The sequence below is a fragment of the Bidens hawaiensis genome, unplaced genomic scaffold (assembly GCF_021521415.1).
Source record: "Bidens hawaiensis isolate Kalapana, Puna unplaced genomic scaffold, B.hawaiensis_p1.1 tig00000296_1, whole genome shotgun sequence".
Lineage (NCBI taxonomy): Eukaryota > Viridiplantae > Streptophyta > Magnoliopsida > Asterales > Asteraceae > Bidens > Bidens hawaiensis.
The window spans coordinates 4,477,122-4,549,210 of record NW_027491024.1 but is presented as its reverse complement, the minus strand read 5'-3'; the positions used below and the strand labels follow the sequence as shown (position 1 = coordinate 4,549,210).

Sequence of the window (72,089 nt, the reverse complement as noted above, 5' to 3'; positions counted from 1 at the left end):
ATAACCTACATAAATCAACCAAGGGGAGGTTGTGTGATGAAATACAACCACCCGAAGTTGTTAGAATTGGTGTTTGAGAAATCGAAGTCAATCCTAATCTTTCTACTTTTCGAAACTACTTGCCAACTTAAATTGACATCATTGAGATGGCATGACATTAGGAAAGGGTGGACTTTAAAATGCGCATGCTATCTCCTTAGTGCCAAAGATGCTCACTTAAGGTTTACGTAGCTATCTATCATATATTGCTATGGCAAGTTTATCATATGTCTAAATATTAATTATCAATGTTAAAATGGAGTGGATTCTTGATCTTAGATGGTAACTTGGCATAATTGAACAACTCGTTTAGAATTTCTTGTCTTAGTCACCTATATATTATATATAAGTATTTACAATTTATAAAAAGTTAAAAATTAACCCCAAAATGATTAAAACCTCTGATTAAAGCAAAACAACGATCTATTGTTAGAAACCTTTGTGTCCACGGATCGATACTTGGTTCTTACCTATACTATTCTACATATACGATAGGTACACTTGCCTATTTTATGTGTGTTTAGTCTTTGTAGAAATCACTTTTATAAATTTAAAACACGATCTTGTGCAAAAGCAACTCATTCCATCCTTTTATATTTTATACCACACGCACGCACGCATCAGTGTGTGTCGAATTTACTGATTTAAATAAGGCATGCCCCAAAGATCCTTTCCCATTAACACATATCTACTCCATAGTGGATGCAACGACAGGACATGAGATGCTTACCTTTATGGATGCTTCCTCTGAAATTCAACAAATTCAGATGGAACCATCTGATCAAGAGGATACAACATTTATGACTCCTACCGGCATATACTGTTATATATATATACTGTTTGGACTAAGAAATGTAGGGGCAACATATCAAAGATTGGTGAATATGATGTTCAAGGATCAGTTAGGCAAAACCATGGAAGTCTACATAGACGACATGGTTGCCAAGTCTAAGAGGGCTGAAGACCACCTTAAAGACTTGGAGAAAGCGTTCAATATCCTTGACCAATATAACATGAAACTGAACCCGTCAAAATGTCATTTTGGTGTTAAGGCCGGAAAGTTTCTAGGATATATGGTGACCAAAAGAGGGATAGAAGCAAACCCCAAGCAGATAGAAGCCATCATCAACTTAAAGTCTCCTACAAATGCTAAAGATGTCCAAAGGCTGACAGGAAGAATAGCTGCTCTCAACAGATTTATTTCCAGATCCTCCGAAAAGTGCAAAGATTTCTACGACATTCTTAGGAAAAATAAAAAGTTTGAGTGGACGGAGAAGCATGAGGCTGCACTCAAAGCCTTAAAGGATTACTTATCCTGCACCAGCTCGGATGATGTCTGTGGATGGAGAATCCTTATATCTATACCTAGTTGTTTCAGGAAATGCCGTAAGTGACGTCCTTGTGAAGGATCACGAAGGTAAACAGCATCCCGTTTATTATGTAAATAAAAGTCTTCTAGATGCAGAAGCCAGGTATTCTCATTTAGGAAAGTTAATTCTTGCACTTATTATGGCTTCTACTAAGTTAAGACATTACTTTGAGACTCATACTATTATTTTGAGTACTAACTATCCTGTTAAGAATGTCCTTAAAAAGCCAGAGTTATCAGGAAGGATAGCGAAATGGGCTGTGAAGTTGAGTGCGTATGATATTCAATATGAGCTCAGAACAGCCATCAAAACCCAGGCACTCGCAGACTTTGGTGCTGTTTGTTTTTTCAGAGGTAAAATGTCTGCAGTCTGCGGACCACATCTGCAGGCATCTGCAACAGAAGAGGTGGACCAAACCTCTGCAGTCTGCAAAAAGAAGACTGTTTGTTTTTTAACGTCTGCAGGCTGCTAACAATTACACTAATAACAATTGAACTATTATGCAAACTAATCAATTTCTACAAACATTCAAATCAGTTTCTACAAACAACTTAATTTCGTCATTTAGATCTCATATATATATATATATATATATATATATATATATATATATATATATATATATATATATATATAAACATGTTATAAAATTTACCATTTCATATCCCAATCACTTCTGAACATGAGAAAATTATCACGGTTTCTTTGAGATCTCCCGTCTGGAAAATAGAACCAACTTGAAAGATCTTAAATCGAGTTTATCTTTTACATGTACTTCATCTATAAACTAAAAAACATATTTGAGGGGAGTTCTTATCAACGTTCACCAGATCTTGTCATTGGGTTGCAAAAACCCTTAATAATATATTTAATGCCCCACTACTTTAAGGAAGATGTAGGGTTGCCAAAAGTTGCAGATTCATCACATATGCCACAAATCCGTCACATCCAGCCACCATTCTCGGCCGCTCGAACACCCGTTTCTTGCTCCACAACCATAGACAACCATCGATCCACACCATAAATGCACCGATTTCAATTAGTGAGCTTCTGATTGTATGACTAAATGAAAAAACAAAAGAAGAATTCCATTTTAATATCTTACATGATCGTTGGACAGAGAGAGAGAGAGGCCGGCGATTGTTGGAGAGAGAGAGAGAGAGAGAGAGAGGCCGGCGCGGTGGAGGAGTGGAGGCCGGCGGTGGAGGAGTAGAGGAGGAGAAGGTTGGGGTTGGAGAGGAGAAGGAGAAGGTTTTGTGTTTCTGATGAATGAAAAAAAGAAAGAAGAGGAGAAGAAGAGGTTCAGAAGTGACATGTGCAAGACTTCTAGGAGAAGAGGACGCGCAGACATTTTTTAATGAAATGTATTCTAAAAAACAAACACACTGCAGATTACAACGTCTGCGCGTGGTCTGCGCGGCGCAGACAAAAGAGGTGTGGAAGTGCTTTTAATGAAAAACAAACACCAACCTTTGTGGCGGATTTCAGTAGCGACATGCAAAAAGAAGCCGACTTGGAGGTTCAACAACTAGAATAAAACAACGATCCTTGGATCCTCTTTACGGATGGAGCTTCCAATGTAAGAGAAACAAGATTAGGTATTCTACTGAAATCGCCATAGGGGGACATATTACCCCAATTCATAGCCTGTGAGTTTCAAGCGACGAATAATGAGGCAGAGTATGAAGCTCTGATCGCAGGTTTGCAGTTAGCTAAACGCATGAGGATCATGTATCTTCAAGTATATATAGATTCATTGTTGATAGCTAACCACTTTAATGGCTCATATGCTGTTAAAGGAGAAAAACTAATTAAATATCTAGATATTGTGAAGGAATTAGCAAGGTACCAAGGGAAGAGAATGCTGGGGCAGTTGCTTTGGAAAATTTAGCTTCATCTTTGAAGATTCCAGAAGATACAAAGATCCCAATCGTTCATATGCTCTCGCCAGCGATAGGAGAACAAGAATTTGGAGAGATAACGAATGACAAAGAGATTGTACTTTGGGATCCATTATCCTCGAGTAATCAAGGATCTTGGATCCTCCCAATCAAGAAGTACATTCAAACCGGAGAGATTCCAATCACGGAGAATCCTAAGTCCTTCAAACTTAAGGTATCACAATACATTATATTACACGATATTTTGTATAGAAAATCTCTTGCAGGACCATACTTGAGGTGTATCAAAGATCCTGAAATTCAAGAGGTACTTAAAGACTTTCATGAGGGTGACTGTGATAACCACACTGGAGGTAGAGCCCTATTCTCTAGAATTCTGAGAATAGGTTACTACTGGCCAACTATGAAAAGAGACGCCATGGAATATTCGAAGAAGTGTGACTCATGTCAAAGGCGTATCTCTTGATCCCGCCCAAAGTATCCTGTGAACCTGAATGGTAAAATATTTACAGAATGAGCCAAATTCCCAGTACGGAATATTAAGGCTCAAAAGCAATTAATAATTAACTGAAATAATATAACAATATATGAGAACATATAACTGATCTAAATCATATAACTGAAATCACCGAACTGAAACATATCATACGGATGTACCCATAAAGCATAACTGAGTCTGATAATATGTGACGACATACAGGGGGCCACTCCTATATGGCAATCACTCGAAATGGCGTAAGTTAGCATACCCACAACCATTTCCTGAAATTGAAAATGAAAATCTGAACTAGGATATATCCATACGCCTCTTAATAGCTATGTACCACACTTGTAATTAAGAGACGCCGTGAACTGATCTCTCCGTCACGAAAGGAGCACATAACATCGATGCCACAATGTTATGCCCATGGGACACTCCACAGGAAGCGAGTGCTCAGGGTAACAGAGTGCAAATAATCTGAGTTATATAATAACAATACTTATCTTAACAAATCACGGAACATGCGATAATGAGTACAATATAATAATAGATATATCGCATGCTAACAAGTCAAATAACAAATCATAATCTGAACATGAAACGAACGGATGGCCAAATGAATCGAGGTGTCAAAGACGTTAGGAGTTCCAAAGGAATATAATATCAACGGGGTTTATAACAATTGAATATGATAACAATAGAGAGGGGGTTATGATCCGTGCCTTGATTGTTGATTAGTTGTCTTACACAAATAAATAATATAGGTGACGCTCTTTTAATCAACCTACATCGTATACATGTAGCTCATATGGTCATGTATGGTTTATAACATGTTAAAGTCGAATTTTATTTTATGCATATATATGAAAAAAAAGAGTTGTTTGATTAAGAAATAAGTGCCATTTCACGAGGTCGATATCTCTTATATATTTTAACGAATATTATTTTAATATTAAAAAAAAGATTATGGATGAATATAAAACAAGGTAACAAAATAGTTTGTCATGGGTGGGTTTCGAACGGTTAATTTGTTAACCCTCATTTAATTTTTATATAATTAGATTGCTAAACGGAAGATGGTCCCATTTTTTTTCTCAAATGCTTCATATTAAACAACATATTACATTGTCAAACCATTTGAAAAAGGACTACAAAAGTTAACAGTCGGTCTTGTAGAAAAATCACATTTACGAAAACTCATTCGTCCAAATCTACACATACATGTGTCTTAAAAGTATATACTTGGTTTAAACAAGAGTATTTTCCAACTTAATCTGATCCGAGACCTTGCATAGAAGACTCCTAACTACGAAGCTTTACTTTTGATGCTTTTACCTAAAGTGAATGAACTTGAGGATATGATATCCATGCAACAACTCATTTGCGTGCCCACCAGCCATTGCTTCATCCAACTTATTTCTGAGGGCCTGATTGTCATATTTCCATTCCAATCCAGAACCAAGATACAAGCCTTACCTAATCCAAAATAACACCACAAATTAATATCAAAATATGTATGAATTATAGCTGCACAATAACGCCTAAAATTAAGGAATATGCTACAAAACTCATCGGAACCGAAGGCACTATGTACGATACGTTAGTTTTGACGTATCACACGCCACTGCATTTTTAGCATAATATTGAACGTACAATAGACTCCCATGGCATACACATCTTTCAGGTGGCGTACAATACACTAGGATAGGCGTTTGTAACACCTCTTACAATTTCAAGCTTCGTTTTTATTTTATTTTCTTTTTACCCGTTTGCATTTACACAGTTCCTACAAATTTCATCAACCTACGAACACACTTAAGAATAATATGTCATTAGCTTATAAATCATATAAACAGAGCTTTCATCAAAGCGAGTTAGATAATATCATAAATGTTACGTCCAACAACTAAATATACAATCTTTCATGAAATGTAACATTCGGCATCTAATCCATCTTAAACGTGAGTTAATCACTTAAGCTCACAAAGCTTTTATAAAGTAAGCTTACATGAGTTTACTAGATCATATGTTCACATAAGTAAAATACCTAATAAAATTAACGGTTTATCTCATATAAATACCATTTGAAAACACTTACAGTTGGAACGGGTTAATGATCTATACCCGCTCTATTGAAGTCACAATAATTCAAAATACAATCCCCGTATCCACTAAATAAGGTTATAATAATGAAATCATTCTTTAGAGGCCTGTACCCGCTTTATAAATTTAAACTGATGAAAACATACTAATAAATCAAGTACCTTCATAAAGTGAGTAAAAGTATAACTTACATTAGTCCGTAGATGCTTCATACCTTTGTTCTCCATTTTGCCCCGTTGCCTTATAAGCTTCAACACACCTAGCTTAATTACAAGCCAAGATACCGCAATTAGGATGCATAATGTATAATCATTTCATCTCAATATTTGTATTCCGTTGTGATAATCAACACCCTCATTGTTCATCAACCAAAATCAAAACAATATGTTGTTTACTAATCCATCCGTTTGAACCGTTAGTGTATATACTCGCATATCTCACTTGCAAGTATTATAAACACTTTGAACAAACTATAATAGATGTGCATAACAATTTAAAACCAAAACTTCATGCTTAGTTTAAGTGTAACAGCTATTTATGTTAACAGCTTTAAATAAAATATTACTTTTATGCAGCTGCTGTAATAGGCTTATTTGACCTGCTTAACGACCATATTTTTCTATGTACTAAAATTCTTGAGAAACTAGACTCGGCAAGGTTTCCAACCCAAAAAGAATCATCTTAATCGGGTCAACGGTTTATTTTATACGATAATTAGAAAAACAGGACAGAATCATAAGTTAACAGAAAATTCAGCTTTACACCATTTTGTTATGTTGTTTGCACTGCTGTTTTCGAGTACCTGCTGACCATATTTTCTCTTGTTATAAAAATATGCAAAAACTAGACTCAAGAAGCTTTTCAACAATATAAAATGCACCCCAAACGAACACTCCGTTGATTTAATATGAATATTCAAAGTTTAACAAAAATCTGAGTAAAAGCTGCGATTTTTCAGCAAAGTGTTTCTTCTCTGGATGACTCAAGCAAACTCATTTCTTGATTTTAAACTCAGCTCACACATGTCTAGAAGTTTAAAACATCAAATACAATGATCATAGACTAAGATATATCAAGAACACTTCCAAATTCACGAAGTCATCATAAGAGCCCTAAACCATTAAACTTCTAAAAGCCCCAAACTGAATTAAGAACCCTAATTTGTATGATTCATCAATTATTAACCCAAGCCATCATCAAATTGATGGTTTCCAATCACATATAAGCATAAACTATGAAGTCTTAGAACTAAATAACATCATACAATAACCAATGTCATGGATTTAAACTAAACCCACATGCAAGCTAATTAGTCCAACAATGGAGAAAAATATAAAGAGGGATAATAGTTACCATGGATTCTTCAACATTACAATTCAATAAAGATGACTAGTTTCTTGAATACGATGGATTTCCAGCCACAATTCCTTATAATATCAATCTTCTCCTCCTCCACACCCCATACATTTTCGTTTATGAGACTAGAAATACGTGGCTATCACCATGTGTGTCCAGGTTTTAATTAGTTTTCAGATGCAGTAGCTATTTAGTTAAATCTTTACGGTTTGTGTAACTGGAACGTAACAGAGAGCTAGATGAAGGCATGAGAGATAACTATGATCAGGGGCGGATCTATATGGAAGCCAGGGGTTACCCCTCAACTTTCTTAATGATATGTTAAATTGTTGTTTATCCCTCCAATTTAGGGATAAGTTACCCCTGAACCAACATTAGGCTACCCCTCAAAAGCCTTGCCTTGAAGTTAAAAGAGGAAAAATATTGTTTAAAAATTTTCCGGTCATAATTGGTGCTCGGTGAACTGATATTGAACACATTGAAGAAGACAATGTAATATGAAAATGGGTTAAAGTGGGCTTTAAAAACATAAAGGGTTGACCCACCTATAACCTTTCTATGAAAAGAAAACCTATATTTTCATTATTTTATTTTATTATATTATAATAAAAACATCATATCTCGAATTCATGTACAATTCCTAAAAGTCCTTTTTGCTATTCTTCCAAGATTACCATTTTCTTTTATTTGTTTTGGTTTTAGTTTTTTATTGTTAAGTACATTTCATTATTGAAATATGTAAATTTAATTATGTAATAATGTTTTGGTTTTTTATTGCTAGCATATATAATTAAGTAATTTAACTTTTAGATATTTAAAAATATAATGCAAAGCTCTAATTAATTCTGTAATGTTATGAAATTAGGGTTTATTTGAGCTATTCTTTCTATTTTTTAATAGCTTGAATTCGTTTTTTATATAAAGATGAGATTTTATGTCACACAAATGCTCTCTCAAAATATCTTAAAAAAAGTCAAGAATTATTAGAAACGGCTAAGTTGTTAAACATAACAAAACGAACATTGAATGAATTAAGACAAAAAAGGTTTTGATATGATGTTGGAAGATGTTTTTCTAAATTAAATTTGTCAAGACGGATTTACGCAATTAAATGAGTGATGATTATAGTATTATACGAACAATGGTCTAGTTAGTGTAGTTGAAAGAAAAACATTTGATAAAGTAATAGATGGCGATGTAATGACTTGACTTCCAACTTTACAAAGCCGAAAAGGAAAAATCTATTAGGTATTCGTTTAACTTTATTTATGTTCGTGCATTAAGTGTGTACGGTAAAAAAAATTTAGGTTACTCCTGAAATTCCTTCTAGATCCGCCACTGACTATGATAGTTAGGACGATGAACTTGTGGTGGATGAATGCCGTTTTTTTTATAACCAACATTTGGGAGGACAAATATCTTCTACAGTAGCAGTCTCATGATGGAAGCAACAAGGGTGGAGTTGTGTTTCAGCCCAAGTCAAACTCTGTAGTCAGCGTGAGCCCGGTTAAAACAGCATAGTCTGGCCAGAGTGGGGCATCGGGGCTCTACAAAATTAAATAGTGCGATAGTCTAATAATAAAAGACCACAGTTCTAAAAAAATGGGTGATTGTGGGGAATGAATCGACTTTGTTTCACATCTTAAAGCACAAGATAAGATTGTCAAGATAGAAATCAAACTACACTTAGGACCCACGTGTTTAGCAAAAAAGTAGTAAACAATTTGACTAGAGTTCATTCGTTATCGTTAGTATATAATATTAAGCTGCAAATTAAAACATCAAAGCTAATATTAAGCTGCAAATTAAAACAACAAAGCCCCCGGCCAGGATGGATCTCGCGGCCTTTCGCGAACGCAATACCACTATGCTACGGAGGCTTGTTGTGACACGAATTTAGATTACTCCTTTCTACTAATTCTGAAACGAATCAAAACATATTTGTTTCAAACTATAACTTATTTTAATAATATTAATTTAACCTTATCACTAAATCAATAACTGACTTTATTGGTTGTAAGCATTTTACCCGCTCAACCCATGCTACATTTTTCTTAGGTGTGGTTTGTATTTTCAAAAGTAAAATGGTGACGATCTAATTATTTGGGTGGTCTAAAACAATTTAAAAATATGAGGCTCTTCTAGAAGAATGTAGGTTTGTGTTTGCCAAAATTTATTCGTTTTGCTTTACATTCGATTATATAAATAAATTAGATTTTAAACCAAAATAGTTTTATTTCTTCTTGTACATAATTCATGACAAAATTTATAAATTTAGTCTTCTAAACTAGTAACAAGTTTTGGCTATAATTAGAAACTGATGTATATGTTCAAGTTATTAAATTAATCTTTATTAAAAAATGCTTGAAGTACTAAAAAAATAATAACTTTTATTTTTTAAATTGTATAATTTATTAGGCTACTTGAAAAAATAAATTGAACCTGAAAACAAGAGAAAAAATTGAATTTTTTTTATCAACTTCAAGTCGTTGAGCTGTAGTATTTTTAGGATCTAAAATATGAAATTAATTATGAGTATGGGAGGTGAGAATCGAACCCTGGTCTAGGCAATAAAAAACTTTTCACTTTACAAGCACACCATTACAGATTTTTTTAGTTGAGGGTAAAAAAATACTATATATATATATATATTAAACACTTTATTTTTTCTTTTGAAAAATCGGGGCCTTAAAAAATTGGTGGGCCTAAAGCCTTAGTTTCACCTAGTAAAGCATACGGGTCGGCCCTAATGTAAAATGTTTACGGTATGTAGACATCTGTTGAAGAAGAAGTGGACCAAATCTATGTAGTCTGTAAAAAGAAGACTGTTTTTTTTAACGTCTGTAGATTGCTAAAATAAACTGGTGGTGGACTGTGGTAGTGGATAGTGGGTGTTGGTAGGTGGTGGTGTTTAACTCTCTGCAGACCTTAGAAGATCTTAGAAGTAGATGCGCCAAGTCTGCACCAAGAAGAGTTCGCGTATCGTTTTTTAATGAAACGTCTTCGAAAATACAAACAGTCTACATATGGAAATATTTGTGCGTGGTTTGTGCGGCCCAGGCAAATGAGACTGCTCACCTTTTTAAAAAAAACAACACTTTAGTTATTTTTACCACTTCAACAAAATTATTTAGTAACTAGTATTTAGAACGTGACGGGTGGCATAAAGTTGTAAAAAAGGAAAATTAAAACCTTCTGTCACGGAAACAAAAACTTATCACTAACTTGCTTTGAGATGCGCCAATGATATTCAATAAACTTTCCGGCCTGTGTCCAAGTAATGCTCCAGATAATGTTCGTATTCAACTTTTGTTGAAACAATTTACGTGGACACTTGATGACTTATAGTAGCAAGTTTTCAACTTTATTCAAAAATCTAGTTTTCTATAAGAAAATGTATTTTTACACTCAATTCTTTCATAAATACCCTTGTTATGAAAATCACCAAAGTGATGTGTGTCTTCTTTTTGCAAAGCCATACTTCAGTTTCACAATCTGTTCAAAATTAGCATTCCGTAGCTGCCTACTGTAAAGAGATCCAGACCTCAGTGATATGAAGGGCAGCTTAGACAACATAATTAGCTTGCGTTGCGGATCTTGAAACTGATCAAAATGAGCAGCAGAAAGCTCTCTGCGAATGGTTTTTGGACCTGTAACACTTATCCAACATCAATATTGGTTGCATGAAATCCCAAATACCTTGCAACATACTGTTTTAGAGGCCCATATAACTTTTGTTTTGGTTCTTTTGTTTCACAACTCGTTGACCTTTGCAGCCAAATATTCCAGTTCCTTTAGCTTACAGTAGTCGGGATCTATGCACACCTGCTTCACTTTTGATTGCTACAATCAATTAGACGTAACATAAACAAATAGATATTACCAAAATGGGTTATGAGGAAAAAGTATTTATCATAATGGGTGATTTTTAAAAATATTTACCAAAATAGGTTTCTTTATAAAGTTACTTTTATCACTCTTAATCTTATTGGATAATAATAATTTTTCTTATTTGTTCTTCATTTTTTAAACAACTCAGTAGGTTTTATTTTTCAATCAACGTTTTATGTGCGTGTTTGCAATTTTATTTGTTATATTTAATTTTTAAACAATTTATTATTTGATTCTTATCTATAATTATGAGTTGTTTTTTTTAATTTGTTTTCTTTCAATCTACTCTTTGTGCAACTTTATTTATCCGTGTTTTTTCTATTATTTTTTTTTATTTTTAATCAACCTGTTATTCTTTTTATTTGATTGTTATGTATAAGTATGAATAGTTGATAATTTTTTTGGTATTTTAATTATATATACCTGTGGTCATTTTTTTTTGTTATATTAACATTTTTAATATCAACTTGTATTTCTTATTTTTTGTATGAAAGTAATTAAAAAGTTTTCTTCTTTTTTTTTTTTACAAAAATTTGAATGACCGGGACCTAAGTAAAATTTACAAAGATAGATACTTCACTATGTTAACAACAATTTAAAAAAATAATTAATGTACCTCACATAAAACGTGTTTAAATTCTCTCACATATGAGCCGGCTTTTTCTCTCAAAAGTAATATCAATTGCTGGACATAACCATATAGATTTATTAAGCCATGAACTAATGTGTTAATGGGCTGCGGCAAAATGGAACCACCATACATGTTGAATAAATTTCTACACCAAGCATGGGCACCTAAAGCAATTAACATATGATTTGTGAGCAGAAAAATAAAAAAACTTTATAACCGGAACAAATATATCAACAACTAATACCAAAGTATACCAAACTCCAAGAAATCTCATTCCGAGATGTATACCATATTTCTTCCCATATTGGCATGCATGCTAATGCCCTGCTAGAAATGAAATGAACATTCAGTTCCACCATGCATAACTCTTTAACTGAAACTTTAAAGGGATGATCGTTTTATCTATAATCTTCCAGATTGAGTATACTTATCACACTTCAATATTCTATAATTTTATGTAAGAACAAATATATTTTATATATTTATTTATATGGTCATCATTATCATTTATATAATAATAGATAAAAATAATTAATTACATCTTATTATATATTAGCTTGGTAATTGTTAATGGACCATATTACTCTTAATAGCTAATAAAGGGTTTCCCCTTGGGTGTATATATAGAGAAATAAACTAACAGCATAACCTAATCTCACACACATAAGTAAATCATGTGTCTCCTCTCTCTTCTAAACCGGGTTCCTCTCAAGAACCCTAACCATCCTTAACTATACATCCTAAAAGGGAACTCGATCAAGATGACAAGCATGTCGACTACATCATACCCTGCTGCGGTTACTACTCTTCATGATGTAACAGGTTCATAGCTTTAATACTTATCATGTTTTATATTACTTACATGAAGAACTGATCAACATGTGGCATCAGAGTGATGTTGATTAATCAGTTCTTCATGTTTTTCGTAAATCTGGAATTGAATCAGAAGACATAGACTAAAACTTCATAAACCCTAATTTTTTAGATTTCTTTTTTTTTCATGTTCTATTACGAAAACAATACATGAAACTGTTTAAAATCGCTAAAATTCATATTTAGTAAACTCTAATATTTTCGAAATCTGTTAATTTCATGTTTAAAGATTTCGATTCCAAGTTTTTTTTTATGTTTAATAGTTAAAATTTTCGATGTTGTTCTTCGTGTTCATCATTATTATCGAAAATTATACATATGTTGGTTCAAAATCTAGATTAAAATTTGTTAATGATTATTTGGGAAAATATTTTCTCAAATCTTGGATAACTTAGAAGTTTTTATATTTTCTTAAAAGATTTGAATCCCCTTAAAATAGGAAACAAATATAATTGTTAATTATTAAAAATATTTTAACCAAATCTTATCATTATTAATTTAGTTAATAAAGATCATGGGTTAAGGGTTTAAACCAGTTTACGGGTTCACAGGCTATTTAAAAATCATGTATTATGGGCTTAAAATAGCTTATGTGTTCTAAGAGTTTATGAGTTTCTAAAATGGTTTGGGTTCATAACCCATAAACCCGAAAACTCACTAATACCTGAATCAACATTTTCCATAAAACTCCATAAAATCATGTAAACACCCAAATACTGAAAAACCCACTAAAATCCGGAAACTGGCAATTCTCGGGAACCCAAAATTTCCGAGAACTAATTCTGCAAAATAAGGTCCTACCGGAAACATAAAAAATCCTTACTCTAAACATTTTCCGCTATTAACTAATTAAATGTTTTGTAAACCTTAAATATTATAAAATTTTACAAAACATAAAGGCTTAACTTGAATGAACTTTTGATGTAACACTTCTGCCCAAAGGTAATGAGTTACATTTACCCTACATTCAAGTATAACTGCAAAGCTTTTGTTAGTTTTGCCTAACATGATACAAATGTCTCACTTCTGCCCAATGGTGATTTATTACATTTTTATTTAGCAAAACTAGCCCGTGCATAATTAAAATAATTGTCTCACTTCTGCCCAAAGGTGATGTGTTACAATTGTTTTGCACATATACTTAAATAAATTTTAATTCTGCCCAAGGTGATTTATTTTTTGTTTAGGTAGAACTTATTAATTATAGTCTATTAGTTTGATATTAATAATAGACGTATCACATCTTCAATAAAATATAGTGATCCTCATATTAATGATCCTTCATTAATCTAATGATCATAAACTTTAATCTATATTATTTTAATATCCCATAATATTATTACTCACTATATTTTCTTCCATAAATAACGATCTCATCCAAATTATCCACTCTAATCTTAAAATACAATTGAATTTTGTCTCATAAAGAGTTTTAATAACATTTAGCTCTTCTCAATTTTAATTATTCATTAAGACATGATATGGCTATCCTACTGCTCTTTCTAATAACAATCATTATATTAAAAACTAGAGCATAACAAATGGGATGCGTCAATCATAATGTCTCTTATAATAATGATAATCAATAATTTGTTTAAATAAATGCTATCACTAGAGTTATTCTTGATTTAGTTTTTCCTAAGACTAATCAAAATAACTCATAAGATGCATGCATTCTTTCTTGAAAATTCTAACTATTAGGCTAAATGGCATTACCGAATACATCATAATGTAAAATACCATGACTCATAAAATTAAGGGCTTACACATGGAAATAAATACATTTTTTCAGTACATTACATACTAAAATTTTCAGCAGTACAATTTGGTGCCTTACGAATCAACTATAAAACTCAGAAGTACCAAAGGAAAATGAGTGTGTTGATCAGCAACATATGTACACGAAAAGAAATGTCTGGTTCTAGAAATAAGATGTTATTCAACTCACTACCACTAAAATCTAAAAGAGGATAATTCTAAGGTTCATAGACAAAATACAAGTATTACTTCCAGCTTTAGGTTTCTTAAGGAGAAGTCCCATTGCAAAAATATGCCATTAGATTACGCATAGATATTACAAGACTATCCATAATTCAAAAGAACAACTGGCTAAAACTGATAGTTGTATAATAATGATATATAAGTCTGCTAATCCTAATATTCCCATTAACACATGATTTGTTGAGTCTAGTTCTATATGTTTACCCGAAATCAATAAATAACTAACATGAGTGTTAGTTACAAAGGTTATCAGAACCATGATAAACTGTCTTTTAATTATACTTTATGATACCTTAAATATTCTGAAGATTAATCAGAATTTAGTATCAATATTTAATTTACATTATGACAGTTATAAGGTTTGCATAGCCAACATAAAGTCACTCTTACCTTAAATTCTTATATTATTTGTTATCAATATATGGATTGAAACATTAATAAAATAGAACTAGATGATAATGTATACTTTCACAACTTTTGTTATAATGCAAATAAAAATTTAATGAAAGACAAATGAGACCTATAATATTCATCTATTAAAACCAAATTTCATGAGAAATCATGACATGGTTGATAAGGGTGATTTTTCATATAATCTCATTCTTAGTGATTTTAAATCATGTGTTAAATTCCCTAAGCATTACTTGACTTAAGGAATAAGTATGGGTCCACCATAAGTTATATTTCACTGACATTCGTGAAACTTATACAAACGGAATATTCAGACATAATTCTTTTATCATTTAAAATGCTATTTACTTGTATCTAATCAGTATTCTATGGTCCGCGATCTTAAAGAGATCCGTTCATATATACTTAATACGGTTTCTTCTAAATATGTCTTTAAGTTTATTATGACATCTGGACGTTAATGGAATCAAATCAAGTCTAACATATATATGACAGATTCCCACGTCATGTACATCATTGAAACTTCTCTTGTATTTTTCCTAGAGATATTAAAGATCGGTGGAAGCCTTAAGTGTCTCAATCATAACTAATTTCCTGAAAATGATAGCAACCTAACTAAGAGCTAATCCATAAAACTGAGACTTTTTAAAATTACCCAATAATCAACTTAGGAGGCCATCTAGGTTTTAAAACCTACTAAATTTGATGCTTATGTAACCTCCCTAACTAAAGTTGAATTGGATGTTGGAAAGTTTAATGATCATACCCTAAACCATTATCATCAATCATAATTGACTCCATAAGTCTCTAACGTTTTGAGATTTGGTTGAATCACCTAAAGGTGTTCATAACTAAACTAAATCCTAACACAAACGTTAAGACACTAAGAAACATAACTGATTATTAAAGGTTAGATTCAATAGGGAATAAATCATCAAAGAATCTTATAACCCATATTATAAAACATTTCATTGAGGATCATCACTGTTCAAGTAGCTTATAATAGTTAAAGAGCTACGTTAGAAGAACATTAAAACAACTTTCTCTAATAACTGACTTACATATCTACATGCTCATAAAACAACTTAAACGTTATAAACTGAAGGTTAATGAACATTTAGTCTATAAGTCAATAAAATCCATATATGGGTTAACGCAAACATCAAAATTTGATGAAATATTTATACAATTATTTTCATCAAAAACCAAGTGGATTAATGTACCTACCTCAATATGAGTGGGAGCAACTAAAAACAAACTTGTCCTTATATAGATGACATTCTTCTGACAAGTATATGTTACATAAGTCAAAGCATTGTTCACACACTTTAATATGAAATATCTCAAAGATATCCCTTACATAATAGATATTATAGCATTCTGAGATAGAACCAAAGGGACATTAGTTTTGTTCTATAAGTTTTATCTTCAATGGGTCATTACATATGTAACAAATAATATTGCTCTATTTAGAGGATAATAGGATCATTGAGATTATTACCTTATGCTTCATTAAGTAGAAGCCTTATGTAGGTTCATGTCTATACTCGTTCAGATATTACTCAAAATTGTAACACACTAGATATGCCTAGATTAATGTGAAACATCTAAAAGAATATTAAAATATCTTTAAAAGAAACGAAAGACTATAATTTAAAAGAAGAAGTGAGAATTCAAACCGGTATATTACTCTAAATTTTGTCATATTCAGAGATAAGAAAATGTAATTTTCGAGATATATTCTTATGTCAGTAGATTAATCTATCTCGTGGAGGAGTCATAATGAACTGATAACAACAACCTAAGTCATAACAACATAATATGTTGATTAATTACAACGTTGTTGTCAATAAATGTTGTTGAATATTTATTAGTGGACTCATAAGTTTTATTAACTTCCAAATAACTTATATATTGAAGACTAATTGTGATAACGTCAGCTACCATGTTTTCTCAAACAGTATCAGTTTGATAGGTGCTGCATTAAATTTTGATATGAAATTAATTATTCGTTTATGAACGAATTGAGGAATCTAAATTTTCATATCGAGTACATTCATGATATGCTTAAGGATCCTATAACTAAAGGTCTATTACCCATAAGTATTATGAAAGCGCTTATAATCATGAGGGGTTTATTAATGACCACGTACAACTGCATATCGTACTATGAATGATTAACTATTAAATTTCCTCATCAGTTTTGATTTTGTACGTCTCTTAATATGTTTTGCATGCATAATGACATATAGACGAATTAAATATACAAATCAAACGTTCTGAAGGGCTTACTTGAAAATTTTGATCATAACTACTTAGGTTTTAAATAAGGACTGCAGTATGATTAATGGGGGTCTTGAGCTGATGGTCAATTCAATGACTGTATTTCTCTGCTCCAGTTTGAGTTTAAAATTAAAATGAGTGTTAACTCCTGATCACGCTTATCTAATACTCATAATAAATGATTACTCGGCCAAGTGGGAGAATGTAAGAATAAATATATTTATATATTTATTTATATGGCCATCATTATCATTTATATAATAATAGATCAAAATAATTAATTATACCTTATTATATATTAGCTTGGTAATTGTTGATGGGCCATATTACTCTTAATAGCTAATAAAGGGTTTCCCCTTGGGTGTATATATAGAGAGAATAAATTAACATCATAACCTAGTCTCACACACATAAATAAATCATGTGTCTCCTCTCTCTTCTAAACCGGGTTCCTCTCAAGAACCCTAACCATCCTTAACTATACATCCTAAAAGGGAACTCGATCAAGATGACAAGCATGTCGACTACATCATACCCTGCTGCGGTTACTACTCTTCATGCTGTAACAGGTTCATATGTTTAATATTTATCATGTTTTATATTACTTACATGAAGAACTGATCAACATTTTAATCTTTCTGAGTGTGTTAGGAATTTTCTTTCTGAGTGTGTTAGGAATTTTGATAGGGTTTTAATTAACCTTGTCAAGATATCTAAGTCCTCACCTTTAACACTATTACGATATATTGAACATGAATAAACCTAGTATATATACAAACCTCGAATGTGGATGCAGGGGAAGATGGTTGGTCGGTGGAGCGATTGAAGGAGAGAGGATTTACGCAGTGCAAGCGGACAATGTTGTGTGAATCTGCATCGAACTAAATAAGTAGAGGAAAGAACATAATGTAAAAGAGAGGTCATTTGGATATATTTGACAGTTTTTATACAAAATCACCAACGGTCCAGTGTGGCTAAATAAACGAACAACGGGCATTTAGTTAATGTATCATACCAACCGCAAACACTCACGTTCCAAATGGAAATCAAGTGTCGTTTTAATTGATTGTAATTACAAAGTTGTACAAAGAGAATACAATATAATGGGAGCCGTTTTTACTTATACATGAAAATACAATAATAATATAAAAGTTGATTGCTTGATTGGGGAAAGACAACGGTCAAATCTTGCCGGCAATGTGGAGGAAATCTCCTAAGAAAAGAAATGATCCTTGAATACCTTTTTTTGTTATTTTTTATTTTATTTTTCTAACACTCCCTTCAAATTAAGTACTATGGTTTTCAATACTTAATTTGTCAAGACAATTCTTGAAAACTCTCCCGTTGACGGCCTTTGTTAATATATATATGCTAATTGGTCTTCTAATCGAACGAAAGGCGGCTCCATGATCTTGGCATCAAGCTTTTCTTTGATGATGTGTCTATCAACTTCCACATGTTTAGTACGATCATATTGAACTGGGTTTTCTAAGATTTGTATTGCAGCTTTGTTGTCACTAGGTATGAACATTTTCTCCCAAATACGCGTACTCATATATGTACCATACCCGTACACATCATGTACCCGCACCGATTCAGCCAATTCAGTACGAGTATTGGCATTAACTTTTGTTGAATATCGGTACATGTACAATCGGGTATAGGTACGAGTACGTTTGGTATTTTGTACTTGTTTGGAATAATAGAGGTTTAACTGGGATTCTTCATATTTAATATATAAAAAAAATTCTCTAACAATGTTATTATTGAACAAGTACCAAATGTTTCTTCAATCTTAAATAATATGACATCTAAGACTCGAACCAACAAACAAATCACTTAAAGTTGGTGACTGAATTAGGGTTCTTCAATACTATTCTTATCAGTAAATCGGCAACCAATTTGGTACTTGTACTAATTTGGTAATCGTCATGTACATGTGCAAGTACCAACACCTAGACTAATTCAGGTTGTTTGTTACTCGTACTAGTACCGGTTTCAAGATCGTCGAAGATTTGGATATAAACAAGGAAAGTGATACAAAGACAGGTAGTGTACCGAAATACCCGTACCATCCGAAATATTTGGTATGAGTACTGCTACATGTTTTTATTGATTTTTGGCACAGTTACAATCGGGTACAGGTACGAGTACATAGTTGTCACACATGATCCTGCTCGCTTTGGTTTGGGGAAAACCGATTTCTGTCAATAGTCTTCGTATCCATAAAACTTCCGTCATGCCCCATGAAATTCAGCGAAATTCGGCTGCGGCGCGTGATAAATGCTATCACCTTTTGTTTTTTTTAATTTTCCATGTAACAAGATTTCCACCAACTAGAGTGAAATATTCTAATGTTGATCTTCCATCATCTATATCTCCTGCCCAATCTACATCAGTATATAGCTGGACCTTCAAATGTTTGTTTTGTTGAATGAGGACTCTATGCCATTTTTTCTTTTAGGTATCTAATAATCCCCAATACTGCATCCATGTGAGATACTTGAGGTCGGTGCATAACTTTACTAACCACTCCACCTGCATATGCGATATCAGGACGAGTGTGCGATAGGTATATTAGCTTACCCACCAAGCGTTGGTAACTTTCTCTGTTTGTTAACTTGGCATCTTCTTCCATATGAAGTTTATGGTTTACCCTTATTGAAGTGTGAGCAGGCTTTCAGTCAACCATTCCCATCTCGGCCAGGAGGTCTAGAATGTATTTTTTTCTTGCATACATAGATCCCTCGTCTAGACCTTAGTATGCCCATTCCGAGAAAGTACTCAAGTCTTCGGGTAAGTCTTTCATTTCAAATTTTGTGAAAAGGTTTGTTTTCAATTTTCTCATTTCTTCCGACTGAGATGATGATCCCTAATGCAAGATCCTGCCTCCAGAATCCTGAAACCAACAATCAGGATCTTGCCGATGGTCTTGATGTGATAGATGAGCTCAGAGACTCTAAAAGAACCCGTATGGCAGGATATCAGCAAAGAATCATCAAATCCTACAACAAGAAGGCCAGGATAAGAAGATCTAGTACCGAGGAAGGCATTTCAGAATAAAACGGATCCTAAGGATGGAAAATTAGCACCCGAATGGGAAGGACCATATAAGATCAAGGCTGAGGTAGGAAAATGAGCATATCAGCTATACGCTATGGATGGCAGGATCCTACCAATATCCTAGAATGTTGTTCACCTTAAACTCTACTTCGTGTATGCTAGAATTTTATTTCTAACTTGATATGATATGTATTATGACTTTACTATTACAATTATTCTATTATTTTTCAAACCCATTACTGACTTAAGCCTCGGATGTCACACCCTAACCCACGGCGGAAATGTCGGGGCGAACTGATTGTTCACAGCTTTTCAAAGGTTACTATATGCAATATTAAAAGTTTCAATATCTATTAAATTTTATTAAACTCAAGTACATCAAACTCATAAGCAAACAAGTAAAATAAACATTCAAATCTAATTCTTGTATCTTTTTCTCTAACATGCATCCTAAGTTGCTTCAAACAATCTTGATAATCATGTCACGCGATAACTGGCATATACGTTGAAAATAGAATAGTTTTGTCAACACAAGGTTGAGTGAGTAAATCACCAGATTTGAGACACTATATAATAATAAGTAAAAGTGCAAACTGTTCCTGTGAGATATAGATAAGCCATAGCACATAACAATCAAACAACTATAAAGAAAGCAAACCATAAAGAAAGGGCTCAACCAATCCATATAAATGGACATTGGCTACCAAGTAAGGACTAAACAGTGCCATAAAAATGGACATCGGTTGCCGAAGTAAGCAATAACGTTCAATTAAAGCAAGTAAGCAAATAGCAAGTTAGGCAAACTGATAAACACACAAGGATAAACAGTTGCGTTTGAATACTATATAATAGAAAATATCTATGAACGCATATGTCCCCAAAACAGTTAAAAATAAGTAAAATAGGGGAGTGAAATACTCACCTTAGTGATTAAGCAAGCGGAATTAGTAAGATAATAATAGCAATGAAAGCGGTGATCTCGGGTTGACGATATGGCCGAATAAAGAAGGTAAATTCGGAAATAAATATAGGAAATCGACGGGTATGATAGGACTTAAAAGATGATGATTAATTATTATTATTATTTTTATAAAGTCATATTACTTAGATTTGTTAAACCTTTATACTATTAAATATATATAAATATTTATAAAATTACATTTGGTTTATAAAATGCCTAACCAAATATTCATTTATAATAATAAAGTATATTTACTATTTTAATTATGAGTTTTAAATAAACAACACCTTTTTAAACGTTCAATATATAAGCATTTACTAAATTTTTAATAACTTTGATATATATATATATCTAACTGAGATTTGGAAAAACTATGAGTTAATAGTAAAATATCGATTAATTATGTACTTATAATATTTATAATATAATTAGATTGATTACACATGTTATTAATAAATTAATTAAAAATACGTGCTGGGGGGTTCGAACCCGCGACCCCCAGCCACACGGATCTTACCCAACACAAGGTCAACCAACTGAGATGCCAAGCTAGTTGGTATAACATCAAAGAAAAAACATATAACCAGACGCGAACCAGAAAGCATGAACCCTAGGTTGATCAATCGATCAATCCGTTCCTTGATCGATTAATCAATGTTAGGGTTAAGCTATAGCAGTGAACGACGAACGATATCAAACATTTAATTACCTCAGATGAAGCTAGAAAGATGGTTAACGAGGACAGAACAGGGTCGGCTTCACAAGGGTAAAGAACACAATCAAAACGGCTGCGATGATATAATCAATTATAGGGGTTTTGATTGCGATGATTAGGTGATGCAAACTGTAGGATTAATTGATTTATTATAAACGTTTATATGTAATACGAAATAGGTTAAGGGTCGGCTCGTATAACTCGTTGCAGATCTTGATTTTTATTTAGTTAACATAACAAGGGTGTCTGTTAGGCCGATTTAAGGAAGGAATATCACATGGTTGATTCAATTTCCAAGTTGAGGCCGATAATTGAGGTCCAAGCCACGAGAAAGTATGAACGGGTATGATAATAGAATAGCGGGTCTGGGTTTTTTATCAGGATACGGGTCATGGTGACCCATTAGAGAAAATGGATTATAACAGATTTTCATTTCAGCCCCTTAATGTTTAAGATGGATATATTTTTAGGTAAAACCTTAGTTAAAGGATAGATTTGTCATATTTTGAAAAGTACGAGTTGTTACAGTCTCTCCTACTTTAAGGAATTTCGTCCCGAAATTAAAGTTTACTATAACAACACCGATAAATTTTAAGAAAAATAAAAGAAAAATTTTAATATAATTTAAATCATAATACAGAACTTTTATTAGTTGATTCAACGCTCCAAATGGTAATCCGATAAGGGCACTTATATATATGATGTACCAGCGGCGTATCCACCATGTCCTTATAATCTTTACATTTTCATCGTTATCTCAACTACTTACGGTTCTATATTATGACACACAATTATTCGGATTATGATTTCCATGCGAGGACTTTGGTAATTACGTGTCGACCCGTAATTACTTAGATCGTCGGATGGTCCACATAACTCGTCCCATTGTGTGGGTTACAAAACCTTTGAATAAAACATGATTTTGAGGAAACAAAAATTTTTAAGGAGTTTTAAATTATAACACTAAAAAATCACCATATGTGTAAAACAACTTCAAAAGTTGTAGTGAGTTTTAATAAAGTAAAGAATTTTCTAAAACATCTTTTAATCGTATAAGTATTTAAGGTTGGAAATATATAACTTATTTAATAGTTTGGGTTAATGAAATGAGTTGTGATGAAGGTAAGGAAACATGATACCAGTAGGCTTTAATAAGCAATCTATTAAACAAAAAGGAACTTTATTCATGACAAAAGATAAATAGTTCAAATGGAAAACAATCCAAGGCCATAAAGAGGCGTTAAAATACGAAATTAAGAAAGAGACAAAATATAGCAAGATAGATAAAGAAAACAGCAAAAGTCTTCACGGCCTTTGAGTAGCTTAATTGATGTGACTTGGAGCACCATGGGGAGTTGCATTCATTGGGATTGGAGCAGTCGAGGTAGATTGACTTGGGATAGCTTGAATGGGTTGGACTTGCATCACAGGGGCTTGAGTAGAGTAGGCTTGGTACACTTGAGCTTGTGGATGTGGGTTTTGATAGTGTTGGGTTAAGTAAGGTTGACTTGGGTTGGTGGGAGGAGCTTGAACGGCATGAGGTGGATGGGTTTGAACTTGGTGAGCATGGGTAAAGTAGTGGGGTGCAGTCATGGTTTGGGCTTGATGGGCATGGATAAGTTGAGGGCACGTATTACGGAGGTGATTTGGGTCTCCACACTGGTAGCAAGCATAGGTATAAGGGACACCGGGTTGAGCATGTGAGGCGGCTTGTGCATTAGGCGAGACACGACAAGTGTTTGCAAGGTGGCCAAAGCGATTGCATTTAGTGCATAGGCGGCAAGAGGATTGGGCAGAGTGGTGATGGTTACACTTGACACATATGGGATAAGGTCCGGCATATGCCTTCTTGTTCGGGGTATTTTGGTTTTGGTTAGGGGGAGGTTGGTTATTGGGTTGATTAACGGCATAGGCTTTACGCTTGCTGCTATTGTTGTGGTTGTTGCGGTGATTGTTGTTGGAAGCAGGCTTGGGTTCGGCTTTAGCATCAGCGGATGAGTCGGTTTCGGTCTTGTTGGGATTGGGCTTGGAATCCTTGCGAGACAAGGTTCCGTCCCTAACATGTCTGTCGGTTAGAGAGGCAGCTAGGTCCATCGCCTCACCAATGGTTAACGGGTCACGACTCACACAGCATCACGGAAAATGTTTGGTAAACCGCGAATGTATTTCTGAATGCCATGGTGTTCGGGGGTTATAAGGTGGGGTACGATTCAGCAAAGTTCACGGAAATGGTTGGAGTAGGTAGAGTTGTCTCCACTATCTTGCTTGAGTTCCCAAAACTCGGCTTCAAGTCTCTGCAGCTCATGTTCCGGGCAAAACTCTTTCTTCATCGCTTCCTTAAGTTCCTCCCAAGGCATGGATACGACCAAGTCAGACCCCTGGTCATTCCTCAGGGAATTCCACCAGATGACAGCTCGACCCTCGAACTTGCTCGAGGCGAACTTAGTCCGTTTGGCATCCGGACATTCACAATGGATGAAAATGTTTTCCATCTCTTCAAACCATTGCAGCAATTTGGTGGCGTTTTCATCACCAAGAAAGGATGGGGGTTTAGTGCTCAGGAAGTTGCGGAAATCAGAATTGTTCGATGCTACCGAAGTAGCATAACTTAGTCCGTTTGGCGTCCGGACATTCACAATGGATGAAAATGTTTTCCATCTCTTCAAACCATTGCAGCAATTTGGTGGCGTTTTCATCACCAAGAAAGGATGGGGGTTTAGTGCTCAGGAAGTTGCGGAAATCAGAATTGTTGGATGCTACCGAAGTAGCAGATCCATTGGAGTTGAGGCTTTGGATTTGAGTGATGAACGTTGATGACGACGATGGTTTCTTAGCGAAGACATTCTATAAGGACCAAAAGTAAAGAATTTATAAGGCGCAGGGTACGTTGAAGAAAATCATTAATAGGATAACTTGCCTTTAAGAATATGTGATATCATGATGAACAAAAGTAAAAGATTGTAAAGTAAGGGGGTACATTGCGTAGATATTTATGAGTTAATGTAGTAAAAGTTTAATGCGTGATAATTAGAGGAGGTCAGTTTAAAAGTTAAACTTTATTTTATTGAGTTAACTTAACAAAAAATTAACGAAACAAAGTTTGTGTGTTGGCCTCCCATGAGCTTTCCATGGCAATTTGAATGGCCCAACGAACTAACGAAAAACAACTGAGTTGGACAGCCCATGAGCGTTACATGGCAATTTGATTGTCCCAACTAATTAACGAATTAACAATGCAATGAAGTTTGTCGTCCCAATGAGCATTACACGGCGTTTTAACCAACCAAACTAAATAACGAACTATCTAAATATATATGGGTAGTCGGAGTATCTTGTGAATCAACACGTTGATTACTCCAACAACAATACGAAAACAAGTCAAGAAATGGATTGTCGGGATTACCGACTAACCACTTATAATATCGTAAAACCATAATCGGAAGGTTACCGAATTTAAGGCACGAACCACCGTGAATTCGGTTTAAGAATGTTATAAGGAATGCAACCACTAACGTGGTTACGGTTGACAGCTTAGGGTGTCAGTCATATGGCATTTATAGGTCTCGCTCGGGTCCATAGGGTCGAGTACTGTGGTCAGGTTATCACCCAGGTAAGGAATAGCGTCTTACCTTTGGTTCTTGGAACCGTTTTGCCAGTGCCTGTTTTGGATAAAAAATCAGCTAAGGATAATGTATCCAAATCTGTAAAAGTGAGGAATAGTGCTATGCTAATAATATCGATTAAATGAATGAGAATGGAGTGAACACCGAGATTTGTTGCGAGGAAAAACCCTTTGATCTTGTTCAGATCAAAAGAAAAAAACCCCGGGTGATGACAACTCGTCGATCACCAATTTATTAATCACAAAAAAGTTTACAAGGGTTGGAGTTGTTGATCAACGATTACAATCGAGCTAGGTGTGTGTGAGATTACAGAGAACTTGTGAGCTAAAATCTGCAGTAGTAAACTAGTGAACCGTGTCCTAGGGTTGATCACAACTCATTGTTTATAAAGAAAACAAAAATAACTAACTAACTACTAGGTCCTAAAAATCAGCTAGTCTTCCACTCTCTTCCATCGTGCTCTTTGACCACGTGCTAGTAGACGTTTAATGACGAAATAAGTGGTAGATTAAGTCTAGGATCCGTTTTTGTTATTCAAACATCAGTCTTCATACGAAAATCGTCCATTAATATCTATGTTGAATAAGGATCCTGGATCCAGACTTCAGCTAGAGAATACTCCATGAGGATAATTGATCCAAGCACCTCTTCAATGATAACATATCTTGTCCTTAGTACTCAGTAATTGGTCTTATTATTTTGTTACTTCTTTCTTTAGCTTAGTCTTCAATCTCGGCCATATGCTATAGATGCCTTGTAGTAAGATCTACGGTAGACTTGATCATAAAGTTGTTATACCTGGCTAACACATCACCACTAAAAATACAACCATTAGTAAACAAATAATACCGAGGATCATTGATCCTTCATAACCTAACACATATCTTAAGGATAATCTATCCACAAGATAGTTAAGGATAAAGGATCCTCAGCATAAAATTCATGCCTAACAATTGCCCCCAAAATGGCGGGTGATTGTGTAAAACAGCTGTCATTTTAAATTTCAAACCCCTGCAAAAAAGAAGATGATTAGACGTGTGTCAGGCGATTAATATCGATAAATCATAATTATATGCCACCTATATATGAGATGATTATAACTCTTTGATAACCACAGATCCAGGTGTCTTCCAGGTATCCTTCTTTCTCTTTCTTTATCTTCTTTCAGTATGTCAACTATTTCTGTATCCTCTTCATCTTCTTTCAATCATATCGACCCCGCCGATCTTTATCCGCAAGGCATCCTTCAAGCCCCCTCTTTCGAGATCTGTAAGTACACAGATCCAAAAATCGATGAAATCCAATCACACTTTCCGGCCAACACAGTTTTCCGACCCTTCGATTCTTCAGCCCGTAGTGACAGTATCTCGAAAAACTGGGTTTGCTTTCTGGCCCAACCTTTTCTCATAGGCTACAAGTATCCTTTTCCCGATTTCACCCAAAGGTTCTTTACCTTGACGGGGATTAGTTATATCCAAACCATGCCGATGTTGTGGAGAGTCCTTCATACCATAGAAAGGATAATCGTAGAGGAGGGTGTTGAGTTATGCTTGGAAGAGTTATCATACCTATACAATCTGGTTACCCATGGTTCCAAATGCTTCGTCTTCAAATCAAAACCTCACCAAGTTAGCCCCATTTCCAAAGTTACTCTAAATGGTACCCTCTGGAGGAACCAATTTTTCTTTCTAAAAACGGATTCCATTCGGGTGGAACTGACCTTCCCAAAAAGTGGATACCAAATGGTACGATCTAGGATCCTTAGTTAACCAAGGTAGGATACTTTATTCTTATGTTAATATTTTTCATTGCTTGTGTAGTTGAAAATTTCGATTTGCTGTCTGATCTACCTGGAGTTGAAGATAGAGTTGAGAAGTTTCTATCACTGGATCCTGCAATCAGAACTTTTCAAGCCAAGTTCATCGAAGATTTTCAAGAGTCAAACTCAGAGTCAATCATGTCAAGTAAGAGTAATAATTTTTAATATTAAAAAGAGAAATAATTGAAAACTTATCTGCGAATTACTGTTTACAGGTGCTCAAAAGTCAGGAAAGTCTGCTTCCAAGTTCTCCCTTGAGGATATCGATTGCATGTTTACCAAGAAAGAGACCCCCGAAACCAACTCCGACGTCTGAGCCTCGTCCAATCACAACTCGAGCCAAGTCAGGAGCTAAGAGGAAGAAGAGTTCAGATCCAGAGAACCCCTTTGATGCCGAGAAACAGCTTCTGGAAATGCTTTCGACTGTAAGGATCCTTTCAATCTTCATTGTCTAAGTATCCTTCTTAACTTATCCTGTTTTCTTTTATAGGCCATCAATTCTGCTCGAAGCCATTATGAGAAGACTGTTGGAGAGTATGAAGAGACCCTCGCTGTGATGAGATCCATGGCTGCCGCCAAGGACAAGGCCCTCTCCAAGATGACCAAGGAAAAGAAACAGGCAGAAGACTATGCTTCCACACTTGCAGTCCAAATGCAGGATGAGATCAACCGAGCCACTGAAGAGGCAAAGGTCTGGGCAACTAAGTCGGTCCTCCAAGCTAGAATCAAACTGGTGAATGAGGCCAATGATCCATCCTTTGACAAGTCTTCATGGGAAATCAAGAAGTGGAAGCAAGCCTCGATCGACTTGGGTGGAGGCGAGGATGAAGCAGAAGGCAAGATGGCTGATGAAGGCGGAGCAGGGACGAGTGGTGTGAAGGATCTGGATGAAGCTGAAGGAGGCAATGACGCAACGGTGGAGGTGGAAGCAACCGCATGAACGAGCGATGAAGGATACAGAAGAAAAGGCCAAGCCCGTTTTATTTTGTTTTATGATGTTTTTATGAACAATAACTTTGGTTTGTAATAGACAATAGTAACTAGGGTAAAGGATCCATGATCCTTCAGACAATTTGCGGGGCTAACAAAGGTGGATGGATCCTCTGTTTGTGGAGATGAAACCTTTGATGCCCCTGTTTTTTTAATTTTCCTGCACTTATGAACAGTTAGTACTACTCACTTAACCCGGGTGGATGGTCCATCTTTTGCATGGTGAAGTCCAGGTTAAGGATTTTGGATAAGTCCTAGTGACTTATTTTAAATAATATAAAACCTTTAACTATTTGCTTGTTATCGTTATTTTGAAAGTTTGTTTAATTACAGCTTTAGCTTCTTTGAAAGTTTGGGAAAAATAATTTTGAGTAAAAGATTTTTAGGATATAAGATCCTTATGAAAAATATTTAGGATAGAATATTCTTAAAGAACAAATCACAGGATATAGTATCATTAAAAATTGGCAAAAGTTTATATAATAGAATATCCTTAAAGGGATAACCCTTAAAGCGTTTAAAATTATTGCAACTGTGACAGTATAAATTCATTAATAGAGATCATACTAGGAGGTCTAGGTAGACCTAAGTTACCATAAGTACTGAACCTTCAGTGATCCTTGAAGAAATAACTTTAGGATTTTGGATCCTTAGAATTTTGATCTTCACAAGGAACTTAAAAAATATGTTGCAAACAACTCATAATATTAACTGGGATTATATCCATTAAGCTGGGGACAAGCCCATAAATAAACTGGGGACAAGCCCATGCAACTGGGGACAAGGCCGTGAACTGGGGACAAGCCTGTGAACTGGTGTTAAACTGGGGACAAGCCCAAACTGGGGACTGGCCCAAAGATACAGATGTTAACTGGGGACTCACCCAAACCGGGATTTAGCCCAAACATAAGATAACGTGAAACCGTTATAAACCGGTGGTATGGTACGTCTACCATAAATCGTAAGATCCTTCATATAGCCGAAGACAACAAAATTGTCAGCCACTAAGCGTGTACTAGTCCCGCTGCCCGGACTATACGTTGGATAACGTGCGATCCAGGCGAGAGTGTAGAAACTCTATTTATAAGAAAGGTGAAAACCTTTAAACCTTAGAGGATATGACCATCGAGGGTCATACCCAAGGAAAACAGTAGTGTACCTTAAATGCGATGGAGAGGTGGCCAACCTCTTGATCATTGAACATTTTAATAGAACCCTGCATTGTTACTTAAAACTTGGCAAAAATAAATGATAAGAATACATTATCCTTGAATTAATAATAAGAATTTGAAAAGGATAAGTGATCAGATAGATATTACCAATTTTGGGATCCCTGATCCTCTAAGGATAATGGATCCTCAAAGGATACTTGATCCTGATCAGAAGAAGTACTTCTTGAGGTAGATAGCATTCCATGCTCTTAGTAACATGTTGCCTTCCATAGTGAGAAAATGATATGCCAACTTTCCTGCCTCCGACTCAATTAGATAAGGACCTTCCCATTTGGGTGCTAACTTCCCATCAGCCGGATTGGTTGTGTTTTGAAAGGCTTTCCTCAAGAATAAGTTTTCTTCTTGAAATCTTCTGATCCTTATATTTTTGTTGTATGCGCCAGCTACCCTTTGTTGATAAGCTGCCATTCCGATTTTGGCCAGGTCTCTGAGTTCTTCAACAGTATCCAAGTCTTCAAGAAGGATTTCTTCATTGACTTCAGGATCACGGATGCTTGTTCTTGCTGTAGGAACCACCATCTCTGTCGGGATTACTGCTTCTGATCCAAATACCAACGAAAAGGGTGTTTGGCCTGTTGCATTCTTGGGTGTTGTCCTGTCGGCCCAAAGAACATATGGTAGTTCTTCGGCCCAATTTCCCTTCTTGGATCCTAGATTTTTCTTTAAATTGTTGATGATGATTTTATTGCTAGACTCCACTTGACCATTAGCTTGAGGATGCACTGGAGTAGAGGTTATCATCTTGATGCCCTAACTGTCACAAAAGTTAGTGGTTCTTTTCTCGATAAACTGGGAACCATTATCACAAATAATTTCCGAGGGGATACCAAATCTAGTAATAATATTTCTTTTAATGAAAGATATCACCTCTTTTTCGCTTGCTTGAACAAAAGATTCTGCTTCTATCCATTTTGAAAAGTAATCCGTCATTGCAAGCATGAATACTTTTCCTCCTGGTGCCTTAGTTAGTTTGCCTACAATATCCATACCCTATTTCATGAAAGGCCATGAAGAGGATATAGGATACATAGGTTCTGCAGGTTGGTGAAGGATGTTTGCATGTCTTTGACAGGCATCACATTTCTTTGAATATTCCACCGCATCCCTCTTCATTGTTGGCCAGAAGTATCCTATTCTTAGAATCCTAGAAAACAGGGCTCTACCTCCGGTGTGATTACCACAATCTCCTTCGTGAAAATCTTTGAGCACCTCTTGGATTTCAGGATCCTCGATGCATCTCAAGTATGAACCTGCAAGAGATTTCCTGTATAGCATATCATCTAATAAAATGTACTGTGATACCTTGAGTTTGAAGGATTTGGGATTCTCAGTGGTTGGAATCTCCCCTGTTTGAATGTACTTCTTGATCGGGAGGATCCATGATTCTTGATTATTCGAGGATAATGGATCCCAAAGTACAATTTCTTTGTCATTCGTTATCTCCCCAACTTCTTGCTCTTCTATTGCTGGTGAAAGAATATGAATGATTGGAATCTTCGTGTCTTCTGGAATTTTCAGAGATGAGGCTAAATTTGCCAAAGCATCTGCCCCGGCATTCTCTTCTCTTGGTACCTGTACAATACTAAACAATTCGAAGGATTTTGCTAGTTCCTTCTGTAGGTTCCCAGCCGGATCTACACAGGAGTATCTCGTAACACGAGGGTGCGGAATCCCCATGTATACGATACGAGTGTTGAGACGATTGACACGTTGAATCTAAACAAACACATGAGGATATATGATAATACTTGTTATATTGCAAGGCGTAATAGCCAAAGAAACAAACACGTGATTCAGAGAATCACCCAAACCAGCCGTTCAAAAGTTATGTCTACATATTCCGAAGTTAGGAATATATATCAAGACAACTTCGCCTAACATGCTAGGCGAAGTTGTCCTAACTTCGCTACCTACTCAAGTTCGCTTAAACACAAAGGCGAACATATAATAACATGTTCCACACAAAACGAACAATATAAATGATTACAGACACAAATAAACACGAGATACTGAACTACTGGCATTATGCACCAACAGACTCCCCCTTGGCAGTAGCTTCATATCTCTATCTTCTTTCTCGTGTCTTGTAATCCAAAAATCTCGCACCCATCATCTTCAAGCATGAATGCCCTATCTCACACAGACAGAGACCACCCTCTGGTACCTCTTTGCTTCATCCTTCCACGCAGGAATATAGAAAATCTTCTTAGCATTAAGTACCTGCAAATCAGCTTGAGACAAATTAACCAAGTGCATGGGATCATACACTCTCAGGATCTCCTGTTCATCCTCATCTTCCATCACGGCTTCAGCAGTCTGGCAGTCAACGTACCACCACTTGAGATCCTTCAACACATCCTTGGGCATCATCTTCATCGGGACCTCTTTCAAGCATCGAATCGGCTTGTATTTCATCACCATCCAAGGCTTACCATCAGCCCTCATGCCTCGTTCCTTGTCTTCGACCAACTTCCCTTTCTGAGGCTTCAACAACTCAAACTTTTTCTCTTTCACACTTTCCTTCCACACAATCTTTCCAACCCATCTCGCAAAGATTGATCACTTCGATTAATCAATCTCAAATGTGCCAAATCTTTCACCTCACACTCAGGCAAGGTGTTGAGCGATCTCAAAGCCTTCTTAAAGTACTGAACCCCATCATATCGCTTTATCACAATCAATTTTAGTTGCTCATCATACAACCCACAGATAATACCTTTCTTTGATTCAGCATATCCCTTGATATTGTAACTTTTCTTGAACATTGTTGGAACTGTAGGTTTCTTAGTCTTGAAGAACCATTGCGCACAGCCTTCTTTCCATCTTGGCTGTTCTTCCCACTCAGAAACTCCCGACACATTTTCATCTTGACCCAGCTTCACCTCATCAACACTTGGAATATCATGCTCTACACCATCATAAACTATCTCTCCTTCTTCCAACTCACTATCAATCCCTATCTGTTCCCCAATCTTTTCAATCTCACTAGCCATCAATACATCATCAACTAAATCATTATCATTATTTCCCATTACTTCCTCATCGTCTACAACCACCACATTCTCACCACCTGTACTGCCTGACGGACCAGCAGACTCCCCCTGAGATGTGGAAGTCCTAAGATTTTGTTCAGTTCTTGGCAACTCACCACCTGCATCTTTTGATGCATTGGGATCATCGTCTCTGTCTTGCCTCTTCTTTGTTCTCAATTCATCACCCTTACAGCTCGTCTCCCCCTAAGATGCTAATAACTGTTTAAGAGCATCAAAGAGTTTACCGTGTTCAATGAGAAGTGATTATTGTATCTGATTTTCTGCCACAAGCCACTGAATAGCTTGTGTCTGAATGAGATTCATCCGTGACTGTTCAGCAACTACCCATTCAAGAGCCGCAATCCTCTCAGAGTCAGATAAAGTAGCATCAAAGTCAAACCGCATATGAGAAATATCTTGAGCATACGGCGGTGGAATTCCCAAACTCGCTGGAATATCAGAGGTAGGATGAATAGTAACCATGGGTGGTATTGAGACAGGTAACCCATCAGTCGCTACCAGAGTGGATTCAACATATCTAGCAACCACCTCTGACGGAGTAAGTGTAGGAGGCGGTAAAGAAACAATCTCTGGTGCTGTAAACTGATAACGATGGTGGGGAAAAATGAACAAACCTCGAACTTTCACCAACTCTTGAACTTTCACCAACCCTTGCCTTCTTTGATCTTCGTACCACACGATATAAATCCTCCTCATAATCTGATTCACTATCATCTGAGTCTTTCTTTCGCTTGCTATGAATCCTTTCTTGTTTGGCAAGAATTTGCTGTGCTTCAACTATATCGTCAGTGGAGGAATCAGAGTCAGTTCTCTCATAATCCGCCACAGATGTAGCGACCATAGAAACATGTACACCAGACACATCAACTACTGAGGCTTGAACTTTAGCAACTGGGTCAAGCCTTTCCATATCAAAGAAACCGTGCCCTCCAAAGGCAACTTCAAGATCAACCTGTTCTTCTGGAGCTGCAACAGGATCAGCAGGTGGTGCTTGCTGTACCACGGGTGGTGGTTGAACCACAGGAGGTGGTTGAGGGATATTAGCCTGTTGCGGTGCCGGATCCATAAACTTATCTTCCGGAGGAGCAACATATGCAGGATTCACTAAGTAACCAAACAAGGCAGTGTGCCTCGGACGAAGCTCAGGCTTGCTACGAGCACTCGATGACTTACATTGTGCAAAGATTCTTTTAGAAACACTCTCCACATACGAAATAGGACGTCGTTGTCGCAGATTAGGAGCTACATGATTTAGAATCATCTGTAAGAATCTCGGGTACATCAAAAATCTTTCCCGTGCCACTGCACGTCTCTGACAATCAATCTCATAAAATATCATCTGGCTGAAACTATAGGGCTTGTTGTAGGTTAAAGTAGTCATAGCCGATTGCATCGTCGCACCCATAACATCTATACCAGCCTTGCGGCCAGACATGCACACAATCAGAACACGCATTAAAAACCTTCACTCATCCAATAAAAATCCCTTACGCCTCTGAGAATCCTCCAAAGGTCCTGAATACCCCATACGAACAAAAGCACCATTCCTGAAAGTAGCCAAAAAGTCTGTGGGATCCTCAGTCGTCTCACCCCCAAACTGTATGGCTTCCCTTATCTGATTTGCCGAGAACTGTACCACCTGATTATTGATAGTGGCACGCATAACTGGAGGTTCAACCCTACAGTCATATTCAACGGTTCTCCAAAAGTCTTCAATAGTTGGTAGTGAAATAGGAAGAGTAGTAGTGATGGCATGAAAAATACGTGAGCGAACAAGAAATGAAATGATCTCACAATAGTCCTCAATTCCATGAGCATCTGGATCCAGGGTGATATACATGATGTGACCCGGAAAGAACTGTCTTTAATCATATCCACCTTCATCACCACCAGTGCCACCAGCACCTGCCACAGCAGCCATATCATAATCGCGCATTTGTTGTTGTATCCATAAAACCTGGGAGCAGCAGTTCGATGCTGCCATGTATTCTGCTTCGCATGTGGAAATGGCTACAGAGGTCTGTTTCTTGCACTGCCACGACACCAATCTTCCTCCTAGAAACTGACATCCACCGGTTGTTGACTTCCTATTCTGTTTGCAGCCTTCATAGTCAGAATCGGTGTATGCTACCAAATCCAGTTCTCCCCCTTTCGAGTACCATAGTCCCAACTTAGGCTTTCCTTTAAGATACCGCAAGATTCTTTTCACTCCCTTCATGTGCGATTCATTCGGATTTGCCTGAAAACGAGCACAAAGACAAACTGCAAACATAATGTCAGGTCTAGATGCAGTTAGATACATTAAAGAACCTATGATTGCCCAATATTGAGTGGGATCCACATCTTCATCACTGTCGGAATCAGCACCCAGTTTGTGATTGACGCAGATTGGAGTGTCAAATGGGGTACTATCATCCATCTTGAAGCGTTTAAGCACATCATGGACATACTTCGTTTGATGAATAAACATGCCATCTTTCTTCTGATCTACCTGCAATCCCAAAAAGAAAGTTAATTCGCCCATGGCGCTCATCTCAAAACTTTTCTTCATGACTGCTTCAAACTCCTAACACATAGTAACTCTTGAGGCAGCAAAGATGATATCGTCCACATAAACCTGAACGAGTAGAAAATCTCCCCCTTTCCTTTTGACAAACAAAGTACTATCAATCTTCCCTCTCTCAAATCCATTCTCTAGCAAGTAGTCTGACAAAGTTGCATACCAGGCTCGAGGTGCCTAATGTAGCCCATATAGTGCTTTGCTCAGTTTGTACACATGATCAGGAAAATCTGGGTCAGGAAAACCCGGGGGTTGTTCGACATATACCACCTCATCAACTTTTCCATTCAGAAACACACTCTTCACATCCAACTGGAAAACTTTCATCTCTTTGTGTGCAGCAAATGCCAGAAACAGTCGAATTGCCTCCAATCTCATCACAGGAGCAAACACTTCATTGTAATCAATCCCTTCCTATTGGTTAAACCCTTTGACTACCAATCTTGCCTTGTTGCGGATGATTACCCCCTTCTCATCTCTCTTACACTTGAATACCACTTTGTACCGATAGCGTTCACTTCTTGTGGTTTTTCAACTAACTGCCATACTTCCATCTTTTCAAACTGTGCCAGTTCTTCCTGCATGGCTTCAACCCACGAGCTATCCTTCAGTGCCATTTGATAATTCTTTGGTTCTATCTGACTGATGAAGCAGGCATACAGGCATTCATTTATAATACCAGTGTCTTTTATGCTTGCATACACACATGTATTTTCATCCAGGCTTCTTCTAGTACGCACACCATCGGAAGGATTACCGATCACATTTTCTAAAGGGTGATTCTTGTGAATTTTGGTGGTCTGTACTGGACCTACTTCCAGATTATTCTCAAGATTTGAAGAGAGTTCATCAGAGTGAGGCTGAGTGTGAAATGGATTGTAGAATTCATCTTCATTCGAGACAGCTGGAGTTTCAACCGCACTTGACGAGGTTGGTTGATTTTCATTATATTGCGGACGTTGTACAATGGCCTCCTCTTCGTCATACAGCATCTGTGAGGCCATTTTCTCATCAATGTCTACAAAATCCAAGTAAGGCACATTAAAATATTTGAATAGCTTATCATAGTCGAAAGCCTCTGCTTGTCCCATGCTAGGCCTTGGTGATTTGTAACTAGTAATGTCAGTATTACAGACCACCTCAACCTTGCTGTTTGATAGATTAAAGACTCTTCTGTTGGGTGTCCCAACAACATAGCCAACTAGGATACCTTCGTCAGCTTTCTCACCAAATTTAGAGTTAGTCTTTAATATCGAACATGGGGACCCGAAAGGTTCAAGACCTTTCAAATTTGGCTTTCTACCATGCATAAGTTCATAACAGGTTTTATTTAATCTTTTATAAATTAAAACACGATTAAGGATATAACAGGTTGTAGCAACAGCCTCAGCCCAGAACACCACAGGAAGTTTACCATCTGCCAGCATGGTCCTGGCGCCTTCGATTAGAGTTCTATTCTTCCTTTCAGCTACTCCATTTTGTTGCGGAGTATATGGGGCGCTGTACTGATGTTCTATCCCTTTCTACAAACAAAACATCTCCATCTGATAGTTCTTGAACTCTGTACCATTATCACTCCTGATGTACTTAACCTTTCTCCCAACAATATTTTCCACCTTGGTAATCAAGTTAATTACCAACTGAACTGTCTCATCTTTTGCCTTCAAAAAATAGACCCAAGAGTATCGTGAGTAATCATTGGTTACCACCAAACAGTATGAAGTTCCTCCTAGACTTTTTACATTCACAGGACCAAAGAGATCCATGTGAAGCAGGTCCAAGGTGCTGACAATTGAGTTAACCTTCTTGGAGTGATGAGGCTTTTTGTGTTGTTTTCCTTTCTTGCATGACACACATTGTTCTTCAAAATGGAAATTCTTCAAGGGAACCCCAAGTACCAGCCCATTCTTGACAATGTAATTTATCTTGCGAAGATGAATATGACCCATTCTTCGGTGCCACAATTCTGACTCAGATTCTGTTGCTTTTGACAGAAGACATGACTCTTTTGTTGCCATCTCGGTTGATCTCATATCCATTACATAAGTGTTCTTTTCTCTTGGAGCCTTCATCACGACCCAGGTCTCTGGTATCTTGAAACCAGGATAAAGTACGAGTGCCTCATCTTTAGTAAAATAAACGGTGTATTCTTTGTCACAAATCTGAGAGACACTCAACAGGTTGTGTTTCAACTCTTCCACAAAATTCACTTTTTCCAACTTTATTCTTCCATTCGTCACAGTCCCAATACCAGTAATTCTTACTCCACTTTCTCCTGCGAAACTAACCCTTCCTCCTTGAACAGACTTCCAATCACGTAACAAATTCTTGTTACCAGTCATATGCCGGGAACAGCCACTGTCAACAACCCACATATTGTTTACAGCCCTGTTCGACTGTTCCTGCACAATTAAAGAGATAGATTAAAATCTGGGGACCCAAGACCTTCTAGTCTTGGGTTGATTAAACCTGTTATCCGGCATCCAGTACCTTGGCTGCCCAAATTTAGTTTGAGGAGAGTTTCTATAAGTTCTGAAAGGAAAATTTCTAGATGACTGGCTATGAGGTCATCCAAACCTTCGTGAATTTCTAGCATTAATGGAATTATAATTGTTGGTTTGGTTATTCACTGGGAAAAAACGAGACTGGTTTCTTTGAAATCTTGGATTAGTCCAATGATTGAAATTTGATGTGTTAGCATTCTTACCAGCATCATATTTAGTATTCGTTTTATTCTCAGTTTTAGTAGGCCTCATATTTCTAGATTTCCTCTGTTTCAGAGGACAATCAGTGACAAGGTGTCCTATCCTGTTGCATCTAAAACAACTTATGTTCAAACTATTCTGGTTGTTTTGAACTTTCGTCTCAAAAGTTGTTGCAGATGTCAAGGTTGCGTTACTATCAGTTTTTCTCACATATGGTGGGACAAACGGATTTAGGGAAGATTTCTTTTCATCAAACATATAGTCCGAGTAACACGACCTCTTCTTTTATCTCACCCGATTCGGACGACTTGTCCGAATTTGACGAGACAGAACTTGAGACAGAACTTGTGACATTAGAACTTGCCTTACTCGTTTCACCCTCATTAACTTCAGTTTCTTTAGCAGAGACTTTTATTGGAACTGTCTGACTAATTTCAACATTCGCAGATTGCTGATTACTAGGATTATATGTATAGTTATTATTGTATGGTGGTGGGACTTCCGAGAATCTAATTCCCCCTTTGTTAACCGGGGAACGTTGCACAATTATAATATGATCTAGCATCGCAGAAGAATTTCTAAATTGTTCAATTTTCCTGTTCAGTTCCACCACTTTTACCTGGTAATCAGCTATCTGTTTATCCTTTTCAACAATTAGTTTGGTCTTTTCTTCTAACACTTCATAACTGAGATCAATCACTTGATTTTTTCAGCTAGGGTGGCTTTTAGACTTCTGATATCTTTTTCACTAGCTTTTATTTTTACCGAGTAGCTATTTTCTTTAGTTTTAGAATAGTGATGTTCTTCTTTTAAATTTTTAAATTGAGTGTCCAAACTAACAAACTGATCAGTTAATGCTTTCAATTGATCAGACAGTTTTTCACATTGTTCACAATGAGATTTAGAACATACCTTTGAGAGTTGATCGTTCACTTCTGCCATGTATGCTTGATCTTCCCCCGTCTCTTTGTCACTTCTTCCAGTCTCGATATTTACCAGATTTGCCTATTTGAACACCTCCTCAACTTGTATATTTCAGTTGTATCCACCGTTTTGCTGAGATACCATAGCCTTGTTTTCACTTCCACTTCCATTCTGTTGAGCAGGCCTATTCTGACTTCGTTCGACTCTCTCATTTGTACACTCTTTAGCAAAGTGACCATTTTCTTGACAGTTATAACAACGAACCTTTGACTTGTCAAACCCTCAGTCTTTCTCCAACAAACTTTCTACCAGTTTTCTTCATAAATCTCTTTACCCTTTTTACTATCATAGCCATCTTCCACTACAGATCCATTTCTTCCAGATCATCAGTGTCGATCTTATCATAGTCCTCATCCAAGGTTGCAGGGTCGACTATTTTTCCTTTGATGTAATTCTCATAGGAGGCAATGAAAGAGGCATAGAGAGCAAACTGTTGTTCAGCTGATTTCACACTCATAGGTATCTGTGAGTAGTCCTTGCTAGAAGCATTGGTTGAGAAATTACCAGCTGTGGTTTGAGGTTTTGAGGAACTACTACCTCCTGCTACAAAACATATGTCACCATCCATATTGAGTACCACATGACCATCTGGAGTGGTGTTTGATTCCCCCTTTGAGTAGTAGGCAGTGGATTCTGTTTTTGAACTTAAGTTTGGAGTGACTTTAGCACCATACATTCCCAGATCTTGAACCTGATCAGTAGGTGTCTCCTTTCGAGCCATGTTAAGTTCAAAATTACGTAACTTATTTACCACCGTCTCCAAGTCAATCTTCTCAAAGTCTTTATCTTCTCTCATCAGAACTGTGTACATCTTCCATTTTGGTGGGAGAATCAGAAGCTTTTCCACTATCTCTTCTTCCTTGTATTCAATGGAGTAGTTATTTAGCTCGGTCATCAGATGATAATATCGTGTGATGATGTCATCCAGTGATTCATTTTTCAGATACTTGAATACGGAGAATTGAGTTTTCAGTAGCTTTGTCTTGGAGGTACGTATCCCAACATTTCCTTCATATCGATTCTCTAGTGCTTCCCATAGCTCTCTAGCAGTTTTATATATTTTTTGAAAGTATGAAGAATCTCTTGTGGAAGTGCCATTGTTATAGCTGCATGTGCTTTACTTTCTGCCTCATACATTTTCTTTTCATCATCCTCCATCTTACTGTACTTCTTAATCTGTTCACGACCTTCAAACATGGATGTTGGTGGAATGTACCCATCTTGAATGCAGACCCACATCTTTGTGTCTTGATACTTCACATACTGTTCAAATCTATCTTTCCATGAAACGAAATCAGTGCCTTTAATAGTTTTGGAGCTTTAGTTGCTGAACCGGCTTCAACTTCCATCTTTACCAGTTTAGTGATGTTTATCGAAGTCATACTTGAACGAAACGAGACTTAGAACTTAAAAACAAGATTTTGTGTGCAGTAAGCAGCGAAGTTACTACAACTTCGCTTGTAACTTCGCTCAAAGACAACTTCGAAGGTTATGAACTTCGCTACTTAACAACTCCGTTTGCTACACAACTTCGCTGGCTATATAACTTCGCTAGTCACACAACTTAGCTAGTCACAACTTCACTGAAACCTTATATCTTCGCTAAAACCCTAGTTTGGGTGACGGCAACTTCGCCGGAAGATCAAAGGAGTTTTGCAGGTTAGGTAGGTAGATTTCAAAGGTTGCGAGGGTGATTGGAAGGTGTAATTGATAAGTGATGAGGAGTAACTGACAAAAAGAGGTATTTCAACGTAAAATAGTTCCGTGAATTGTCTAACGAAACAATCTTAACACCCGTGTGATAATCCCGAACCACACAATCACAAGCAAAACGCTCTGATACCAATTGTAGGTTCCCAACAGGATCTACACTGGAGTATCTCGTAACACGAGGGTGAGGAATCCCCACGTATACGATACGAGTGTTGAGTCGATTGACACGTTGAATCTAAAAAAACACACGAGGATATATGATAATACTTGTTATATTGCAAGGCGTAATAACCAAAGAAACAAACACGTGATTCAGAGAATCACCCAAACCAGCCGTTTAAAAGTTATGTCTACATATGCCGAAGTTAGGAATATATATCAAGACAACTTCGCCTAACATGCTAGGCGAAGTTGTCCTAACTTCGCTACCTACTCAAGTTCGCTTAAACACAAAGGCGAACATATAAGAACACGTTCAACACAAAACGAACAATATAAACGATTACAGACACAAATAAACACGAGATACTGAACTACTGGCATTATGCACCAACACCTTCACAACATCTAGATATTTGATTAGTTTTTCTTCTTTAACAGCATATGAGCCATTAAAGTGGTTAGTAACCAATAATGAATCTATATATACTTGAAGATACCTGATCCTCATGCACTTAGCTAATTGCAAACCTGCGATCAAAGCCTCATACTCTGCCTCATTGTTCGTTTCTTGAAACTCACAGGCTATAGGCTGGGGTAATATGTCCCCCTGTGGCGATTTCAGTAGGATCCCCAATCCCGTTCCTCTTACATTAGAAGCGCCATCTGTAAAGAGTATCCAAGGATCCTTAGTCTTCTCTAGTTGTTGGACCTCCAAGTCAGCTTCTTTCTGTAGGTCACTAGTGAAATCAGCCACAAAGTCTGCGAGTGCTTGTGAATTGATTGTTGTTCTTGGCTCGTACTTAATATCATATGCACCTAGTTTCACGGCCCACTTGGCCATTCTACCTGATAATTCTGGTTTTCTAAGAACATTCTTAACAGGGTAATTAGTTCACAAAATAATAGTATGAGTTTCAAAGTAATGTCTCAATTTAGTAGAAGCCATAATAAGTACAAGAATTAACTTTTCTAAATGAGAATACATGGCTTCTGCATCTAGAAAACTTTTACTTACATAATAAACGGGATGTTGTTCACCTTCATGATCCTTTACCAAGACGACACTTACTGCATTTCCTGAGACAGCTAAATATAGATATAAGGATTCTTCATCCACAGGCTTCATTAGAGCTGGAGCTGAGGATAAGTAATCCTTCAAGGCTGTAAGCGCAGCCTCATGCTTTTCCGTCCACTCAAACTTCTTATTCTTTCTAAGGATGTCGTAGAAATCCTTGCACTTCTCGGAGGATCTTGAGATGAACCTATTGAGAGCGGCTATTCTTCTTGTGAGCCTTTAGACATCCTTGGCATTTGCATGAGACTTCAAATTGAGGATGGCTTCAATTTGCTCGGGGCTTGATTCAATTCCTCTTTCAGTCACCATATATCCCAGAAATTTTCCAGCCTTAACACCAAAGTGGCATTTTGACGTATTCAATTTCATGTTATATTGGTCAAGGATATTGAATGCTTCCTCGAGGCCTCTAAGGTGATCCTCAGCTTTCTTCGATTTTACCATCATATCGTCTATGTATACCTCCATAGTCTTGCCCAACTGATCCTTGAACATCATGTTAACTAGTCTTTGGTATGTTGCCCCTGCATTTCTTAGTCCAAACGGCATAGCAATAGAGCAGTATATGCCGGTAGGAGTCATGAAGGTTGTATCCTCTTGATCAGATGGTTCCATCTGAATTTGTTGAAATCCAGAGGAAGCATCCATAAAGGTAAGAATTTCATGTCCTGCCGTTGCATCCACCATGGAATCTATATGTGGTAATGGGAAAGGATCCTTGGGGCATGCCTTGTTTAAATCTGTAAAATCGACACACACCCTCCACTTTCCATTCTTTTTTAAACAACGACCACATTAGCTACCCATCTAGGATACTGAACCTCTCTGATCATACCGGCCTTAAGAAGTTTTTCAACTTCTTCTTGTATGATCTTGTTCCTCTCAGAAGCAAATTTTCTTCGCTTCTGATAGACGGGTTTAATAGATAAATCAAGGCCTAATTTATGAGTAATTACCTCCTTTGAAATACCTGTCATGTCTGAGTGTTTGAAGGCAAAGGTAGATTTTCTTCGCCCTAAAAAGGATACCAATCCTCCTCAATCTTGCTGGGGATACTGGATCCTAGGAACACCTTTACCTCTGGGCCTCGGGGTCTAATGATACTTCTTTAAGGTCTTTCTCCTGAGCTTCCAGCACGTCCCTAGGATGTTTCTGTGGTTGCTATGCTATAGTTTGTTTGGCTGCTGGCTTCATTGATTAAGAATAATAGTTCTTGGCCTTCGCCTGGTCACCAACTATCTTCACAACTCCCCATGGAGTGGGTAGTTTGATGCATTGGTGATAAGTTGAAGCTACTGCCTTCATTCCATGCAGCCAGGGCCTGCCTAAAATAACATTGCAACAAGAAAGGTTATCAATAACACAAAATTTCTGATATGAATTTAACCCTTCGATATAAATTGGAAGGTTGATGTCCCCCAATTTCTTCTTGTTTTCTCCACTAAAACCGACTAGCACTGATATTATAGGGATGATCTCTGAATCTGGAATGTTCATCTTCTTAAGGACATCGTGTTGGATGATGTTGACCGAGCTTCCACCGTCAACTAGGATCCTGCGTACATAATGGTTAGCGATAAATAAAGTGATAATCAGAATGTCATGATGAGGATCCTGGATGTTTAGTTTGTCTTCCTCATCGAAAAAGATCCTTTTGTCTATTGTTAAGGTGGTGGATACTATTGGTCGGTCTCTGTTATCCAACTTGATCTCTTTGGCAAGTCTTTTTGCTGCAGAGAAAGAAGTTCCACATATGTCTGAACCTCCAGAGATGAAATTGACCGTCCGCACATTTAGCTCATCCTGGTGAAGATTATGGATACTCGAGTCGAAGAAGATTCTCTCATTAGTCACTCGAGTAGTGGGGATGAGTGGTCTTCTTTCATCGTCCAACTCGAATTCTTCTGCGAGACAAGAAGTTTGAAATATATCGTATTCTCTGGAGATGAAGTTGATCACGTGAGCATCTGGTGGTGGTGGTGTCGCTTTCTGTGGAAGATCTTCAGGATCCTGGATCTTGGATTTCTTCCTTCCCAATAGCACTTTAAAGTGGCCCTTGCTCAGGAGGTATCCAATTTCCCTCCTTAAGCCAATGCATTCGTTTGTCATGTGGCCAAAGTCTTTGTGGAAGGCACACCACTTGGACTTGTCTTTGAAGGTGGTCGTCTTCTCATTCTTACGGGGCCACCTTGCTTTTTCCCCTAGATCCTTCATGGCACAGATCAAGCCATGGGTATCTACGGAGAAACAATACTCGGAGATGCAGGGATAGTCTTCATCATCATCTCCTTCTTCGACTGCTCATATGTTTTGATTGTTGTACTTGGTGTACGACTTTGAGTTGTTGTTCATTGCTATGAGGATCCTTTATTCTTGTCAGGGGATTCCTATTTTGTTTCAGCCCCCAATCTTTCTTGGATCCTTTTGTCATCATTCAGCTGTATAAACCTTAGTGCTCTGTTCCTTACTTCATCTAGAGACCTGCAAGGTGTCATCACAAGATCATCATAAAAGGGGGAGCCCCTCTGAAGTCCCATCTTGAATGCTTCAACAGTAGTAGCCATGTCAAGATTAGGGATTTCCAGAGCTTCCCTGCCGAACCTTGTAACAAAATCCCAAAGGGATTCATCACTTGGTTGGATAACTCGGTATAGATCACTAGTTAACTTCTCAAATTTCCTGCTACGGGAGAATTGACTGTTGAACAAGTTAACTAAGTGAGAAAAAGAAGTAATTGAAAAGGAAGGAAGACTTAGCAGCCATTTTAATGTTGATCCTGTTAGTGTAGATCCAAAGCCTTTGCACAAGCAAGCTTCCTTGAGTCTCTCAGGAATGGGGTTGATCTCGATCCTTTCTCTATATTGTGCCACATGTTTTTCAGGATCAGTAGTTCCATCATAAGTTTTCATGTTAGAGGTTTGGAATCTCTTTGGGATTTCAGCATCACAGATAAGCGGAGCAAATCTGGATAACTTATGGCTTCCCTCAGGTATCTCGGGGATTGGTCGTATCACCCCATGAACACTGGATATCATATCCTTGAGCTTCTGTAGCTCCTTGGCCATAGCTTGGTTGATACATACATCCTGCATGGAACCACGGTTAGCATCTAAGGATAAAGGATCATACAAATTACCTCTTTGCTAGGCGAAGGTTGGCATCTTGGATGAGTATCTGGGATAAGAAGAGTCAGCGATAGGAGTTGGACCACCCAACGCGATAGTCTGCATGGGAATGAAATCTCCATCATGGACTTCGGAGGATCGTTGATGGTGGACTCCTGAAGATCCTTGATTCTGATAGAAGGATACTTGAGGTTGGGAATTATAGGATCCTTGAAGATATAATTCAGAGGATCCTAGTTGAAGGATGGGTGGTGATCCTTGTCGGAAGTGTGAGGATCCTTGAGTTTGCTGACCCAGGGACCCTTGTTGAAGGAATGATGATCCTAGCTGAACCAACAAGAATCCTTGAGTCTGTTGACCCATGGATCCCTGTTGAAGGATAGATGATCATGACTGAAACAGTGAGGATCCTTGAGCCTGTGGACCCATGGACCCCTGTTGAAGGATAGATGATCCTTGCGAGAACTGAGCTATGGATCCTGGACTGGCGAAATCCAGCATCCTGGGCATCAGAGGAGTGTGATCCTCCACTGGCCTCTTAGTCTTCTTGAGATCTTCTATCTCACGAAGGATCCTCTGGTTGGTCTTGTTCTGCTGCTCCATATATGCTTTAACCTACGAAAACATAGATGAAACATCATTGTTAGTGTTAACCACCGGCGCAGCAACAGCGGTTTTCAAGCTCTGGAAGACTGGTAATTGCGTCTTGCTTCCAGCAGCAGCAGGTCGTTGTGCTCCCGTGATTGGCGGAGGCATCGGTGGCAAAGTCCTTGATGAGAGAGGAACCAATGATGGTGTAGATGATGAAGCAGAAGATGATTGAGAGGCCATTGAAAGTGATATGGGTATGAAAAATTGAAAATTGATAAGTATAATATGGACTATAGCACCAATTGCCCCACGGTGGGCGCTAAATTATTTTGGATAAAAATCAGCTAAGGATAATGTATCCAAATCTGTAAAAGTGAGGAATAGTGCTATGCTAATAATATCGATTAAATGAATGAGAATGGAGTGAACACCGAGATTTATTGCGAGGAAAAACCCTTTGATCTTGTTCAGATCAAAAGAAAAAAACCCCGGGTGATGACAACTCGTCGATCACCAATTTATTAATCACAAAAAAGGTTACAAGGGTTGGAGTTGTTGATCAACGATTACAATCGAGCAAGGTGTGTGTGAGATTACAGAGAACTTGTGAGCTAAAATATGCAGTAGTAAACTAGTGAACCGTGTCCTAGGGTTGATCACAACTCATTGTTTATAAAGAAAACAAAAATAACTAACTAACTACTAGGTCCTAAAAATCCGCTAGTCTTCCACTCTCTTCCATCGTGCTCTTTAACCACGTGCTAGTAGACGTTTAATGACGAAATAAGTGGTAGACTAAGTCCAGGAACCGTTGTTATTTAAACATCAGTCTTCATACGAAAATCATCCATTAATAGCTATGTTGAATAAGGATCCTGGATCCAGACTTCAGCTAGAGAATACTCCATGAGGATAATTGATCCAAGCACCTCTTCAATAACATATCTTGTCCTTAGTACTCAGTAATTGGTCTTATTATTCTGTTACTTCTTTCTTTAGCTTAGTCTTCAATCTCGACCATATGCTATAGATGCCTTGTAGTGAGATATATGGTTGACTTGATCATAAAGTTGTTATATCTGGCTAACACATCACCACTAAAAATGCAATCATTAGTAAACAAATAATACCGAGGATCATTGATCCTTCATAACCTAACACATATCTTAAGGATAATCTATCTACAAGATAGTTAAGGATAAAGGATACTCAGCATAAAATTCATGCCCTAACAGTGCCCAACTCACAGTTTCTCTCCCCTTTTCATTTGTGGTAGGGACATGCCACATAACCTAGCCCTAAGGTGAACGAGCGAAAACAACTGGTGGGAATTCTTAAGGAATTTCCTGCAAATAAAAGCAATCTATATTTTGAAAAGTTTTATTTGAATGTTGAGGCATAGCCTCTGAGTTTGTGTGTGTGTGTGTGTGTGTGCATAATAACACAATAGATAAAAAATAAATAATTATCTAAGAAAGATGTAAACAATTTAATTTGAACACATAAAGGTACAGATAGGCACGTATAGGGCTCCTAAACATGTGTTTAAGGCAATTTCTAACGACCTATCTGAAACCTTCGGCTCTAATACCAATCTGTCACACCCCAACCTACGGCGGAAATGCCGGGGCGAACTGATTGTTCACAGCTTTTCAATTGTTACTATATGCAATATTAAAAGTGTCAATATCTATTAAATATTATTAAATAGTCAAGTACATCAAACTCATAAGCAAACAAGTAAAATAAACATCCAAATCTAATTCTTGTATCTTTTTCTCTAACATGCATCCTAAGTTGCTTCAAACAATCTTGATAATCACGTCACACGATAACCTGCATATACGTTGAAAATAGAATAGTTTTGTCAACACAAGGTTGAGTGAGTAAATCACCAGATTTGAGACACTATATAATAAAAGTGCAAACTGTTCCTGTGAGATATACAAATAAGCCATAGCACATAACAATCAAACAACTATAAAGAAAGCAAACCATAAAGAAAGGGCTCAACCAATCCATATAAATGGACATTGGCTACCAAGCAAGGGCTAAACTGTGCCATAAAAATGGACATCGGTTGCCGAAGTAAGCAATAACGTTCAATTAAAGCAAGTAAGCAAATAGCAAGTTAGGCAAACTGATAAACACACAAGGATAAACAGTTGCGTTTGAATACTATGTAATAGAAAATATCTATAAACGCATATGTCCCCAAAACAGTTAAAAATAAGTAAAATATGGGAGTGAAATACTCACCTTAGTGATTAAGCAAGCGGAATTAGTAAGATAATAATAGCAATGAAAGAGGTGATCTCGGGTTGACGATATGGCCGAATAAAGAAGGTAAATTTGGAAATAAATATACGAAATCGACGGGTATGATAGGACTTAAAAGATGATGATTAATTATTATTATTATTTTTATAAAGTCATATTACTTAGATTTGTTAAACCTTTATACTATTAAATATATATAAATATTTATAAAATTACATTTGGTTTATAAAATGCCTAACCAAATATTTATTTATAATAATAAAGTATATTTTCTATTTTAATTCTGAGTTTTAAATAAACAACACCATTTTAAACATTCAATATATAAGCATTTACTAAATTTTTAATAACTTTGATATATACATATATCTAACCAAGATTTGGAAAAACTATGAGTTAATAGTAAAATATCGATTAATTATGTACTTATAATATTTATAATATAATTAGATTTATTACACATGTTATTAATAAATTAATTAAAAATACATACCAAAAATACGTGCTGGGGGGTTCGAACCCGCGACCCCCAGCCACACAGATCTTACCCAACACAAGGTCAACCAACTGAGCTGCCAAGCTAGTTGGTATAACATCAAAAGGAAAAACATATAACCAGACGCGAACCAGAAAGCATGAACCCTAGGTTGATCAATCGATCAATCAATGTTAGGGTTAAGCTACAGTAGTGAACGATGAACGATATCAAACATTTAATTACCTCATATGAAGCTAGAAAGATGGTTAACGAGGACAGAACAGGGCTGGCTTCACGAGGGTAAAGAACACAATCAAAACGGCTGCGATGATATAATCAATTATAGGGGTTTTGATTGCGATGATTGGTGATGCAAACTGTAGGTTTAATTGATTTATTATAAACGTTTATATGTAATACGAAATAGGTTAAGGGTCGGCTCGTATAACTCGTTGCAGATCTTGATTTTGATTTAGTTAACATAACAAGGGTGTCGGTTAGGCCGATTTAAGAAGGAATATCACATGGTTGATTCAATTTCCAAGTTGAGGCCGATAATTGAGGTCCAAGCCACGAGAAAGTACGAACGGGTATGATAATCGAATAGCGGGTCTAGGTTTTTGATCATGATACGGGTCATGGTGACCCATTAGAGAAAATGGATTATAACAGATTTTCATTTTAGCCCCTTAATGTTTAAGATGGATAAATTTTAAGTAAAACCTTAGTTAAGGGTTAGATTTGTCATATTTTGAAAAGTACGAGTTGTTACATAGGAGGGGTTTTAGCCGAGCTAACACCCACCCTCACAAAGGTTCATGTGTTTTGCAGAATTGAGATCCCGTCTAAAAAGTGAATGCATTCCTAGGGGTTTGGCCACCTCTCCATGTTTAAGGTATAAATCCCTTCAAAGATTTAAAGGTTTTCACCTATCTATCAATTGGGTTTAAACACCTCGCCGGGAACGCACGTTGTCCACGTGTAATTCAAGATGGCGGGACCAGTTCATCTTAATGGTGGCTAACAATTACGATGTTGTTGGTTACATGGAGGATCCTCAAGTATATTATCAATGGAATGGCATGAACATGTCATACAACCTTGGCTTGTCCCAAGTATTTACATAAGGTTTTGGCATTTTCATGTCACTCACGATTGGTTTGTCCCAAGTGTCTATGTAAGGTCTTGAAATTTTAATGTCACTCATTCCAAGTTTTAAACATTTATCAGTTAACCCAACTTCAAAGTTATTTTCGGGATTTTACCCAGGATGCTCAGGATCACCTAATCATCTCATTTGTTATCTCAACGTATCTTGCAGGATCTTAAGGTTCAACCCAAGATAAAATTTATAACGATCGATTGTGTTCAAACTTCAAAGTTTCTAGTGATTATCCATATAGACTTCACCTTATTTTACCAGGTTTGATTACTTATTTACTTTCCCATTTATGTGGTGAAAATTATTTCCAATCTTATGTTTTAATCCAATAAAAGTCTAAAAGAGTCCTACCACCAGTATCTTTTTTGCATAAAAATAATTAGACATAAGTAAGGCAAAAGATTATCATTATATTAAGCAAAAGGATATTTCTAACTTCGTCCTGAAACTTAGGATCCCTCCATCAGGAATATCTAAAAGTTTTCCTAAAAGTGATAATCAAAGGCTTCGTCCTGAAACTTAGGATTCCTCCACCTTGATTATCTATTGTTTTAAACGACATAAAAAGTAAATTGTTTCAAACGTTACCACAAGACAGAAAGGTAATTTTTTTACAACCATATCAAATTCTATCAAGCAAAAGTCATCAAATAGAGAGGGGCTTAGGCCTTGTCTTTTTTATCCTTCACTTCCCCTCCGAGAAACCAACAGCCATCCCAGCCCGCGCCACCTATCACAGCCCCCGACCCCTATACCCTGGGAGGGAAGCCGTGAACATTGATTGGTGGTATCGGTGTTTATTAAATTATTTTGCATAGGAATATTTTAACATAACCATAGTTAGGAAAAATGATCAGAGTTATAAAAACACCATGATTCTTATTATTATAAACTGGGAATTTAACCCTTTTTGATACAAACATAATTTTTTTATAGGGATAAACCCTAATTTACAAAACATGTTTCTTTATTCTGGTGACAAGACACTTATCTAAGCTGGAAGCCCGCAGGCATCATTCATTTGTCTCTAACAAGTCACCTTAAACATATTTAAAATATTTGATCAGCAAGAAATACTTGTGAGTACATTCATTTGTAAATGACACATTTTACATTTACGACATTAAGATGTTTTTACATCTGCCTGCTTACTGATGTATATAAAATTATACATCTTTTTAGCATCAAATCATCTCTAAAAACTGCAACTTCTATCATATAATATAGTTAAAAATAACTACTTATCATGTTAAAATGTAATTTCAGGTGAATCTAAGCCTCAAACAAATAAATGAATAAAAAGACAAAGAAAACAGCAAAACACACCCCATGCTTCAGAGAATATGAAGTTGTGCTTTAGAGAACATGGGGTTGTGCTTCTGATAACATGGGGTTGTGCTTCAGAGAACATGGGGATGTGCTTCTGAGAACATGGGATGTGCTTCAGGAAACACGGGGCTGTGCTTCAGGAAACACGGGTCCGTGCTTCAGGGAACACGGGGTCGTGCTCACCTATCTAGAAAAGACAAAAATCTACAAGAAAAAGACAAAATAGTGGACAGCTGGACACGGGGTCGTGCTTCAGAGGACACGGGGTCGTGGTCACCTTTCAGAAACGACAAAAGAAGATATAATAGACACCCAAAAACACGAGGTCGTGCCTCAGGAAGCACGCCCCCGTGTTGAGTCACCATGTACGATCTGACAGAGCATTTAGTGCCACTGGATACGTGGACATGGGGGCGTGCCTCATGGAGCACGGGGCCATGCCTGAGTGCCCAGACAGCCTATAAATAGTGGAGCATGTTGCACTCATTTGGTGTGCTTGAAGAAAACTTCTATACGAGTTTCTCTTATAAAAACACCCACTTTACACTCATATTGAAGGTTTTGTGGAAAGTTTGAAGGCTTGGAGGTTATCATCACCATCATCCATCATCATCCATAACCATGGAAGAAGGAATATTCATCCACATTTGGTTAGATTGTTCTTGTTTGATCATGTGTTTGTTATTTTCATCTCTTTTAATGTTCATAACCATGCTCATTATGAGCTAAACTCCATTTACCATCTAATTTCTATGAAGAAGCTTTGTTTTACTTGATGATTATGTTGAACATGTGATTTAGGTTAGTAAAGTACATGGTTATTTTGCAATTATCCTTTGATGAAAAATGTTTTATCACTTTAACTCAATACATCAAGGTTGATGATTACAATCATTCATGATTCACTCATGTTCTTGGAGACTAGAAATGGTAAAAAGAATACCTTGATACATTATCAAGATAAAATATGGATCCTTATATTGTACTTAGAAATGATGAGATATAAGCTATGATCTATTTCTCTAGTTTTGATAATTCTGAACTAATATTGGTAACACGATTGCTTAGGTTATCATGCTAGTTAAATAAATCATATGTTAATGGAATGTGTAATTATAACCTAATTAAATCAACAAAGGGGAGGTTGTGTGACAAAACTATAACCACCAGAAGTTGTTAGAATTGGTATTTGAGAAATCGAAGTCAATCCTAATCTTTCTACTTTACCAAACTACTTGCCTATTTAAATTGACATTCTCTTGGTAGTGTGAGATTAAGCAAGGGTTGACTTGAAAATACGCATGCTACTTTCTTTTATGTCATAGAATATGTTCACTTAAAAATGAGTGGCTATTCTATCATATATTATTAGGGAAAGTTTATCACATGTTCATTTAATAATCATCAAGGAAGAATGGAGTGGATTCTTGATCTTAGATGGTAACCTTTATATAACTGAATTACTCATTTAGATTTTCTCTTCTTGTCACCTATATATTATATATATAAGTATTTCTGTTTTTATTAAAAGTTTGAAAACCAACCCCAAAATGATTAAAACTCTCCGATTAAACTAAAACGAGGATTCATTATTAGAAACATTTGTGTCCATGGATTGATACTTGGTTCTTACCAATGCTATTCTACATATACGATAGGTACACTTGCCTATTTTGTGTGTGTTTAGTCTTAGTAGAAATCACTTTTATAAAGTTAAAACTCGATCTTGTGCAAGAGCTAAATCTCCCATATTTTACATTTTTAATCGCACGCACCGCACACATCACTTACAAATTACCGAAAGGTACTTGTCACTCGACCGTATCTATGACTGTGGTCATATTACTTATTGGATAACACCTGTCCGATAAGTAACGTGTGATAGCCTAGTAGGCAAACCTTGTATATAAAACCCACTCCACAATACCGATAGTATCCATCCCGTAAGTATACAGAGACTTAATCACTGTAATGTATTTAAAATACTTTAAAAATATATTTGAAAAAATTTAGACCATCTGCCATGAGTTTTATAGGTTTTGAATTTAACATGACAGTGTCGGAAAATTAGTTGTCTCACGCAAATGTGAGTTGTACAAAAACTCGAATGTCTCACCTTGAAAGTTTACAATTAAAGAATGTTTCCTGGTATTAAGCACCTAGTTTAAACACAATGTAGTATATCTAGATTAGTATAAAGCCAATAATAATAACGATAATCACGAGATTAGAAACTTTACACGATGGCACATTGTCTTACCTTGATAGGCAGAGCTTTTGGATTCGCGTATATAAGTTTCTTTCGATCGGATAGGATATCGCTACGATCACTCGGGTATTATACCATCTTCTTAATATATAAAAAAAATTAGAGAGAATACATGATTTTGGGGCAAGGAGTGAATGTCCCGTTTCCAATCTATTTATAGAAGATTTTGGAACCCACTGCGATACGCGATGGTCATAAACAAAGGCCATCGCGTATCGCGATGAATCTTGTAGCATTTCCGAGTTAGCCCTAGCTAGGCTACGTGGAATGCCACATGGCATGTTACGTGTCTTGTTTGCGTAACCTCAACGTTGCGTATCACGATGTGTTACTTTTATAGTCCATCGCGTACCGCGACGCCGCAAAGTTTCTGGATAATTTTACACTTCATCGCGTAACGCGATGAGACTAATCTAGAACTGTCGCGTATCGCGATGGAAGGATTATTAAATATTAATTTTCCATAAAAATACAAAGGCGGCCCTTAAGCGGCGATGCGAGCGTGCAAAGTGCAAAGTGCGCCATGATGTGGTCTGTACGTGTGGTGAAATATAAAGGATGGGATGATTTGCTTTTGCACAAGATCGTGTTTTAAATTTATAAAAGTGATTTCTACAAAGACTAAACACACACAAAATAGGCAAGTGTACCTATCGTATATGTAGAATAGTATTGGTAATAACCAAGTATCGATCCGTGGACACAAATGTTTCTAATAATAAATCGTTGTTTTGCTTTAATCGGAGGTTTTAATCATTTTGGGGTTAATTTTTATAGAAATTTTTATAGAATATAAATACTTATATATAATATATAGGTGACCAAGATGAGAGATTCTAAACAAGTAGTTCATTTATAGGAAGGTTACCATCTAAGATCAAGAATCCACTCCATTTTAGCATTGATAATTAATATGTAAACATGTGGTAAACTTGCCGTAATAATATATGATAGATGGCTCCTTAAGCCTTAAGTGAGCCTCTTTGACATAAAAGGAGTAACATGCGCATTTTAAAATCCACCCTTTCCTAATGTCATGCTACCTCAAGAATGTCAATTTAAGTTGGCAAGTAGTTTCGTAAAGAAGAAAGATTAGGATTGACTTTGATTTCTCAAATACCAATTCAACAACTTCGGGTGGTTATAATTCATCACATAACCTCCCATTGGTTGATTAAAGTAGGTTATAATTACACATTCAATTAACATATGACTTCTTTAACTAGTATGATATCCTAGCAATTCCATTTTCGGATTACCAAGACTTAGAGAAATAGATCATAACTTATATCTCCTCATTTCTAAGTACAATATAAGGATCCATGTTTCGATAATTTATCAAAGTATTTTTATTTTTCAAGAACATGAATTGATCATGAACGATTGCCATTAGAATTGACAATCACCAACTTTGAATTGTTGATTTAAGATGGTGAAATATTTATCATCAAAAGATAATTGCAAAATAACCATGTACTTTACTAGACTACACCACATGTTTTATATAATCATCAAGTAAAACAAAGCTTCTTCATAGATTTTAGATGGTGAATGGAGTTTAGCTCATAATAAGCATAGTTATGATTATTATGATGGATGCTAATAACAAACACATGATTAAACTAGAACAATCTAACCAAATGTCGATGAATCTTCTTTCTTAATGATGATGATTATAGTTAATGATGATGGTTGATGGTGATGACCTCCAAGCCTTCAAACTCTTCACTAGATCTTCAATGTGAGTGTTAGTGTGTGTTTTTATAAGTGAAAACCAGATAGAACTCTCTTCAAGGCACACCAAATGAGTGCAACATGAGCCACTATTTATAGGCAATATGGAGTGAGAAGCAAGGCCCCGTGCTTACGTAGGCACGCCCCCGTGCATTTTTATGACATGTGCCAAATTCATTTTGTCTTTGCTTGTAGACGACCATGGCCCCGTGGTTGAGGAGCATGGCCCCGTGCTTTTGTTCCCAGTTTTTGTCTTTTCTTGTAGATTTTTGTCTTTTGTGGTGTTCAGAAACATGGGGGCGTGTTTCTTGAGGCATGGGGGGCGTGCTTCTTGTTTTTCTTGTGTTTTCTTCCATTTTTCTTCGTCTTTTCGCTTGTTTCTTCGTTTGGGGATTGGTTTCACCTGGAATTACATTTTATTATGATAAGTAGCCTTTTGTGCTATGTTATTTGATAGAAATTGCAGTTTTTAGAGATTATTTGATGCCGAAAAGATGTATAATTTTATGTACATCAAACATCCCCGCACTTGAACATTGCTTGTCCTCAAGCAATCTATTTATAAATATTATCTAAAAACAGTAAACTCGGATTATAGCCATCCCTTAAACGAGCTCCAAGAAAATGAAACAAAATAACCAACTTTAATACGTAAATTAAAAAAAAGAAATTTTGTTTTTATGAGCTTTCGTTTATGCAAAACGTCACGTTCTCACAATGTTCACTCACACTCGGTTTTATATTTGATCATACTTGTGATGTATGTATGTGAACACTCTTAGTCAAAATGCAGCTTGTGATAAATAAGCTTGTAACAAATTCAAATCTCCACCTTTGTGAAGGGTTGCATAGATCAGAAGGTAATATAGGTTGGTTTTGTGTGAGTTGGGATTTTGGTATTTTGTGGTGGATAAAGGATCTTGGTTAATGATGTTGAGGATGGTAAATACAACTTTTTCTGATTGTCGGGGATCTTGAGATGTCTTCGATGGTTAGCTCTTTCTCCCGAAAAATAATTTTTTTTTAGACCTTGTGACTCTTTTAAGGTCAGATCGTCAAGACCAGTTTTGTCGAGGATGTGGATTAGTTCTTCCTCAATCCTGTTCTGAACATAACTTCCAACTCTAGTGGATCGTTCGGCTTTGAGCCTAATAGCTCCCACCCTCATTAATTCGGTATATTCATGCTGAGACTGAGTTTGACTTTTTCTACATCTTCCTTCGTGGGTCCAGTTTCCGCAACCTAAGCATCGTTCGTATCTTTTTGCTCTTCTCTTCATTGCGTTTTTGGAAATTCCACAAAATGGTGGCCTTTGTTCGTTTTAGCGCCACTTTTTCCTCACCTCATTGCTAAAGAGAAAGATTCTCTCCCTAAGTTCTGGAGGCAACCTAGGTTTTGTGAAATGTATGCAGCAAAGGAAATTGAAATCGAAATAATGCATTTCCAGTTCTTTAGGGTATGCCGGTAAAAGACCAATGTTGTATTTTACCGGTGAGATTGAAAAAGTGGTAGGGTTTTGGTTAAGGTTTTTGGGTTTCGTAATTTGGTTAATGGTTTTAGGGCAAGGTGAAATCATTACCTTCTTCTTTATACAATGCTTCATGTGGTCTTGAAATGAATATTTGCGACAAGTTCTAAATCACACGAAACATATGACTCACTCAAAGCTTCCGAAAAAAAATATGTGTGGCATGAGGTTTATCTCACAGTAACGGAGGTCGTATGATCATACTATAATGAGATTATGTTGGACCTCTCCGAATGCGATTCAAGTAAGCAAGTAAGCAAATAGCAAGTAACAAACAGTCATTCAATTGATAAACAACACATAGATCACAGTTTGCGTTTGAGATATAATAAGATAAATAGTTTGATAAATGGTACGCAAGTGTCCCCAAAACAGTTGAAAACAAGTAAAATAGGGGAGTGATTACTCACCTGATCGGATGAATGAAATACAAATGAGGATGATATGAGAAAGTAAATCATTCGGGATATATCGTCAAGGATTCCTAGTTAAATAATGGCAATAAGATTAATTATAAAAGATATAACATTATTAAATAAATTAAGATTCCGTTTGAGATTGAGTTATGGTTATGATTAGAATATTATGGATTTGAACGATTGATCTTTGCGATTATTGTTAGGATCATTAGCTTTAATTAAAATATATATAATTAAATATTTAGATGATTTAAACAAACAAGATAAAGGATATGCTTATGATAATAATAATAATAATAATAATATCTAAATAAATAACTAAAATAATTTGATTTAATACAACTTAAGATACACTTATAATTAATAAAATACAAAATAAAATAAAGATAAACGTTTGACGAGAAACATTAATATTGGTGTCGGGTTTTAAATAAGATAATGATGGTTTGAATATTATTAGGATATACTTATAATATATATATATATATATATATATATATATATATATATATATACACCCACACACACACGAAAACATGAACGAAAGTGATCGACAAGAAACGACAACTTAATGATGTTGATTTAATAAATATAAAGTTTATTTAATATTTAATATTAATTATGATATATAAATATATATATATATATATATAAATCATTAATATTAATATGTTTAAAAATGACAAACAAAAAAATAAAGAAACACATGAGGCTGGCCAGGCTCGAACTTGAGCAGATGGCCGGCCCATCAGCCACGCACACACACCAAACCAGTTGATCCAACAAGTCAGTTGGTTAAGAACTATAAACAAAATCTTAATTATTAAAACAGATTAACCCATATACAATTCAAAACCCTAGCTTAATCGATAGTCAACCTGTTAATTGCTTTTTCAAAACAGTTTAGGGTTAATGATCTACATATAAAAACGATCCCAAATCATGTAACAATTACCTGGTATGATGATAATTTGATGGGTGAATTGTGGACAACAGACGACGGCATATCGCGAGTTCAAATCGATATATACAGGCTTCGTTAGTGGAATTCATTATGGGGCTTCAATAGGCGATGTGGTGAGGGTGATAACTGCATGTTTTATTGGGTTAGGGTGTACGTTTTAGGGTATATTGATAATTGGTTCGAGAAGGCCAGAATAAAAGATCGATTGATATATTATTTGATTCGGTTTTCTTATTTAGTAATGTCTGTAGGCTGAAATAGGCATGTGGGTCATGAATCACGTATCAGTTCCAAGTTTAGAGCTGAGATTAGGGTGCACGACAACAAACGGGTTGCAGATTTGGGTCTTAGATACGGGTTCGGGTCCTGGTTTGGGTTCGGGCCTGTTTATAATTAATTATAATACAAACTTGCACAAAGGTCCTTATAGAAAGGAGATGGAAACAAACTTGGATAATAGTTTAGTTTAGGATTTAGAGTAGAATATTGAAAGTTAATTTATATAAAATAATTAAATATAATAAATAATTAAGTATAACAAAATTTACTCGACAAATGCGATATTTTTACGGATAAATTCTCAATTGGGAAATCTGAGTTGTTACAGTCTCCCCTACTCGACAAATGCGATATTTTTACGTTCGTATCTTTTTGCTCTTCTCTTGATTGCGTTTTTGGAAATTCCACAAAATGGTGGCCTTTGTTCGTTTTGGCGCCACTTTTTCCTCACCGCATTGCTAAAGAGAAAGATTCTCTCCTCAAGTTCTGGAGGCAACTTAGGTTTTGTGAAATGTATGCAGCAAAGGAAATTGAAATCGAAATAATGCATTTCCAGTTCTTTAGGGTCTGCCGGTAAAAGACCAATGTTGTATTTTATCGGTGAGATTGAAAAAGTGGTAGGGTTTTGGTTAAGGTTTTTGGGTTTTGTAATTTGGTGAATGGTTTTAGGGCAAGGTGATATCATTACCTTCTTCTTTATACAACGCTTCATGTGGTCTTGAAATGAATATTTGCGACAAGTTCTAAATCACACGAAACATATGACTCACTCAAAGCTTCCGAAAAAAAATATGTGTGGCATGAGGTTTATCTCACGATAACAGAGGAATTGGGTATTAACGCCATATTTTGCATAAATTTATTCTCATTATTACAAAACTTCTTTTTACTTTTTCACTTTTCTTTGGTTATTGGTTATTTGTGAAAATATTTTCTTAGATTTCTCTTTAGGTTTTATAAAAATACTCTTTGTTTGCTGCAAAAATATTTGTTGATTAAAGAATTTTTATAATTATTTGAGCAAGCGCTTGGTCAAGTAATTCCCCAACCCACACTTGAATCTCACATTGTTCTCAATGTGAAAAGATTCATGAAAAGATAAAATTCTAATTGAGTATGGTGGGTTAAAATGGAGAGGTACTTGCCTACGAGCTAACGAAATTTCGACAGAGCGTCCCCTGTTTATCGTCCGTTTTCCTGTTTTTGTACCTGTATAACATAAAGTTGCAAACAACCACAAACAACCAAGCATAATTTGCTGAAAATTGGGTATTGAATCATCCATCCCTTGCCCTATCGGGCTAAATAAGTTCCTACCATAATGTCTGTCACACCCCAACCTACGGCAGAAATGCCGGGGCGCGAACTGATCGTCACAGCTCTCAAGGTTACTATCATGCATTATTAAAAGTTTTGATATCTATTAAATAAATTTCCAAATAACAAACATCAGTACAAAATCCAAATACACAAGTACATATATCAATCAATTACAGTATGTCTCATTAAGTTTTTTTCTCCTAGCATAAATCCTTAAGTGATCTTGTACTTCACATCAAACGAATACCTGCATATGCGTTGAAAATAATATAGTTTTGTCAACACAAGGTTGAGTGAGCAACACACCAGTTCAAAGTATAAATAAAAATATGTATTTGCAACAAGTCATATGCGAATAACAAAATAACCAAATGAGCAAGTATAACTGAGATGTCGAGAAGCACAAAACTATAACGAATGGCGTATGATCATACTAGACTGAGATTATGTTGTACCTCTCCGAATGCGAAAGCATACAAAGCAAATAAGCACATAAACAAGTAAGGTATAAGTTGTTAACACATAAGACAAAGTTGCAGTTTTAAGTATAAGTATATAATGAGAAATATATTTACGTATATGTCCCAAAATCAGTATGAAAACGAGTAAAAATAGGGGAATGTGGTACTCACCTCGATAGACGAACAAAAGTGAAAATGGAATATTTAGAGTGATGATTCACGGAAATCACGTGATGACGACAAGGCCAATAAAGGAATATAGAACGCGGATACGCTAAGTTAATGAACTAGATCGGATAAACGAGTTCGATAATTATAATTATTATGAAGTTAATATTATATTCTTTTAATATAAATATATAATGACGTTTATGAATAATTATTAGCTTGTTGAATTATAAACAAGGTATATTATAATACTTTATCATATAAAAATATTATTTAAATCTTTTAAAAATATTTATTAATTTGTTAAAACATTCAATAAGTTTGTCCATTTATATATATATATATATATAACGAAAAATATTAGTTTACATGGTATTATATATTCGCGTATATACATATATGTACATTTAAATACACATATACGTACATACACGGACAAAGATGCGAGAAAACAAGTATTATATGCTTAGTTTCTAATAAAATAGTTTTAATTAGTTATTATTCATAATAATATATTTATTAAATGCTTTTTAAAAAGAGAAATACAAAAAGACCGAAAATACGGGGTGGCAGGGGGTCGAACCCGCGACCTGTCCCTCGTGATTCATCAATTATAACCAGCTGGGCTACCAAGCACACGCAACATAACCCAGCATCAATTAGTTATAAACAAATGCAGATACAACTCATATTGGCTAAGAACCCTAACATCAACAATAAGATCATTCCGCGATTGATTATTAAATCAGTGTTAGGGTTATTGTTAATCTGGTAATGGCGAACACAAATCAATATTCAATTACCTCTTAGCTTGAAGAATGACGAGTCAAATTAAACGAACTGTGCCGAACAAGAACAAGAACAGGAACATGACGCAGCAGCCTTGTTAATCCAATTAGTTATGGGGTTATAGTAGGCAACGGCTTAGAGGTTCTATATACAAGTTTAATTGAGCTATTAACAACGTTTTCGTGTCCAACAAGATTAAACGTGTGTCGATTCATTTAAAAAGGTAAAAGGAATCAATGATGATACAATTGCCATATTAGGGGTGTCGGTTAAGGCCGATTTCAATGATAATAAGTGATTTCCAAAATCAATTCCGACAATTAAGGTCCAAGTTATTGATTTTTAAACGGGTTTACGAATTGGGTTAATGGGTTGCACTGGGTAAACGAATATGGGTCATGGGTTATTATGTTAAAATAATAATATATATAAAAATGTCCAACCAAACCAACAAATAAACAAGTACGACAGAAAGTAAATTGTTTAATCAGACATAATCATAATAAAAAGTGTCATAAAATGACTACCAAACCATGCCCATGCTCGTACCTAACCTACCAGTGCCGCGGCTCATCAGTTACCCGTGTCCGGGTCAAATGGTTCCCACTGCCTGTCCATGCGATAGACTAACCGGTCGATCTCTCGCCTCGTATCTGCATATTCGGTTGCCCTTTGTGCATCGAAGGCAGCCATCTGTTTTGTGATCCAATCAAATGAGGCGGTGGTATTGGCTAAGAACTGATCAATTAGGCTATATACGCCTTCAAAAGAATATCAGCTATCATGTGATGAACTGGGCCGGCCCCTGATAAAGATGGGTCTCCTCTCTGATGGTAGGTGCGGCGGCGGTACTGTATAGGTGGTGATCCTCTTCTCTAGTGCATGTCCTGGAGCATCATCTCTGCAGGGTCTTCGGGGTCCCAAATCTAGTTAAACTTATCACAGAACCTCCAAAAATCCGGGTTCTGACCGATTCGCTGAACCATCTGCATGCTAATACAATAATCAATGGTTAGAGCAATCGAATCTGGGCTCCTGGTACCTTCCCTGTCTACATCATAAGCTTCATAGAGGTTGTAGATCCAGGCCCGCCAAAGATCGGTGTGTTTCCTCTGGCATTTGCATTTGTCGTAAACAGCTTGCAGAATAAATACGTGATGTTGAACGGGACGTCATTCTTCATGCAAAAAAGTGCCCAAAGATCCTTTAAATTAACAACCCCCTCTCTTTGACCTCTAGCAGTGACACTGTGACTGAGCAGGCGGTGAATGTATCTCATGAGCGGGTATCGTAATGCAGTGCTCTTAGAAACGCTTGCATTATAGTTATCAGTTCCGTAGCTCAGTTGTTCCCATGCCTCTAAACGGGTGTTACCTGCTTCATCAATATCATCCCCGTTTTCGTCTGCAAATGTTATCCCTGCCTTGAACGAAATTTCCTGATTCGTTTCCTCTTCCGTGTAGATGCCCAGATTGATCCCGAGTTGGGTGAAAGAAGTTGTACGCCATTCACCCCCACATCTAAATTCAATGGCGTCCTCATCCCACATGTCCGGTTTCTTGGTCTTTATTTGGAAAGAAACTAAAAATTCTTTTGTAAGTTCAGTTATAGCCTCTCCCCTTTGACCCAGAACCCGTTTCCATGGTCCTCTCACAATGTTCTTGTAACGGTTCCATTGGTTGACGTGTTTCAAAGTGTCTTTGCATGAATAGAAGTTGGCTTCTGGATGTCTTCGATTAAGATAAGTTAATCTTTCCTGAGCCCTTCTGTCTCTCGTATCACGCCCGGGGAATACTAAAAATGCATGAATATCATCATCATACTCAGCCATCTGCAATTTGTATCCAAATTAGTCAAAATTCAATAAAAATTTTCATTATGCTGGAATAGAAAGCAAAGCACGGCGGCGTGCTTTCAAAAGCACGGTACCGTGCTGCTGCTTTTGTTCAGTTCCTTTTGATTTTGACTTTTGGTTGACTAAAAGGTGACCACGATTCATGTTTTTAAGGCACGACTCATGTTTTTAATACTAATTTCTACTCTGTTCAGATTCGAACCTTCGTTTCTAACCGGTTGTAACAATTTTGTTTATTAGTTTGTTGGATATTCATCTCAAGATCCAAACCCGAATGGTTCCTTTCAATTAAACCTTAACAATCAATTATTCAACAATCTATTCATCCTAAACTAATAGAATAACCCATATCATTTTCGTGTTTAGACCCGATTTGGTCAATTTGAGAGATTTTAGGGTTAAACTAAACCTAGAATGATGAATTTGAACAATATAATCGTTAAATTAACATACCTTTGGTTCAAAATTGAAGATTTGATGAAGAAATTAGTGAAATAGGGATTAGTCGGCGGTTTATTGTTCAGAAACAAAGTGGGTGTTAGGGTTAATGATTGAGAAAAGTTATTTTAATAATTAGAAACTCGTAACTATTATGGGGATAAAAGCACGGCGCTGTGCTTTTGGAAGCACGGTACCGTGCTGCATGATGCAGACAGTTTTTCTTTGATTTTGTTTATTTGTCAAGCTGGTTCGTTTTTAACTGATTTTCTTTGCTGGTTAGTTTAAGATAGTAATTAAAAGTCCTAAATTTCATTTAAATACATAATTAAACATAGTAGAAATGAAAAGTACAACAACAATCTTAGATCCTAACACATAACACTAGCGGGAGCAACTTCAACGTGAAACAAAGTCGGGACCTCAACGACCACCATTCCCGAACAAGTCTTGAATGTGTGGTGGTGCTTGTTTGGCTTTCAAGAGCTCGGAAAGCTTTTTGTCAAGCTTTACCATTTCCTGGTTGAGAAAGTTGAGCTTGGAAGCCACATCTTTGTGGTGGCCATCCACAACATGGAAGTTTTCGAACCTAATTAGTTAGACTTTGTTGATTAGCTCGATTACGCGAGCTTCGGTTTGAATGTTGCTTTCAACTCGGTCCCTCATGATGCATTGTAGCCTCATGACCTCCTCCTCAAGATTTGAGGAAGATTCATGTTGCTTGCCCTTCCTCACTGGCCTCCATTCAACCTTCTTGCTTTCCATTTCAGTAATGTTGTGTTTGGTATGAATGGAATAGTGAGTTTATGCATGCATTATATAAAGACTGGAAAGTCGAACACGACCCCGTGCTTTTGGAAGCACAGACCCGTGCTGTTAGGGGTATAAATGTTTCCGAGTCAGAGAATTGTACGGAGTCAGCGCGTATCATCCTGAAGATTCTAGGGTAACCACGGCCTCGTGCTTTTGGAAGCACGGCCCGTGCTTTTAGTCACTGGTGTTTTTCATATATTTTTCAGCGAAATGCGAGAGCAGAAATTCTTAGAATGATGTTTAGTATGTTATTTTAGAAGTTTGATCATCCTAAAAATTACTTTTCATTAAAATTAAAAGGTCCTAAGACAATTACGGGATAAGCCCGGTTTCCCTAAAAATATGAAAAAAAAGTCGGGTTAAGCCCGAAATTCCTAGCACAATGCGCGTAATGCACTTGTTTACACATAAGAACATAAAATTAAGTTTCCTAGATTTCCCCGAAAGGTTCTCCTGCTCCGAATGGTCCTGGTGGTGGAAAGTACGTGAAACCGAAAACTTGAAACTGGAGTTGTTCATTGATGTTTCGAAAGGTTCTCCTCCTCCGAATGTTTTCCACTGATTCAGTGAGTTGAACGAGGCGCATCTCAGCAAAGAGATTCATTACGGTGAGTTCCTTAAGGAGCTCTTGAAGTTTCAAGAGGAGCTCAGTTTTGGAAACATGTTGGGCATCGTTTCTCGGTTGTCGAGGAACGGGAATTGCTTCATTCATTTCACTAGGCATGTTGAATTTTCAGAGAGGATTGTTTTGGTTTTGGTTGGTGCAAGGAATGCAATGGCAAGAGGTGTCTTTTATTGTAACATCCCGAAATTTCTAAAGTAATATTTATTATATTATTTTGTCGGGTGAAATAAACGAGTTAGTGGAACGATAATAATAATAGCAAAATATGAAGACTTAGTAGGATAATTAGATGGGATTAGATATGGACCAAAAGGAAATATGGGCCTTCGGTCCATGGGCTTAAGGGAGTATAAATACCCCCTTAAACCCCAATCCTTTCCATTCCATCCATTTATCCATCCTAATCTCTACACACTCCAAAACACACACAACCCGAACCAAGATCCAAAGGCGAGGACCCGAGCTCGTTGGTGCTAGATCGTCGTGACGAACCAAAGCAACAAGACCAGCTCGTGTTCGTAGTTTGACTCATTTACGGTACGTTTATATCGAGAACTTGTTCGTTTAGGTTTGGATTAGTATAGAAATAATAGATCTGTGTTTGTATGGTAAAAACGAATCCAACAAAGCTAAACTTACTGAAAATGGATATGATTTGATGGTTTAATCGATTGATAAAAGAACCCGTAACCTATTTGCCTAAATCGCACCCTTTAAACATCGATGTTAGGTCGATTTGAGTGTTGGGGTTTGAAGGCGCTGGTCAGACGATTCCGTGGATACCTAAATCGAGTTATTTAGTTAAGAAACGAAGATGATTAAGGGATTTAAGGACGAACAGTACCTGCAGCTGGACAACTTCGCCTGCAAGCTAATTTCGCCTGATGAACATCGCCTGCAAAGCTAAGTTCGCCTGATGACAACTTCGCCTGCAAAGCTAAGTTCGCCTGATGACAACTTCGCCTGCAAAGCTAAGTTTGCCTAAGGTTTAACTTCGCCTAAAGCTAAGTTCGCCTAAGGTTTAACTTCGCCTAAAGCTAAGTTTGCCTAAGGTTTAACTTCGCCTAAAGCTAAGTTCGCCTAAAGTCAAGTTCGATTAGAAAATAAATTAAAAACGATAAGTAAAAGTAAGCTAATACTAGGCCACCAGATTAAATCAGGCGAGTATTGATACGTGTAACTTATACAGTCAGCCGAGCTCAGTTAAAGAAGGGATTTACAACTATCGGAGGAAGAAGCAGAGTTCAGGTGAGTTTCTAGCCCCAATTATGTGTCATGTTTTCGGGGGTGTGTGCATACTCAATATGTTTGTTAATACGCTTATCCTAAGAGATAAGTGTCTGCCTTATGTGAATAATGTTAAATGTATGAATGATGGCTTGACGGTACGTGAACGATCTTCGGATATTGCACGTATTGTCAGGTTGTAACGCTAAGTATAAGGTAAGTATGATATGTATGCTTATGTGTATGAATGTGATAAAGTTAATAAAAGCAGGAAAGGATGGATGTACGGTAACGAAGAGGGAATCGAACCCTACTAATATTCGAGAACTAGGGAACCGAACCCTACTAATATTCGAGGAAAGAGGGAACCGAGCCCTAATAATACTCGAGGAAAGAGGGTACCGAGCCCTAATAATACTCGAGGAAGGAGGGTACCGAGCCCAAATAATACTCGAGGAAGGAGGGTACCGAGCCCTAATAATACTCGAGGAATGTAGGGCGTAATGCTCTTTATAACGTAAGATATGAAAGTAAGTTAATACAAAAGAAAGTATGAAAGTATGAAAGTATGAATGAAAGAATATAAGTTTATGTGTATTGCATAGTGTATGATTAACTAGAACTCACTCAGCGTAGCTGACTTTTAGTATGCACGCAGGTGAGTAGAATGAGACAGCTAGCTTGAGCGGGCACATGGTGGGCGAATAGGAGACTGGCATCTGAAGACTCAAGATGTTTTAATGTAATTGACGTTTATTTTGATAGACAAGAATGTTTAATTAAGGCAAGTATTGGATTGCTGTAACGTTTCATGAAAGTTTTTATATTCCGCGAAAGTTTTAATGAACTCTGATTTGTAAGAACTGTGTTTATGAGTAAATACGACGCTAAAGTAAGGCTACCGGGTTCGGGGCCTTACATTTATAGCCAACCAGATACCAAAGCACGGCCCCGTGTTTTTGGAAACACGGCCCGTGTTTTTTTTTTTCTGACAATTCTGTTACAAACTAGTCTGACTGAGATTTTTGCAGCGAAGATTCCGGCCCGCAATTTTTGACACGGCACCGTGCTTTCTTAAGCACGCCCCCGTGTTTTTGGTTTTAATATTTATTTATTTTTTTACAAGTATTTACAAGGCCTAGTTTGTGAAGGTCTTGGCCAGACCTTGTTTCCTTATTTTCCTATTTAGGGAGTTGGAGGGTTACTACCTCCAAAATTTCTTCAAATGGTCCATCGCTATATGATTTTAATCGATGCCCATTTACTTTGAACTTTTGACCTTTTGAATTTGAGATTTCGATTGTCCCATAGTCAAAGACTGATTCAACTATGTATGGGCCTGTCCATCACGATTTCAATTTTCCTGGGAAAAGACGTAAACGTGTTTCGTATAACAGTACACGATCGCCAACTTGAAATTTTATGTTTTCTTTGTAAGACCAGGAATTTTCATAGGCTAATGTTCTTAGTTCTTCGAGCTCGTGAATTTGATCTTCCCGGTTTATTCCAGCGAACGTTAGATCAAAGTTCACTGCTCTGAGAGCCCAGTAGGCTTTGTGTTTTAATTCTACTGGTAGATGACATGTTTTCCCGTAAACAAGTTTGAAGGGTGTCGTTCCTATGGGGTTTTTATAGGCTGTCTTAAGAGCCCACAAAACGTCATCTAACTTATCTGCCCAATTTTTGCGATTCATCCTATGGTTCTTTCTAAGATCCTTTTGATTCCTCGATTCGAGACCTCTACCTGCCCACTAGTCTGAGGGTGATATGGTGTTGCCAGTCGGTAGTGAACTCCATATCGTGCTAAGACTTTATCCATTAAAGCATTACAGAAGTGAGTACCTCTGTCACTAATTAGGGCTTTTGGAGTGCCGAAACGTGAAAATAACCTTTTCAGAAATCGTACAACTACTCGAGCATCGTTAGTGGGAAGAGCTTGTGCTTCTACCCATTTAAATACGTAGTCGACTGCTACAAGGATGTATTTATTTCCGAACAAGTTAGGAAATGAGCCCATGAAATCTATTCCTCATACATCAAAGACTTCACAAATTTGAATGCCTTTCTGAGCGATCTCATTTTTGGCTGAGATGTTCCCGGCTCCTTGACAAACATCGCATGCTTGGATAAAAGTATGTGTATCTTTGTATATGGTAGGCCAGAAGAATCCTGCATCAAATACTTTTCTGACCGTAGTGGCGGTACCGTGGTGTCCACCAGTTGGTCATTCATGGCAGTGTTTAAGAATATCTAAGGCTTCTTTTCCTGCTACACACCTATGAACAACCTGATCGGCACCTATCCTAAACAAGTATGGGTCTTCCCAGAAGTAGAACTTAAGGTCGGAGAGAATTTCTTTCGTTGTTGTTGAGTAAGTCCTTTTCTTAGGATTCTACAAGCTAGGTAGTTTGCGAAGTCAACATACCAAGGACTTTCGTCTTTCTCCTCTATGACTGCTTAGATGCGCATTAGAATTTCATGTGGAAAATTATCATTGATAATTTTCTTGTGAAGTTATTCTGAAGCAGGCATTCTAAACGTGAGAGGTGGTCTGCAGTGACATTCTCTGCTCCTTTTTTGTCTTTAACTTCTATGTCGAATTCTTGGAGTAGTAGGATCCATCGGATAAGTCTGGGTTTGGCATCTTGCTTATTGAAGAGGTAACGTATTGCGGCATGGTCGTTGTAAACTATGGTTTTGGAAAGAACGAGGTATGATCTAAATTTTTCAAAGGCAAAAACTACTGCTAATAACTCTTTTTTTGTTGTGGTGTAGTTTTCTTGTGCATCATTAAGAGTTTTACTGGCATAGTAAATTGGGTGAAATTGTTTTTCTTTGCGTTGTCCGAGTACGGCTCCAACTGCAAAGTCACTTGTATCGCACATGATTTCGAATGGAAGGGTCCAATCGAGTGTAGTCATGATTGCTGCGTTGACAAGTTTATCTTTTAAGATGTTGAATGATTCAATACATTCTTCAGAGAAGACATAGGGTGCGTCTTTCTCCAGAAGTTTGGTCATAGGCCTAGCAATTTTGGAAAAATCTTTTATGAAGCAACGGTAGATAACTGCGTGACCTAGAAAACTTCTAATAGCTTTTACTGAGGTTGGGTGCGGAAGTTTAGAGATAGTTTCTATTTTTGCTTTATCGACCTCTAATCCATTTTGAGAAATCTTGTAGCCGAGAACGATGCCTTCTTTAACCATAAAGTGGCATTTCTCCCAGTTGAGCACTAGATTTACTTCCTCACACCTGGCTAACATTTTATCGAGGTTTTTTAAACAGTGATTGAAAGAGTCTCCAAAGACTGAGAAGTCATCCACGAATACTTCCATAGAGTGTTCGATCATTTCGTGAAAGATGGCCACCATGCATCGCTGGAAGGTGGCTGGAGCATTACATAATCCAAATGGCATTCTTCGGTAGGCGAAGGTTCCGTATGGACATGTAAAAGTGATTTTCTCCTGATCTTCTGGAGCAATGGGAATTTGGAAATATCCGAAAAATCCGTCAAGAAAACAATAGAACATTTTTCCAGATAATCGTTCAAGCATTTGATCGATGAAAGGAAGTGAAAAGTGATCTTTTCTTTTGGCGTCATTAAGTTTCCGGTAGTCAATGCAAACTCGCCAGCCTGTGATGGTTCTCATCGGTATTAGCTCATCCTTTTCGTTCATTACGACTGTCATTCCTCCCTTCTTGGGTACTACTTGAACAGGACTAACCCAAGGTGAATCTGAGATTGGGTAAATTAATCCAGCATCAAGGAGCTTGATTACTTCTTTTTTCACCACATCTTGCATGTTGGGATTGAGACGTCTTTGATGTTGGACCACGGATTTGTATTCTTCCTCCATGAGAATTTTGTGAGTACAAAAGGAGGGACTGACGCCCTTGATATCCATGATCTTCCGTGCGATAGCCTTCTTATGGCTCTTAAGAACCTTAAGAAGTTCGTCTTTCTCTTCTTTAGAAAGGTGAAATAAATTAATTACTGGGAGTTGAGAGTCTTCTTCTAGAAACGCGTATTCGAGATGGCTTGGTAGTTCTTTTAACTCTAAGGCTGGTGGTTCTTCGATTGATGGTTTTGATTATTCATTACATTTGGTGATTTCATATACTACTTCTGGTGCTTCCTGATAGTCATCGTTGATATTTTCGTTTTCTAAAATGGGTATGTTGAGTGTTTTGTCTATGACTTGTGTTTCTAGCAGTTTATTAATGGAGGAATCTCGCATATAGCAACCTACGATGGAATCTATGATGTCAACACAGTATAATGTATCATCTTGATGTTGCGGATATTGCATAGATTTTCCTATGTCAAAAGCGATTGCCTCGTCATTGACCCTTAGAGTGAGTTTGCCGGTGCAAACGTCGATAATAGCCTTCGCGTTGGCTAAAAAGGGTCTTCCTAAAATTAGAGGTACACTTTTGTCTTCCTCCATGTCTAGAATTACAAAATCTACAGGGAAAACAAACTTGTCAAGTTTGACAAGCATGTTTTCAACAATGCCCCGAGGATATTTAACAGATCGGTCAGCTAATTGAATGCTCATGCGGGTGGGCTTTGGTTCTCCTATCCCTAGTTTTGCAAAAACCGCATAAGGAATTAAATTAATACTAGCTCCTAGGTCAGCCAGGACATTTCTAACAGACAAATTTCCTATAAGACAAGGGCTAGTAAAACTCCCTAGATCGGTCATTTTTGTTGGCAGCTTGCTTTGGAGGACTGCTGAACATTTTTCACTCAGAGTGACATGCGAGAGTTCCTCTAGCTTCCTTTTGTTTGTCAGTACTTCTTTGAGAAACTTGGCATATTTTGGCATTTGAGCGATGGCTTCGACAAAAGGAATGTTGATATGGAGTTGTTTGAAGAGTTCTAAAAACTTCCCGTACTGTGCTTCCAATCGTTCCTGCTTCAGTCTTCCTGGGTATGATATAGGTGGAACATAAGTTCGGACTGGCTCCTTGGGTTGTACGGTGCCTGTTGGGGTCAGTTTTTCCTGCGTTTCATCAGGAGACTCCTTTTCCGTAACTGCTTCTGAAGTTGGTGAGGCAACGGTGGTTGTACCGCTTCTGAGTGTAACAGCGTTAGGTGTCGCATTCGGGTTGGTGATTTTGTTACTTGGAAAAGTGTCGGGTGATCTTTCGGATAATTGTAGGGCAATTTGTCCAATTTGAGTTTCTGATTCTGTAATGATGCTTGTTGACTTTTGAGGTCGGCTTCGTGTTTTAATAATACTCCGCTGATATCAACAGCTCTTGAGTCGGCCTTCTTTTCTGCTTCATTTGTTTTGGTCATGAGTTAGATTAAATCTCTTCGATCTTTGAGTAGCTCGGGTTTTGATGGCTACTAGAACTTTGATCTTGAAATTGAGGTTTAGGTTGGAAGGATTGATTCATCGGTCTTTTCTCGAATCTGGGTAGGGGTTGAGTGTTACCTCCGTCCTTCCAACTGAAACTCGGGTGGTTTCTCCATCCTGGATTGTAGTTATTGCTGAAAGCGTTGTTCTATCGAGCGATGAAATCGACTTCTTCCATATCCATGATGACTTGTTTACAGTCATTCGTCTTATGACTTCCTCCACAAGTGTCACAGGTGAGTCTGGTTTTTAATAGCTCAGCTTGAAGTTGTTCGAATTTTTTAGAAAGAGCTTCAAGCTGTGCTGTGACAAGCGTGTTGGAATCAACGTGGTGTATTCCTTTATGGGTTGGTGTAGATCTTGGTGGGTTGTAAGCGAAACTCTTCTTTGCAGCTTTCTCCAGGACTTCAAATGCTTCGTTAGGTAATTTGGATCCCAGGTCTCCACCAGCGATTTGGTCGACGGCCTGTTTGTTTTGACTTAATTGTGCGTCAAAGAAAGTTTGTACTTGTAACCATACGCTCAGTCCATGGTGTGGACATCTTCTCATAAGAATTTTGTATCTCTCCCATTCTACGTGTAACGACTCATCATCATCGGTCCGGAATCCGGTAATGCTGGCTCGGTATTTGGCAGTTTTGTCAGGCGAATAATATTTGAGGAGAAACTGTTCAAGCATCTGGTCCCAAGTGGTGATGGAACCAGAGTAAAGGGATTCTATCCATTCCAGGGCTTGACCCCTTAGAGAGAAAGGAAAGAGTTTAAACTTGATTTGATCTTCTGAACATTTTTGTATTTTAAAGGTTCCGCAGATTCGTAAGAATCGAGATATATGAGAAATAGGGTCTTCGTCGAGGAAACCATGAAATTGAAC

General features: G+C 36.8%; 1 protein-coding gene across 1 annotated transcript; it reads right to left on the bottom strand.

Annotated features, from left to right (window-relative positions):
- Positions 1–61,942: 61,942 nt before the first annotated feature.
- Positions 61,943–69,706, bottom strand: LOC143620357 (uncharacterized). Its single transcript, XM_077092066.1, has 2 exons — positions 68,837–69,706; positions 61,943–62,722 (listed from the first exon to the last, which is right to left on the bottom strand). The coding sequence occupies exons 1-2, from the start codon at positions 69,704–69,706 to the stop codon at positions 61,943–61,945; spliced, it is 1,650 nt and encodes a 549-aa protein (XP_076948181.1).
- Between the last annotated feature and the right edge of the window lie 2,383 nt (positions 69,707–72,089).

What these genes read in the sequence shown, in the direction of transcription:
- LOC143620357 (XM_077092066.1), bottom strand. Translation starts at nt 69,706, where the DNA reads ATGGAGGAAGAATACAAATCCGTGGTCCAACATCAAAGACGTCTCAAT. An exon ending in TGGAGAAAGACGCACCCTAT is followed by an intron (nt 62,723 to 68,836) that starts GTCTTCTCTGAA and finishes TACAAATTGCAG; the next exon opens with ATGGCTGAGTATGATGATGA.